At 42.3% G+C, this 72,089-nt stretch overlaps 2 protein-coding genes across 2 annotated transcripts in view; both read left to right on the top strand.

Annotated features, from left to right (window-relative positions):
- The window catches only part of SEC24A (SEC24 homolog A, COPII coat complex component), an 85,728-nt gene extending 84,735 nt beyond the window's left edge, over window positions 1-993 (top strand). Inside the window, exon 23 of the mRNA XM_073573753.1 lies at window positions 1-993. This exon is cut by the window's left edge and continues 2,285 nt beyond it. The gene's annotated coding sequence lies outside the window, so the exon portion shown is untranslated.
- A 15,379-nt stretch (window positions 994-16,372) lies between these two features.
- Window positions 16,373-53,998, top strand: CAMLG (calcium modulating ligand). Its single transcript, XM_073573752.1, has 4 exons — window positions 16,373-16,658; window positions 18,764-19,191; window positions 50,915-50,980; window positions 52,790-53,998. The coding sequence occupies exons 1-4, from the start codon at window positions 16,508-16,510 to the stop codon at window positions 52,979-52,981; spliced, it is 837 nt and encodes a 278-aa protein (XP_073429853.1). The 5' UTR covers window positions 16,373-16,507; the 3' UTR covers window positions 52,982-53,998.
- The last annotated feature ends 18,091 nt before the right edge of the window (window positions 53,999-72,089 follow it).

Here is a 72,089-nt window from a genome sequence, read left to right as displayed (position 1 = left end):
TGGCAATCCGCGTCGATCGCAACAAGTTGTAGTTTTGATGCGGTCGCCGCATCGTCAAAACGACGCATGCAGAGGCATCCGCAAACATTCGCATGGCCTGCGTACCCAATGTTAAAGATGGGGTACGCAGGGCGCATGCGGACGTAGGCGGAGCTGACTGGAGGAGGTGCCGCAGCTCCTCCATGCGCAAATATGAACCTAGCCTAAGATGCCTGTGCTGCAGTTGGTAATCGCTGGGCTCAGCGGCTCTGTTGTGATATCACTACAAGAGCAGTAGTGGAGACACAGCGCTGTATAACCGGGGTGGTGAGCGCCAGCTGTCTCTTCAATAAACCTAGGCACATCAATGGCACGTAGAATGCTAAATGGGGGGAAAAACTCCTTTATCATATGACGTTAAGCAATATATCTGAAATATTGAACCACACATGCATTAATATTTGTAACTTTGAGAATTTACACTAATGGCACTCGTAGCTAGATGTTTCCATTATTTCTACTGCTGCATAATAAGTTCTGCAGATTGTCAAACTGTTTTTCTATATTAGTTTATTTGGGATTCTAGCAACGTGAACATGTTAAGGAATGCAAAGCCATTTTGTTTTCCCCTACCATCGCCCATGTTGTACTTCGGGATTATGGTACTAAATGAGGAAAAAGAAGTAACCCACAATGCTGGAAAATGAACTAAAATGTACCGTAATTCAAATGCTTTTTTTCACTTGATAAAGAGAAGCTTACACAGAATTGCTATCACTTTGGGAATAGGGGAATCGACTTCTAACTGCAAATTGTCAGAACAAATTAGACGACTTTGTTTAGCAAGGAGTCTTTCTACCGTCCTTGTCATTTTTCTTAATGATTTGGCACAACTTTCTATATTACTGGTTAATTTATTATGTGAAAAGGTAGGAAGAGATTTTGATTTTCAGCGTTTTAATAAAATGCACCTTTTATTCTGAATTTCATGTTAATAAAGTTTTTAAAGATCAAGTAATTACTCTAAAGTTGTATGCATGTTCAGCCATCATTTAATGGAAAACTGAAACCCTCAGCAGGTTGTTCACCATGGCTCTGTTTTACTAGAATGCAGAAAGAAGTCATGTGATAGGCCGGTTTCACATTAGCGCTTTTTAAGCGCACGCACGGCCGGGGGTAGCTCCGCCCCCGAGCCGGCTCTCTGCCCGGCGTGCCCGCCCCTTGCTTGTAGCGCCGCCTACTAGCGGACAGCGGCGCCTGCGATCGGCGCACCCTATCTTTAGCATAGGGTGCGCAGATCGTGCGCAGGCCGTGCGCTAGTTGCGCTTTGACCTGCGCTGCGCACTTTTGACGGTGCGCCGTGCGCGCCAAAATCCGAAAAGTTTGATTTTGGCGCGCACGGCGCACCGTCAAAAGTGCGCAGCGCAGGTCAAAGCGCAACTAGCGCACGGCCTGCACACGATCTGCGCACCCTATGCTAAAGATAGGGTGCGCCGATCGCAGGCGCCGCTGTCCGCTAGTAGGCGGCGCTACAAGCAAGGGGCGGGCACGCCGGGCAGAGAGCCGGCTCGGGGGCGGAGCTACCCCCGGCCGTGCGTGCGCTTAAAAAGCGCTAATGTGAAACCGGCCATACATATATCTGGTTACTGACACTTTAAATTCTAATTGTTTCTTGACCATATTTTGAAAATCTTAAGGCTGGATTCACACGTAGCGGAACTCTCGTGGAAATTACCGTGAGCATTCCGGAATTCCATTCCGCGAGAAAATCGCATTTTAAATTCCCGCGATTTTCCCGTGGAAAAACTAGCATTTTGCAAGTGTAATTAGCTTGCAAAATGCTAGCGTTTTCAAAGCGATCTGTAGCATCGCTTGGAGAACTGATTGACAGGTTGGTCACACTCGTCAAACAGTGTTTGACAAGTGTGACCAACTTTTTACTACTGAGGCTGCCTATGCAGCATCAGTAGTAAAAGATAAAATGTAAAAAATAAACAAAAATAAAAAATGGTTATTCTTACCTTCCGACGTCCCGCGCAGCCTTCCCGCCTCTCTCCACGCTCCTGTTCCCAGTAATCCTTTGCGAAAATGCCCGCGATGACGTCCGTTCTTGCGGGATCGCGACGTCTCGCGGTAGAGGCGGGAAGGCTGCGCGGGACGTCGGAAGGTGAGAATAACAATATTTTTTTATTTTAAAATCTGTTTTTTACAGGGATATGGTACCCAAAGCCCGGAGGACAGTTTTTTGCGGGACGAGTTGTACTTTTCAAAGATACCATTGGTTTTACCATGTCGTGTAACAGAAAACGGGAAAAAAATTCCAAGTGCGGGGAAGTTGCAAAAAATAAAAGTGCAATCCCACACTTGTTTTTTGTTTGGCGTTTTTGCTAGGTTCACTAAATGCTAAACCTGACCTGCCATTATTATTCTCTAGGTCATTACGAGTTCATAGACCGCAAACATGTCTAGGTTCTTTTTTATCTAGGTGGTGGGAAAAAAAAATTCCAAATTTTGCTAAAAAAAAAAATTGTGCCATTTTCCGAGACCCATACAATCTCCATTTTTCGTGATCTGGGGTTGGGTGAGGGCTTACTTTTTGAGTGCCAAGCTAATGTTTTTACTGATACCACTTTTGTACAGATACATTCTTTTGATCGCCCATTATTGCATTTTAATGCAATGTCGCAGTGACCAAGAAAACGTAATTCTGGCGTTTTGATTTTTTTCCTTGCTACGCAGTTTAGCGATCAGGTTAATACTTTTTTTTTTTATTGATCGGGCGATTCTGAATGCGGCGATACCAAACGTGTAGTGTTTATTTTTTTTAATTGGGGCGAAAGGGGGGTGATTTGAACTTATTTCTTTAATTTTTGTTTTTTTATATTTTTAAACTCTCCTTTTTTTTTTTTTTTTTTTAATTTCGGAATGCCTCAATAGCCTCCATGGGAGACTAGAAGCATCCACTACTTTTATCGGCTCTGTTACATAGGGGTGATGCACAGATCACCTCTATGTAGCTGAATAACAGCATTACGATGAGCGCTGACCACAGGGTGGCTCTCGTAGCAATCCGTCATCAACAACCATAGAGGTCTCGAGGAGACCTTTGGTTGAGATGGCAACGCATCGCTGACCCCCGATCACGTGACTGGGGTCATTGGTGCGCATATTTCTGGACCGGCATCCGGAAGTGCCATTTAAATGCCGCTGTCAGCGTTTGACAGTGGCATCTAACTAGTTAATAGGCGCGAGCGGATCGAGATTCTGCTTGCGCCTATTGCGGGCACATGTCAGCTGCTGAACGCAGCTGACATGTCGAGGCTTTGAGGTGGGCTCACAGCCGGAGCCCACCTCAAAGCGGGAGATACTGCCAGTTGACGTACTATTCCGTCAGCTGGCAGTAAGAGGGGTTAATCAATAGATCTTGGAATAATACATTTCCACAATTTAGATGATTTTTTTAAAACTCTTATTTTCTTGTGCTGAGATAATCTTCTAAATGTCCTGTGCAATGGCCGTGTCTGACCGTACAGGAACATGGTCCGATCGTAACACATCTCCTGGGCAGGAAAGGAAGCAAAAGAGGCTACAGACAGGACAGCAGGGGATCACAGCCAATTTCTTTTTGTGATTAAAAACATTTCAGTGCCTGTTTTTAAGCAATGTTTTACCTCAAAGAAGGAATGAGCTGTGAGCCGATGCTGTAATGTCTGTATATAATACTAGTGATGAGTGAACGTGCTCAGATAAAGTCTTATCTGGGCATGCTCGGGTGTTATCAGAGTATCTCGCGTGCGCGCGTATATTATGTTCGAGTCTCCGCGAGCTGCATGATTTGTGGCTGGGAATTGCGTAACAAACAGGCAATCCTCACACGTGTTGTGGCTCTGTAACCGCCGCTAATAATGCAGCCGCAGGGACTCGAACATAATATATGAGCACGATCAAGATACTCAGATAAGACATTACCCGAGCACGTTCGCTCATCTCTACTGTATGAGCTGTGGTATGATCAGACCATGCCTCTTGCACTATCAGACACGGCAATTACACAGCAGGGGCACATTTATAAGATTATCTCGGCACAGGAACAGTTTTTTTTTTTTTAAACCCATCAAATTGTGGAATTAATCAAAGACCAGTTTAATTAAATGAAATTAATTTTGTTAGATGGAAAACTCTAAAATGTGCAGACTATTGACTGTACCTTATGAGTATCCTGATTTACTGCTTCTTCTGTGCTACAGTGACAAGCAACTACCTTAATGATTTAACAAGCGGCTTAATGATTGCCTATCACTTCTCAGATAACCTAAGGAAGTGGTAGTGTAGTTGGCGGTATGTTACTTACATGTACATGACACATGCACATAAGCTATATGAACTGACTGCTCTATAAGCTGCATAGCTGGCTTTGTTTTGCAGCTTACACCTAATTGTATCTGCCTTGCTCGGAATTAGTCCAATCGTTTACCCCATAGCTGCCATGCTCAATAGTGATATTGGGGGTCCAAACAACAAAATTGTGTGGTAAAGAGGAGTTGCTGTGACAGCCTCAAATTTTGTTTTCTCCTGTTGCGCTTGTGAAAATAGACTCCAAAATATATTGTGCAATTTCTCCTGAGTACGCCGATACCCCATATGTGTGGGGAAATCTAATAGCTGGGCAGAGGGCTCTGAAGGGAGGGAGCGCTATTTGACTTTTGGAGCGTAAAATTGTCATTAGCGGACGCCATGTCGAAGAAGAGCCCCTGATGTGCTTAAACAGTGAAAATGCCCCGCTAGTAAGCCCATTTTGGAAACTAGACCCCTAAAGGAAGTTAGCTAGATGTGAGGTGAGCACTTTCATCTCACAGGAGCTTCACAAAGTTTATAACATTGAGCTGTGCAAATAAAAAAAAAATAAAAAATTTTCCCACAAAAGTATTTTGGCCCCAAATTTTTTTTATTTTCATAAGGTTAACAGGAAAAAATGGACCCGAAAATTTGTTGTGCAATTTCTCCTGAATTCACTGATTGATACACAATATGTAGTCAAAAACTACTTCTGAGGCAGAATGCAAAGCTCAGAAGGGAAGAGGTGCCATATTACAGTGCAGATTTTGCTGGAATGGTTTGAGGGTGCCATGTCCCATGGGCAGAGCCCCTGAGGTGTCAGAGCAACAGACCCCCCCCCATCACATTTTACAAGCTACACCCCTCAATGAATTAATCTAGGGGTTCAATGATCATATTGACACCATTGGTGTGTCACAGGATTTTAAACCATTGGGCAGTGAAGAAAAAATAATTTTTACTACCAAAATGTTTTAGCCCCAGATTTTACATTTTCACAAGGGGTACGGGTACAATATATTTTAATTTGTTCAAAAATCAATTTTTTGAACTTTTTTCCTCCGTTAGTCCCTCTATAGAACTTTCAATTTCAGCAGTCTGATCACTGTTATAAACCATTGCAATGCATGAGTTCTGCACTGACACAAGCCCCTTAGATTATGCTCTGCGCATGGTCTAAGGGGCTCGCCCTAGCCTGGTGACACACCATGGCAATCATCGGGCACTCTGCGATGTTGCGGGGATGCTGATTGGAGGGCAGAGGGAGCCCCCTGCCTTCTAAATGCAGCGATCGATATAGATTGCTGCATTTAGGGGTTTAAACTGCCAGGAGCGGTGTGAGCGTTGCTCCTGACAGTGAGAGCTGGGTGTCAGATGTTAGCTGAACACGCGGCAGCGATCAAGACAGGAGTTGTGCCTGCAAATTCGCCAGGACGTACACAGTACGTCAAACATTGGGAAGGGGTTAAATAACGTACATTTGCTTGTGAAGTGTTCACCCCCTTGGCTTTTTACCTCTTTTGTCACATTACATCCTGTGTATAAATATTTCTGTAATCCGATTGGTGGGTGACGCATCAGCACTAATAACCTAAGTTGGTGAAGTGAGAAAAATCTAGGCATAAATTAAATTTCGGGGATCACATAACTGAAAATTGTCCTATGCATATGTATTCACCCCTTTTGCTATAAAGTCCAGGTTGTCCTCCTGTGTGCAATCTATGTCACAAGGTCTGTCAGTATAAACACCTTTGCTGACAGGCCCGCAAAACCATTCCACCTTTAGTGACGGAGCTAATTTTGACCTTAATGACCAGACCAAATTTTGGAAATCTGTCCAGCGTCACTTTGAGGTAATAGCTCTAGAACACTTCAGCGGATCCTGTTGATTCTGAGACAGTTTTTTTTGTGACATATTGCACTTCATATTTGTTTGATATGACTTGCATTTATTTGGGAAAATATCGGAAATTTGTTAATTTTCAAACTTTTAATTCTTATGCCTTTTAATCAGAAAGTTATATTACACAAAATAGTTAATAAATAACATTTCCCACAGGTCTACATCTGCATCATTATTTCATGTCACGTTTGAAGAGCCCTCTGATGTGCCTAAACAGTAGAAACCCCCCACAAGCAACCATATTTTGGAAACTGGACCCCTCAAGGAGCTTATCTAGATGTCATTACCAACTTGAACCTCCAGGTGCTTCACAAGTTTATAACGTAGAGCTGTGAAAGTAAAAAAAAACAAAACACATTTTACCCACAAAAATGTACATTTAGCCCCAAATTTATTTTCACAAGTTTAACAGGAAAAAATGGACCTAAAAATCTGTTGTGAAATTTCTCCGGAGTATGCCAATACCCCATATGTGGAGGAAAACCACTGTTTGGGCGCAGGGCTCGGAAAGGAAGGAGTGATGTTTTGGAACGCAGACTTTGATAGAATAGTCTGCAGGCGTCAGGTCGCGTGTGGAGAGACTAAACAGTGAAAACCTCCACAAGTGACCCCATTTTGGAAACTACACTCCCCAGGGATTTTATCCAGGGGTATGGTGAGCATTTTGAACCCATAGATAAAACACAGAAGTTGATAACATTAGGTCATCATATTGAAAATTTCATTTTTTTTCATGAAAATGTTGTTTAAGTCCCAAATTTGTAATTTTCACGATGGCCAATAAGAGAAAACGAAACCCATAATGTGTTGCGTAATTTGTCCTGAATGCAACTATGCCCCATATGTGGTCACAAACTTCTGCTTGGGCACATGGCAAGGAGAAGGTGCTATTTGTGTGGGATAAATTCTGAAGGCCAGTACAAGTAACCCCATTTTGGAAACTAGACCTCTCAATAAATTCATCTAGGGGTGTAGTGAGACTTTTGAACCAACCCATAGGTGTTTTATAACATTCAGATAAGGAAATATGACATTTTAGTGGTAAAAAATGGAATTTTTTAATTTAGTGCAAATTTGTCAGGCACGCAAGGGATAACAGGTGAAATTAGACCCCACAGTTTATTGCGCAGTTTCTGCTGAACACAGTGCTGCCCCATATGTTGTCAGAAATTACTGCTTGGGCACAGGTCAGGGCTGAGAAGGAAGGAGCGCTCTTTGGCTTTTGGAGTGCAGGTTTTACTAGAATGGTTTACGTGTGACATTTGTGGAAGGTGCCAGGACAGAAGAAAAACTGACCCCATTGTAGAAACTGCTCCTCTCACTGAACTAATCTTCAGCTGCAGTGGCTATACTGTACCCTCCACGCCAGGCTTTTTTTTTTCTGGAGAATTGCAAGTCTGCCAGTCTATTACCCATAGATTGTGCCCAGCTTGTGCTTCTTGCGACACACCCCTGGAAATTAAATGCTTTCTCTCCCTTACAATAATGAAACGTGGCCACTTACTGTGGTTTCGGCACAGTGGGCTCAGAAGACGGGGGGCATTTGAATTTGGAAGCGAAGAATTCACTGGATTTTGAGGGGCAGGAGCCATGACGCTTTTCTAGCAGTAATGTGAGAAACTCCGACAGTTCCAGTGACAGATGATAGAACTGTGTGGGGGCTGGTTTTCTGTGTGATAAATTAGGGTTTTTATTGGTAAAATTTTGGGGTACATAATATTTTTGTGATATTATAAAGTAGTGTTGAAACCCCAATAGAAAGTTGTTTTTTTTTTACACCAGTGTGAAAGCTTTTATGGAACAACGTTGAGACCTCCACTTGTCAAACTTCAGAGTGGTACAAAGACAAAAGACCACTGATAATTTCAGTAACAAGTGGAAAAGAAAGTCAGCACTCGCCCTTCTGTGAAGATAATTCAGTCTTTTTTCATATAAAATCGGACACTTGACAAAAAGTGCAAACGTGCTAGCAGCGTGGCATCAGGTCCGTGATTTCAACCAGAGACCTGACTGACAGCGAATGTTTTGCCCTTCTTGTGGACACGCTGCTAGCACTTTTGCACTTTGTCAACTGTCCGATTTTAAATGAAAATTAAAAAGGACTCAATTATCTTCAAAGAAGGACGAGTGCTGACTTGCTTTTTCACTTGTGACTGCAAACATACTTTTTGATCGTTTCCAGAATAAGACTGGATTACATCCTTGTGTTCTATGCTGAGCACTTACCTCGGGGTTTACGTGTAAATCCCACAAAAATGTGATTCCAACAAAACCCCCAATAGAGACTGTATGCATGACCTGGGGAGCCCACATAGCGCCTCCTAGCTGTCACAGGGGTCACTGCATTATGATAGCTATATCCATGTATCGATCCCATATCTATTTATCTGTGTGTGGGTTGGACAAATGTAAAAGAGGAGGTTGGACAGAAATTACATCACAAATTTTTTTTTTGTTAAATAACATCTTTATTTAGCTTACAAAAATGCAGGCAAAAACGCACCTGCGTTTTCTGCCAAGAGCTGCGGTTTTTGTGCGGAAAAATCCGCGGGACAATGCGCACTGTGTGAACATAACCTTACAATAAACATTTCAGCACAGAGAAAATATTATTGGACTATTACAAAAAAACTGACATGTCTATTCTGTCATTAAACCCCATTGGACCCTATGCACCAGTGCGCATAAGCTATCTTGCCTCCCTTCTTAATAGCAGCTTATGGAGGTCACCGCCCTGTTCAGGTAAGGCACCCCGCTCTAAGTCCGCAAAATGTAGGGAGTCTGATTGGGGCAGCCAATATTGCAGATTGGATTTGTACAATTAATCCAGCATATGTGCTGCAGCGGTGCAGATCATTTTGTCTTGCTTGGTGTACCACAATACAACAACCAAACTTATCAAGGTAATATGAACAGGGGCAACAGAAAATACCAAACATACAAATATACACAAACATATAACTGAGGTATGCATCGGGGAGTGGAGGATGGGGTTAGACCAAAGTAGAAGAAAAGGAATTATCACACACTCAAAAACCAAGCAACAGTCACAGATAAATCCACCAAACGCCTACTCACATAGCCAGCAACAACAACCTTCAAGCCATGCAGCATAAGCTATCCTCTGACAAAGTATGTTGGTCAGGACCCAGTTTATATAGGAGATAGGAGTGGCTACCAGTGCACAGCTGAGAACCTTAGCACCAAGCGCTCTCAACTAAGCAGATTAACCCTTGCACTGCCCAAATTTTTTTATACTGTTTAATAGGAAGGTGAAGTGCTTCTATTCAGCACAGGCGTAGGAGAAACCAAATGTTTTGGTCTTCTGGCTTCTCTCTGTTGCGTTAACCCCATGACAATAAGTGGTTAGACGACTTTATTCTTCTGGTCAGTGCAATTACAGCAATACCAGATTTATATTGTTTTTTATGTTTGGCTGCTGTCACACACTAAAAGATGTTTTGTTTTTGCATCTCCATGTTTTGAGAGCTATAATTTTTCCATATTTCTGCCAGCAGAGTCCATGTCATGACTTGTTTTTTGGGGACTAGTTGACGTTTTTATTGGTACTATTTTCGTCCACATGACATTTTTTAATCTCTTTCCATTCAAAATTTTGGAAGGTTTTGAACAGCTGACATTTGCCTCTAACAGCCGCTGTTGGATCGTTAACCCGTTAAGAGATTGACAGCAGCATTTAACTTGTGCTTCAGCTCCAGCAAGCACGCCGGAACTGACTGACCTTCATTTCTTAAAGTAATGATGGCCACTCGTTTTTCTTTACTTAGCTGCTTTTTTCTTGCCATAATACTATTTCTAACAGTCTATTCAGTAGGACTATCAGCTGTGTATCCACCAGACTTCTGCACAACACAACTGATGGTCCCAACCCCATTTATAAGGCAAGAAATCCCACTTATTAAACCTAACAGGGCACACCTGTGAAGTGAAAACCATTTCCAGTGACTATCTCGCTCATCAAGAGAATGCCAAGAGTGTGCAAAGCAGAAATCAAAGCAAAAGGTGGCTACTTTGAAGAACCTAGAATAGAAGACATATTTTCAGTTGTTTCATACTTTTTTGTTAATTATATAATTCCACATGTGTTAATTCATTGTTTTGATGCCTTCAGAGTGAACCTACAATTTTCATAGTCATAAAAATAAAGAAAACTCTTTGAATGAGGTGTGTCCAAACTTTTGGTCTGTACTGTATATATTTTCTACATTTGTTTAATTGTAGGTTCCTCACAACTGGCCTTTCTTATGCCGCACTCCATCTGTAGTTTTTGATTGGGCGATCGACAATATCTGGCATCGTTCGGGCTACATGTTCGGAAATCTGGTCCAGACTTAATCATCTGGTCATGCCAGAGCCCAAGATGGGAAACAGGTTGAGGATTGCCAGGGGATTGGAGTTGCACTGCCAATTCCCAAATTGTATTGGAGCCCTGGATGGGACGCACATCCGTGTGCGTAAGGCCCCGAACTCAGGGTCCCAATTCTATATTTATAAACAATATTTTTCTGTAGTTTTGTTGGCTCTGGTTGACTAAATATAGGTTTATAATTGTAGACATTGGGGCTTATGGAACAACTGGAGACTCTCGAGTCTTCCATTATGGGTCGGCGGCGGTGCAATAACCAGTTTGACCTACCACCACTTCAGCTGCCAGGCTCAAATCAAGAAGCGGTGCCTTATGTCCTAGTGGGGGATGAAGCCTTCCAATTGACCAGGCATGTAATGAGGCCATACCCGCGCAGAAACCTTGACCACCGGCGCAGGATTTTTAATTTGCGCCTTTCACGTGCCCGAAGACTGGTGGAGTGCCCCTTCGCCATTCTTTGTGCCAAATGGCGTCTGCCATTCAGCTGAGTGAAGCCAATGTCAATGAGGTCATCAAAGCTTGTGTGGTCCTACATAACTTCACTAGACTGCATGATTGCTCCTCATCTGATGTGGCTGAAGGTGTGGTGGACAATGGGGATAGGCCTAGGCCACATGTGCTCCCTTTACGGTGTCCTCTCTCAGGACTCCAAGTACGTGATGTGTTCACCCAGTATTTTGTTTCACCTCATGTTGCTGCTACCTGGCAAGATCTTGCTGTATCTATGTTGTGATGTTCTTATGTGTGTGTATATAAATAGTATTTTTTACTGTCCTATGATTTGTGTGTTCTGTTTATATGGCCTAAAGTTGTCTTACTTATTTTAATGCCTAAAATAATGAAAGAAGAGGCCCAAAGTTGCATTTTCAAATTTTTTATAAATGCAAAAAATAACTTGGAATACTGTTTACCATATTTTTGTCATATGGCAGATATTGCCCTGGCCATTTAGGCTTTTCTGTATAGCACATTATATTATTTGGACACCCAAAGAGGTAACTAGAAAGAATCATTTGCTAACGCAAAAACAAACACTTTTTGGTTTTATAACTGCTGGTAGCTTGGCGGAGGTGATGGCGGGAGGCCTTCATCTATTTGTTGGGGGTTGGTGTGCTCAGCTTGACCATCACCATGTTGGGGTTGAATGTTCTTGGCCCTGTGGGAATATTTGGCCATGGTCATGTAGCTGCGCTCCAGAGACCATAAGGATAATGGCGATTAAAATCCTGTGGCTCATTGTAGCCACGTCCATCATACTCCCCAATATGACCATGTCGTCCAAACCCAGGTTGGGGCCAGCCTCGAACACCGGGTCTGTACAAGTGGCCATATTGGGCAGGTTGGTTATAGGCTGCCATTTGGCCCTGTTGTGGCCAAGGTTGGTTTTGGGGGGAATGGGTGGAGGTGTAGGCACACGTGCAGGCGGAACTTCAGATCCTAATTGAGCATGCACATCTAGTTGTCGGACAAGGCGGAGACGGTTACGGGGTGAGAGCTGCCACCTCTCAAGATACTGAAACAACTCATATGGGTCATTGGGGTGTGTGCATGCATCAATTAGGATCTGAATGGATCCTCGCACACGTAGCCTCACCTGGAGGTACCAGGCCAGGCTTCAGGAATATGCCTCTTCACCCTCATCCTGGGCAGCCCCGGACAGGTATTTGGGGACACCTGTGTCTACATGCCTCCGGGTATCAGAGGCACTGATGTCTCTTCTCCGTCTCCCACGGCAGCCTACGGCTGCAGGCTGGGGGGACCCCTCAAGACGGCCAGTAGGGCTGCTACTGTTTCCGGGGTCTTCAACGTTGCTGGGTGCTGCTGGTCCTGGTGAAGCTTGGGTTTTGCAAATGCTTGGGTCAGAACATGGACTAGCCACCTCTTCACATCCCCTTCCGGGTCTATAAAGGGCTCAGTATCCAACCCTATCTCCCTCTCTGTGAGGTTGGACTGTGTTCTGTTAGGAAATGTAATAAAAAAAAGGTAGCTCTGACCCTAAAACAGCATATGAGTTATGTGGTGTGATGTCTGTACTTGTTGTCTGAGATCCATAATGGGTGCCAAAAATGACAAGCGGTCAAAATATATGAATTTTCGCTTGGTCGGTGCTGCTTCCCCACTCCTGGCCCTCTGTTGTCTTTCCCGCCGGTACTGGTCACGGATGCTGCGCCAGCGTCTCATCACATCCTCAACTGCAATGTGAAGGGAAAATGGACTTTAACCTTTGGGAAATGTGCCAAGCAATATTCCTAACATTTCACATAGTCATGTGGCCTAGTAGGGGGTGCTTTTTAGCAAAATTTTTCGTTAGCAAACAGGGATACCTATATACACAGTATAGGATTGTAGGGGCTACTTTTAAAAAAGCTCACTTCTGGCCTTTAAGATGATTGGTAAAAAAGGCAATTACTTACGAATTTGTTGTGGCTCCTCAAGTGGCCATTGGGCAAAGTCTGGAAACATCTGCACACAGATGCGCCTCCATGCCACCTCTTTTCTGTCCCTGTCGGAATAATGGGCATCCTGCTGGTCCCAAAGTTCGGGCCTTTCCTGGACCAACACAAGAGCTCCACATTAATGTGGCTAGACATAATGCTGTACTCCGTGGAGGCGTACTTCCTGGAAGTCTGGAGCGCTTTTTGAGCTAATTAGCATGTCTAAGCTTCCTGATGATGGATTGGCCCATTTCCTGTCACCAGAAGTCTTGCGTATTTCTCGCAAGTCACACGTGTTCCGTGTGTAATGCGTTTTTTTGGGCACCCATAGACTTGCATTGGCATACTACGGTCGTAGTACGCTGACAATCACAGCATGCTGCGATTGGCTCGGCCCGTAAAAAATATGCAACAAAAGATTTTGTAAGCCTCCACCATGACACGGTAGACTCTTTTGGCCAGGCCCTACTCTAACCTATTAAACATTTGTTAAAATATGCAATACAATTTAGGTATATTTTTAAATTTTTAAAATGACCAATAGTATCACAAATAAGGGACAAATACCAACGCCCCATGACCAGACACCATATTACCACCATCACATACAAAGAACAAATAAGAACAAATACTGCCACATCATGTCCAGACCACATATTACCACCACAGTGACAGAATAATATCACATACAAGGGATAAATACCGCCACACCATGACCAGACCACATATTACCACCACACTGTGACCAATAATACCACATACAAGGAACAAATACCACCACACCATGGCCGGACAACATATTACCACCACATTGTGACTGAATACTACAATACTGATCAGTAATAAAAAAAACCCACAAAACTAATATCATATGTGCCATTATACACAGGAGATCTGTACTTAGTATGCAGTGTCAGTGTAAAGGTAATACAGTGATCACTGGTAACATTGTACACAGGAGCTCTGTATAGTGTCTGTGTATAGTATCAGTGTATAGGTAACACACTGACTCACCAGTGATGCCTCTAGGTAAAGTCTTTCATCTTCATCCAGCACAGATCGACGTCACGTCTTCCAGCCAGGGCTCGTCTCTGCAGGAAATAACACAGTTATCTAGGGCACCGCTTGCAGAACACATTACATATTTTTTCCCAACTTCTACACTACACCAAATGAAGAATAAAAGGCAACATAGTGTCGCTCTGCACAGTAACAGGACCTCCCCGCCATTTAAAACAGTATACTCAAAAAATCAAATAAATACATCACTGCAGTAATAATATCCCTTAATTAGCCCCTACGGTAATAATATCCCCCATCCTGGCCCCTGTGTATCTCATTCCTGGCTCCAGCCATATGTTCTCCCATCCTGCCCTCATGAGTATCCATCCTGCCCCATATGATCTCCCCATCCTGCCCCATGAATCTGCACCATCTGTCTCCATCCTGTCTCATATTCCTGCCCCATCGGTCTCAATCCCACGCCATGTCTCCAATCCTGCCCCCTGTGTCTCCAATCCTTTCCCGTCTCCATTCTGCCGACAGGAAGGATGGATACTTGTCTCCATCCTGCTGGCTTGCAGCTTTCAATAAAAATAAAAAAATACTTTCTTTACCTTGCTGCGCTCCTGCGGCGAGCGATGTTCCCTCCAGGCTGAAAGCGCGGGCTCGCCGGCGAATGACAATGACCCGAAGACGTGCGTGCTGACGTCAGCTGCCAGCCTCCTATTGGCTGGCGGTTTTAACTACTGCAATGCAGGCCCGGATGGCAATACAGTAAGTGAACCCTGCGTCTCGGACGCAGGGTTCAGTTACTGCACCGGCAAAATCCTGCCACTGGGGCCTGATCAGCAGAAACGACGGGGCCCGATGCAGGCCCCGTCTGCTGACCGGGCCCCATACGCCAGTCAGGGCAGTAATGCCCTGATAGCGGCCCTGGGTGAGGGAGCCCCCTGCCTCTCTTTATTTTCTAAATGCTGCGATTGATATCGATTGCAGCAGTTAGGGGGTTAAACTGCCGGGAGCGGTGTGGGCATGACTCCTGGCAGTGAGAGTCTGGTGTCAGCTGAACACCCGGCCGTGATCACGAGTGCACAGTTTCCGTAAGCGCAAAATCGTCAGGACGTAGCCATACATCCAAGGTCGGAAGTCCTTCCCAACCTGGACACATGGATACATCTAGGGTCGTGAAGGGGTTAAATTATCCCCATTTTAAAGTAAAATAATAAAAATAAAATGTGGCTGACAGTGTCCAAAAAAGTCCAATCTATCAAATACAGAATTATCTAAACCCTGTGCTGTACACTAAAAAGGAAAAAACTAGAAGGCCTGCATTGCCCTACGGTCACCGTGCGTCCGTCAGACTGACGGCAGAAGAAGGGTCTTCCAATGTGGAATCAACAGAAGCGTCAGCTCCACAGACAAAAACAAAGGAAGAAGAAAAAGTCTCCGAAAATGAAAGGGCCCCGATGAAATTATTATTTTTAACAATTTTCTGGGTTTTTTTTTTTTATAACTGCTAAAATCTACAAAAAAAAGTCGCGATTGTTGTGGAAGTGTTTGCACTGATCGGAAGAATCATTCTGCCAAGTTATTTTTTCACTGCAAAATAAACTCTGGAAAAAATGAAACCCCAAAACAATGGAACCATTGCGGGGTTTTTTTAACCATTGCACCTACACTAAGGCTATGTGCACACGGTGCGGATTCTGCTGCGTTTCCGCAGCGGTTTTGCCCCTGCGGAAACGCAGCAGTTCCGCTGACAAAGTACAGTACAATGAAACCCTATGGGGTTTCAAAAACGCTGTGCTCACGCTGCGGTGTTTTCCGCGCGGTCTTGCTGTGGTTTACAATTGTGTGGGCGGATTCCGCAGCGGTTTCACACCTTTAACATAGTAGAGGTGTGAAACCGCAGGTCACTTTACCTGCGGATCCGCGCGGAAAAACCCGCAGGTAATTCTGCACCGTGTGCACATAGCCTTAGGTTTTTCCCAGGATCTCAGACATTATACGGCAGAATGAACATATTGCAAATTACAACTCGTCCCGCAAAAAACGCGCCTCGTCCATGTATGTGGATGGAGAGCTCTTGGGAGAACATAAAAGTGCAAAAATGGGAAGTCAGGTGGTCAATAAAAGGGTTAAAATGAAGCGTTTTCTGTTCACCAGTGTGAACTTGGAGAAGATGAACTGTTATGTGGCAAATAAGGAGCAAAGCGTTATGGAAGACGCAGCCCGCGGGGTCTCAGGCTCAGCTCCTCCATGCCGACCCCACGGGAAGGTGCGAGCCGGGGGAGAGATACACCTAAACTGACCGTGCGTGACCCTTCCCAACCACAAGATGGCGCTACTCCAGCCCGTGACGTCATCAGCAGGCGCCGCTACCTCCAGCGATGTGAGCAGCTTATTGTGTGTGCACTGTGCAGTGCTGCGGGAGGCGGCGAGTGACGGACGACTCACTGACACAGTATGGCGACGCCAGCGACAAGTGGAGACCCTGGCACCGACGTGACAATGACCGCATCACAAAGGAGAGCCGAGATCCGGCGGAGGAAGCTGATGAATAACTCTGAGGAGAGGATGAACAGGATCATGGGCATCCACAAGCCGGCCAGCAGCGGTGCGAGCCTTGTAGCGGGGTACATGAGGGTGCGGTGCCGGCCACGCCGGTGACAGATGACACTGACACGCTGCACAGGAGCAATGTTACAGCCTGACTATACTATTGCATTGTTGGTGTGCGCCCCCCCCAGTCTTGGTTGTTACTGGTCACAAGATCGGGGTCCTGGGTGCCCCATCAGTAGAGAGCGGAGTCACTGCCGCGTGCCATACGTGGCCATCTCCGTCCCATGGATTGTGCACGGGGCGGCAGTGATCTGCTGCCATTCATGGGAACCCTGCTCTTGTGCTCGGTGGGCATCTGCTGATCAGACACTTGCGGCCTGTGCACACATTGCAGATTTGTCACAAAACCTGAAGGGCTCCTGGTACCGTGGAAGTGAATGAGAACGCTGAAGTCTGATGCGCACGTTGCTCACTTGTGACTTGCAGGTTTATATTTGTCACTTCTTTCTGCACGTACCCTGCAGATTTCATCCATAGTAATGAGTGGGGAAAATCTGCAGCAAACACCCAAGAAAAACACCTCATTTATGCCCCTAATTTGCATTTTTCCTGCCAAGAGATGCAGAAGTGGTGCAGATATTCCTGCACCAAATACATAACGTGTGCACTTGCCCTTCGGATACATGCACTTGTCCACAATTTGCTCCAGAAAAATCTGCTGCAAATCCTCGTGTTTGGCAGTAGAAATTCTGCAGAAAATACCTGCATTTCTGGTGGGTTTTTCCTGTATCTTTCCCATTTATAGTATGGGTGAAATCTGCAGCAAAGGCGCTGAAAGGGTGTGTGCACACGTTGCGGATTCTGCTGCAGATCCGTAGCGGTTTTGGTCCTGCGGATCAGCAGCAGTTTCTGCTGCGGCGTACAGTACCATAATATCCTATGAAAGTAGTCTGAACGTGTCCTTATACTGAGAATAATTACAGACAAGTGGACTCAATTTACTAATTATGTGACCTCTGGACCTTTTTGGTCACTCAGGATTTTATTTAGAGGTTTCAGACTACAGGGGGCTGAATACAAATGCACATAGCAATTTTCAGATTTATATTTTTAAAGTAATTAGAACTCACTAATACTTCTTTGTTGATATGTCACGTAAATCCAATAGACACCTCTCCATTACTAATCCGTGGGCTTGATGTCGCCTGACAATACAAAGGTGCTATCAACCTCACAAATATGAACCCCTCCTGCCACCGCTATAGTGCAAGTGTGAAGAGCTGGGCAAAGCGCCAGAATTGACGCATGTAATAGATGTACCTATTCTGGGAAGCTGCGGGCTGCTATTTTTAGACTGGGGGGGGTCAATATCCATGGCCCCTTACCAGTCTGAGAATACCAGACCCCTGCTGTCTGCTTTAGAAAGACTGGTTGTCAAAAATAGGGGAGACCCAATGCCGTTTTTTTAAAATGGTTTATTTGAATAATTTAAAAAAACAGTGTGGAGACCCCTCAATTCTTGATACTCAGCCATACTGAAGCTGACAGATGAGTTCTGCAGCCTGCAGCTGTCAGTTTTACCTGGCTGGTTATCAAAAATACAGGGGAACCTAAGCCTTTTTTTTTTTTATTCATTTATGGCACAGTTGGCAGGTGATGAATACTCCCATCAGCCGCCACCTGCTGTCTCTTTTATTACTTAAATATAACTCTCATCATTCTCCCCTGTTCGCTCCGTTCGCCGGCAGAGCAGTGGAGAATGATGAGAGCTGTCTTCAGCATCCGGCGCCGGTGAACAGCACTAGCCAGCTCAGAGTCTATCGAGCATCTGTACACTGTTTGAACAGTCGTTCTGTGCTGACTTCCTTTAAGTCCTGGACAAGCCGTTTAGCGATTTTGGGGGTATATGGTGGGCACAATACATTAGGCAACAAAATGGCATATTTAGAGCACATATCTCAGATTATATCAGCACCGGAACATATTATTTAAACACATCCAACTGTGGAAATTCTTTTTATTCCAAGATCTATTGATTCAAATTAATTTTGTTCATGAGACAACCCCTTTAAACAAGCAGGTCACACCCTGACATGGTCACTGGGAAATGTTTTTGTGTGAAATAACTTTCTTAATTAAAGCATTTCATTTTTTCCTCAGTTGAAGATCTCCGAATGGAAAGAGTTAATAAATCAGACTCCCCTCCTTTGCATCCATCTTTAACCAAGATGGGGGCCATTCTTGTTGGAGGCAATTGCACATCAAGTGATCACCCATGTGGCAGTGGGGATGGTATGGAGGCCGACACAGTGGAAAGAACAGACTTGACCAAAAATTCTGAGTTCAAGAAAGACAGCAATGGCCTGAGAAACAGAACAGATGTGACCTTGGACTCCACACCACGAGGCCTGAATCAATACATAACAAGGTTTGATGAGGCCATGAAGCTTAGGAACCAGCTCAGTAGTGAAAAGCCAACGCCTGAAAATGGTAGTGGAGTGGAAGAATTGGACTCTTTCCGCATTTTTAGGCTTGCAGGAAGTGCTGTTCTGGCCTTGACGGTTAGGCTGTTTGTGTGCAAGTATCTGGTAAGATTACCTTTGATATGTTCTGTAGCCAGAATCCATTACTGCCATTTGGGTCTGTTGGGTACAGTAGCTTTCACTAGAATCAATACCTTAGAAGAAAATACTTAGAGAGCAGCATAATATAGGCCAAAATAGCCTGATTCCAGTGATGTATCACTTTCTGGGCAGCTCGGGGTAGTTCTCATAGAATATCTGTGTTCTCTGCTGTAGATGTAGCATTGGTCAGGATACAGAGCTTTATATAACCCCACCCACACCTGTGATTGGCCGCTTTCTGTGTGCATTGTCAGCAATCTGTCAATCAGTCATGGGGGTGGGGTTACACAAATTAGCAGGACTGTGCTGCCTGTGAATCCTAGTCGTGCAGTGATAATCTCCTGATAAAACACCACTTGTATAGAAACTACAGCACACAGCCCAGTAATTAATACGTCTTTGGAATCAGGATCTCTTGCTCCATATTTTGCTGCTCTCAAATTAAATAGCACAAACCTGACAGATTCTCTCTAACTGTATTTTATTCTTTACTAGCTGAAGAGCCCGGCGCTGCCCAGGCATAGTAACTAACTGTGGTTAGTTATAACAAATTATAATTATCCTCCATCCCATAGTCCCATGCCTATATACCCATCATACATATCCACCATCCCATAGGCCTGTGCCCATATACCCATCATACATATTCTCCATCCCATAGTCCCATGCCCATATACCCATCATACATATTCCCCATCCCATAGTCGAGTGCCCATAAACCCATCACACATCCTTCATATCATAGTCCCATGCCCATATACCCATCATACATATCCGCCATCCCATAGTCCCGTGCCCATATACCCATCACACATCCTCCATCCCATAGTCCCGTGCCCATATACCCATCATACATATCCTCCATCCCATAGTCCCGTGCCCATATACCCATCATACGTATCCTCCATCCCATAGTCCCGTGCCCATATACCCATCATACGTATCCTCCATCCCATAGTCCCGTGCCCATATACCCATCATACGTATCCTCCATCCCATAGTCCCGTGCCCATATACCCATCATACGTATCCTCCATCCCATAGTCCCGTGCCCATATACCCATCATACGTATCCTCCATCCCATAGTCCCGTGCCCATATACCCATCATACATATCCGCCATCCCATAGTCCCGTGCCCATATACCCATCATACATATCCTCCATCCCATAGTCCAGTGCCCATATACCCATCACACATCCTCCATCCCATAGTCAACCATTATGACATCACAATGAGGGGCGGGGCTTGACGCGCACACACTTTTTCCCCCAGTATGTAGATAGGGGCAAAATTGTTTGGTGAATTGGAACGCGCGGGGTTAAAATTTCGCCTCACAACATAGCTTAGGACGCTCTCGGGGTCCAGATGTGTGACTGTGCCAAATTTTGTGGCTGTAGCTGCGACGGTGCGGATGCCTATCCCGGACATACACACATACATAAACACATACATACACACTTTGAGCTTTATATATTAGATGGCGTATGCTCAGTATTGGTGACATGACTGCACATATATTACCACTTTTTCACTGTGCAGTTTACAATTTTTTTTAAACTCCGCAATGATCGCTGATGCGGATTAATACGGGGCCTTATTCTCTCATCGCCATTTTAAAATGGCAATCGGGAATAAGGTTATAATCTACCGGGGTTAGCTGAGACCCTGGATAACACGATCAAGGCCGTTTTTTCCAGTCCTCGATCACGTAAAAAAAAGAAGTGTGTCTGCCCACTGCTAAAAACGTTTATTTCTTTTCTGACATGATATACATGTCACAAGGGAGAGAAATGAGGTCCCCAACCCTGTAGCTTCGACATCCCCTGGTCCCTCCAGCTCTGTCCCCCAGCTGTCCGCCTACTCTTCCTGAAAAAAATGGCAGGCACATGCGTAGTTTGCCGGCAACAGCATTGAGTTTTGCTATTGGTTCATTTTGATAACTGTGATCAAAACCCAATATGTGTCATCCCCTTAGTCAGATTATATTTATATATATTTTTTTTATAATTTTTATTTTTTTCATTCTTTGACATTTGGCTTAGGGTTGGGGTTGGGGTTTGGCTTAAAGTTAGGGTTTGGCCTGGGGTTTGGGTTGGAGTTAAAAAAAAAAAAAAAAAAAAAAAAAAAAGTTAAAAGAAAATGATGACGATATGACGACAAGTGTTGAGCGCAAGTGTTCACTACTCAAGTTTGCTTCGGGGTCGCTCAAGCACCCTTAATACTTGGTGCATACCTGTGCACCCCAATGCAAACTCGAGAAGCGAGCACTTGTGCTCAACACTAATGACAACATATTCAATATGATGACCTAATGTTATCAGTTATGTGTAGTACTTTTGTGTTAAAAATCCTGACTATACCCCTGAATAAAATCCTCGAGGTGTCCGCTATCGATTCCAGCCATTTTTGTGTTCAAAAAGTAAAATGGTGCTGCTCAATATTTGTGTGTTTTTTCTTTGTATTTTTGCATTCTGTGCAAGCTGGGGTGTGGCCTCCCTCTCCTGAACTGGAAATTGTATTTAAAGGCTTCCCCTGACTGGTGTCCTAGTGGTTGGGACCCGGTCCTTGTCTGCCCTTATTCACACAGACGTCAACTTTGACACATGATAAGGTTATTAATACTAGACAGTGTAGGACCGCCCCGACCACAGAGTCACCTTGTCGATGGTGGGATGGCTTTTATGCTATGTTTGAACAAATACAGTATTACTAAGAACTCTGTATGATTTAAATGCATTTTTGCTTTTTTACTTATTTAATTATAGCAGGTTTTTTTTTTCATTTTGTCTTTTGTAGGTTTTGTATAGTATTATTCAAGTGGTAAACCTGCCAAACATCTAAACCATTACTATAACTACAAAACAACAACTATTTCGCAGCCTGATTTCACATAATTAACTTTTTTTTTATCATGTAACATCTCCATCCTACAGAGTAAGGTGAGAAGAATTCCACCTCTCCCAGATCTTTTCAAATTTACCCGGACATCCTCTGTTTTGGTAAAGTGTGCGCTCGTATGGGATAATCGAGTTTACCAATTCAATCCAGATCCTAAGAGATGGACACGAACCTCCCATCCACCGCAGTGCCAGTACCTTTTGTTCCATAAATAACGTCTCCCGTAGGAAAATTCCAACATAGTGACCCCATGTCTCCTCATCTCACACCCCAAACAGACAAACCAGTGGTTCGAGGGGAACAGGAATTTGTACCAGGGAAGTTAATAATGATGTCACCTCCTTTCAATAATGTGCTTTAATGGGGCATTGCCAGATCATATGGATAAAGTCTGCGTTTAAGGCCTCTTTCACACTTCCGTTTTTTTGGTCAGTTGCAATCCGTGAAAAAATGCAAAAGACGGATCCACGTATGCCACCGGACCGTTGTTTTGACGGATCCGCTGAAGTTGGAAATTTAAAGGAACTGCAGCCGAGAGAGAGAGAGAATTGTGTCTGCCACCAGAACGGGATTTAGGGTTAAATTTCTGGCAAGGAGATTCTTCCAGGAATGCTCAGTGTAAAAATGCAGATCCGTGCAGACAAAAAAAGTTTCATTGTCCGTCCACTCAAGTCAACGGACGCCAAAATTTTGGCGGATCCGTCAAAAACGGATCCAACGGATGACCATCCGTCAAAATCCGCTGCTAATGCAAGTCGATGGGGAAAAAAACGGATCCGTAAAAAAAATGGCGGGTTCGTTTTTTTTGCAAAACGGCGGATTGATGGAAACAAATGGAAGTGTGAAACAGGCCTAATGAGTGACATCTCAGACGTTCCGATGATTGGAATCGGCCCATCCTAACGAGTCGAGTTGGAGTCAAATATGATTGATTTATGATGTATAATTGTATAATTCTGTTGTTAACAGACGGAGACACCTTGATTGGTGACTCCAGGATCTCCTCCCACTCCTCTCCCTGTTCATCAGGGATGAGCTTTTCCCATTTCCCTCTAACCGAGCTGATGGCGGATTCTGCCCCTACTGACAGCAAGTATGTGTATATAGAAGTGATGAGACCTTGGGGACCCTGTGATTTAAGAATTCCTATCAGGGGTAGTGACAAAATAGCATTATTCATACCGACATGTCTCATGTGTGACTGAAAGGCTCACCTTAGTTGCAAATAACAAAAAAATTGGGATCTCGGGACATCGTGTTTGATCTGTAATTGTTCAAAAGATAGTAGAGTTCCCTGATCATGCAGATCACCTATCGTGGAAATATTGTTTTGGGTCCAGAACTCGGTGGATGGGTATTTAAGTAGAATCGGAAGACAATCATTATTCCATGAGGGCATTTCAGCTATGATATCTCTGAATCTAATCACCCTCTTAATCTGTTTCCATATTAACCTTGCCAGATGAAGCATGAGCAACAAACGTGGAACATTTATTTTCCCCAATTCCAAAAACCCAGTGGACAATCAGTACGTGCAGCATGAAGCAAGTGATGTTCAGAGTTAGGGAGATGATTACCAGATAGTACAAGAAAAAATCTGGCAACGCTGCCCCACCCCCCTTTTTAGGTCTCTGCAGGGTGGACAGCTTAAGTTTAGGTCTGGTTTTTCCCTATACAAAGGACGTGATTTGGGAGTTCAAATTTGTAAAGAAAGATCTGGGCACCACCACAGCACTATGTTGGAGAGAGTAGCTAAGTTTAGGGAGTAGTATCATTTTAATTAAATTGATGCGGCCGGCTACAGACAGCAGGAGTTTGCTCTAGATCGTAAATTTGGCCTTGACTATCTCTAGCAGTGGATGTATGTTAAGTTGCAGATCAAGCGTGCTACTTTGAGCGATATGTACACCCAGATATTTAAAGTTGGTTACAATGGGAAGTAAAGAAAGAGTTTCAAGTCGTGGAATCGGGGTGTGGGAGAGAGGCATCAAAGCAGACTTCTCCCAGTTTATATATAAGCCCGAGTATTTACTGAATTTATTTACAGTAGTAATTACTTCCGACAGTGTCTCCTCCGCTCTATCCATAAATATCACCATATCGTCAGCATACAGTCCTATGGTGTCTACCCAATCTGCTATTTCTATGCCCACAATATTTGGGGAGGACCTTATTCGAATTGCCAATGCCTCGATTGCAAGAGCAAAAAGGGTCGGGGAAAGGGGGCACCCCTGACGAGTCCACCTATGTAATGAGAAGGGCTCAGATATGGAACTATTTATGATGACACGGGCTTTAGGTTTCATATATAGTATACTAACCAGTACCAGGGAACTATATTAAACCAACGATTGGACTCGCCTAATATCAATGGAAGTGCTTTTACCAGGCATAAAGCTGGCTTGATCAGGGTGTACAAGTTCCAAAATAATTGAGTTCAACCTGGTGGCCAAAATTTTCGTAAAAATCTTATAATCCACATTCACTAGTGATATGGGGCGATAAGATCCACAATCTAGAGGGTCCTTCCCTTCTTTCTTAAGTACTTTTTTATTAGCCTCGTAAAAGGACTCCGGCATGACCCCCCCAGATTCCCCGAAACACCGACAACAGAAGTGGCGCCAATATCTCCCGGTGTTTCCTATATAGCTCGATGGGAAACCCGCCTGGTCCAGGGGCTTTCCCAGAGGCCATATCCTTCATGGCATCCTCTATCTTCTCCAAAGTAAATTCAGCGTCCATGAAGGCCTGCTGAGAAGTATCTAAAGTGGGAAATGTTATATCCGACAGGTATTCTAGACACCTCTGGATATCAACCTCATTTTTTGAGTTGTATAGTGAACCATAATAATCATGAAAGCAACCCATTATTTCTTCAGTTGAGGATACCAAGGTACCATCTGAGTTGCGAACCTGTAGTATTGTGTTATATGAATTATGTTGGCGCACCAGATAAGCCAAGAATTTACTGATTGATTCCCCAATTCAAAATAAGATTGACGAGTAAAAAATAATTTACGTTTGGATTTAGTGTCTATGTGTTGAGTATACAATCTCTGGTCAGTCAACCAGTCCACCCTATTGCCACTAGTCTGATCAGATATATAAACAGCCTCCGAGTCTTTTAAACGTTGCTCCATCTCCTAAACCTCCCTCGATGTCACCCGTTTAATGTAAGAAATCGTAGAGGATAAGCAACCCCTCATGTATGCCTTCAGGGTGCCCCAAAATAAGTTAATATTTCAGGGCTTGGGGTGGGAGGAGATGAAGCTGTAACTGATCAATTGTTCTGTCGGGTGGCTTTACCAACTTCGGCCAGTAATTTCCACGTTATCCTATTTGGTGGTCCATATTTAAGATTGAGAACAACCGGACTATGGTCTGAAATCCCCCTACTGCCATGCTCAATATTATCTATCCACATTGCAAGACAACTGGATCCAAAGATATAGTCTATACGAGATAAGGAATGCTTAGTGGATGAATGACAAGTATATTCCCTCGTCTCGGGGTGGCGCGTTCTCTATAGATCCAGCCATCCGCTACCTTCCATGAATTGTGACAGTTGGGATGTAGCTGGCAGTAGAGTCCCACTCTGTATTCCATCGCCCAGTCTCAACCTATCTAGGCAATTATTCATAATCAAATTAAAGTCCGGATGCATAGGATCTCTTCGTCTGGATAGTTCAAAGCAAAACTCAATGCCTTCTGGAGAATTGACGTACCAACCGGGGGGGGGGGGGGAGTTATAAACACACAAAATAACATTTCCTAGAATTGATTAGTGCTTGCACAAATATGAAACGCCCCTCTGGGTCTCTCCGGGCCTCCTTGACTTCCCATCTAACGTCCTTATGTATTAGTAGTGAGACCCCCCTTGAGTAGCTGGTGTGAAATGCATGTATAGACCATTGTCCCCACGGTTTTTGCATGCATTGAGCTGTATCTCTGGTCAGGTGTATCTCAACCAGAGCTACAATGTGAGGATGGTATTGCCTAATCTGTGAGAATACCTTAATCTTCTTCCGGGGGTTTTTAATACCCCTCACATTCCATGTCATACATATTAATTCAGAACCCATTTCCACTTATCGGAATATGATGCATATCAATGACCACGTAAAATGCAGAGACATCACATAGATAACAGGACTACTATTTGCTGCGACTTTACCTAAGTAACAATTAAAGCTAAAACTAAAGCTTTTGAAAAAAAAACAGAATAAAATTCCAACAATATAGGAGCAAGGTCCCACGCCCCTATTGAAAAATAGACAAGGGGATACCATCACTGTACGCAGTGTCCGGTATTGTTGATAACTGGATACTCGCCGAGAGAGCTCCAATTAGGCCTGTAGTTAAAGGATCCAGATTAAAGTAGGCACATTAGGATTCTTTTGCATGGGATCCATCATGGGACCGCAGCCATTCGGTCGCCTCCATTGGATCCGTGAAAAACACGGGGGAGCCCCCGTGGACGACCCGAAGCTGGGCCGGATAAATCATTGAATATACAATGTTCCTCTCCCTGAGCCGCTTCTTGATTTCAATAAATTGTGCCCGCTGCTTCTGAAGTTCCATGGAAAAATCCGGGAAGATAGAAATCACAGCATTGTCGAACTTGAATGGGACTCTTTTGTCTTGCAAGGCGCAGAATGGTGTCTCTGTCTTTACAGTTGAGGAGACGTGTCAGGAAGGGTCTAGGTGGAGCTCCCGGAGGAAGGGATTTTGTAGGAACCCTATGAGCCCTTTCAACAGCGAATACAGAAGGAGAATTCATCTCCCAGAGAGGCCTTAAGCCAGCTTTCCAGAAATTGCTCAGGTTGTTGACCTTTTGAGCGTTCTGGCAGACCGATGACACAGATATTGTTCCGACGCATTCTGTTCTCCAGGTCGACCGCCTTCTGCTTCCAGGCGTTCATGGAGCCTGCCACTTTTGTTAATTTGGCTTCCATAGGTGTGATGGTGTCCTCTACCTGGGACACTCGTCTCCACTTCTGTGATGCGTCTCTTCATGGCCTGCATATCTTGGCAGAGTCTCCCCACTTCAGTGTAGACATCCTCTATTTTCTCAGTCAGGGATGTCCTGGTTAGGGAGATGGCCTGCATCAGCTGTTCAGATGCTTGCTTAAGAGTCAGTTCTTCCTGCTCTGTCTTCTCTCCACCTCCAGAGGGACGATTTTTACACTGAGCTTGTGAAGGGTTATTTCTTAAAGACCGTGCACCTTCAGAGGGGTCGGGTCTGACAAGCTTTTAATTTTTCTGCTGCTGTCATTCCTTTAGATCGATTCATGATCAATGGCAGTGAGGCACACTAGGGTAGCTAGAGGTGTATACTCCAGGATTCCGTCCCCTTCAACTGTGAGTGCAGCAGGGGTGAGGGTTATTAATTACGACTCGGGAGCAGTATCCACATAGATGGCGACACCATATCACTGGGGCTTTCTTGAGGCCGGGGGGGGGGAATCCACCCACAAAGACAGCAGCGGTGGGGGGAGCAGATTCTCCCACAGTAATATCGCCAACAGGCTAGTGAGCCTATCGATGGGAGGGGGGTATTGCAGGGCCCAATTTTTCCAGGGCACTCACCGCATATCCCCTCAATTGTGCAGGATGTAGATCGCTGCCTGGTGACGCTACAGCGCTGGAAGCTGGACTTCGCTGCTCTCACTGATGGAGCGTGCATCCAGGATGGCTGCCGCCTCGTGCAGGCCCCGCCGCCCGTCTCTGCCTTTCAAGCCGTTTGCTCACCAGAGCAATCCTGCGCCCTCCCAGGGGGTTCCAGGAGGGTCCCAGTATCCAGAGCCACTGAGAACTGCCAGGTATATCGCAGTAAGCAGGCGTTGGTTGCAGGATACAGGCAGGATGATCAGGAGCTCTTGCAGCGTGCGTCCTTCCTCCTCAGCTACATAGCCACGCCCCCATTAAGTTTGTTTTCTGAAGTGTCATCTTTAACCCCTTTCTGTCATGTGGCGTACTATCCCATCCATGTGCCCTGGGATTTCCCAGGGACGGGATAGTACGTCACAGCGATCAGCAGCGCCCACGTGGTAAGCGCCGCTGATCGCGGCCGGGTGTCAGCTGATTATCACAGCTGACACCCGGCACAATGTGTCAGGGGCGGTTACGGACCGCCCCCGACACGTTAACCCCTTGCACACCACGATCAAACACGATCGCGGTGTACCGGGGGTTAAAGGGAAGCATCGGCAGGGAGGGGGCTCCCTCCGTGCTTCCCTGAGCCCCCCACAGCAGCGCAATGTGCAGCGCTGCTGCGGGGGGCTCCATCCCTGCAGGTCCCCAGATCCAAGATGGCGATGGGGACCTTCGGGGGCCTGCAGGGAGCTGGCTTCCTCATGCCTGCAAAGCGCAGGCAAGGAGGAAGCCTTGTGCAGTGCCTGTGACAGATCGCTGATCTGTCACAGTGATCTGTGATGTGACAGATCAGCAATCTGTCACAGAACAGTGATGTCCCACCTGGGACAATGTAATAAAGTTAAAAAAAAAAAAGTGTAAAAATCATTTTTTAAAAATCGCTAAATTTAAAAAAAAAAAAAAAAATTCCCTAATTCATTTTTTGGAAATAAAAAAAAAATAAAACAATAAAAGTACACATTTGGTATCGCCGCGTCCGTAACGACCCGCCCTATAAAACTGTCCCATTAGTTAACCCCTTTAGCGAACCCCTTAAAAAATAAAAAAACGAAGCAAAAAATAATGATTTATCATACCGCCGAACAAAAAGTGCAATAACGCGCGATCAAAAAGACGCATATAAATATCCATGGTACCGCTGAAAACGTCATCTTGTCCCGCAAAAAAAGAGCCGCTATACAGCATCATCAGCGAAAAAATAAAGTTATAGCTCGCAGAATAAAGCGACGCAAAAATAATTATTTTTTATATAAAATTGTTTTCATTGCATAAAAGCGCCAAAACATAAACTACCTAAATGAGGTATCGCTGTAACCGTACTGACCCGAAGAATAAAACCACTTTATCAATTTTACCGCAGGCGGAACGGTGTAAACGCACCCCCCCAAAAGAAATTCATGATACACTGGTTTTTGTTCATTCTGCGTCCCAAAAATCAGAATAAAAAGCGATCAAAAGATGTCACGTGCCCGAAAATGATACTAATAAAAACGCCAACTCGTCCCGCAAAAAATAAGACCTCACATGACTCGGTGGGTCAAAATATGGAAAAATTATAGCTCTCAATATGTGGTGATGTAAAAACTATTTTTACAATAAAAAGCGTCTTTTAGCGTGCGACAGCCGCCAAACATAAAAACCGCCATAAATAGTAAATCAAACCCCCTGTTAGCACCCCCTTAGTTAGGGAAAAAAATAAAATTAAAAGAAAATGTATTTATTTCCATTTTCCCATTAGGGTTAGGGGTGTGTTGGGGTTAGGGTTGGAGTTAGAATTGGGGGGTTTCCACTGTTTAGGCACATCAGGTGGTCTCAAAACGCAACATGGCATCAGATCTCAATTCCAGCCAATTCTGCGTTGAAAAAGTCAAATGGTGCTCCTTCCCCTCCAAGCTCTGCCATGCGCCCAAACCGTGTTTTACCCTCACATAAACTGTGTTCCAAATTATTATGCAAAAAGAGTTTAGGAGTGATAAGGTTAGAATTTTTTTGTTTGTCATTTAAACTCATTGATGGTGATGTGTGTCAGGGCTCTTTATATCACTGAAAGCAATTGCAGATACCTGTGCAAATTAGTTTAGGAGGTGTGTCCAAATAAAGGCAAGACTACTTAAGAGAAGGTTGTTCCACATTATTAAGCAGCCTACATTTTTTGCCAAAATGGGAAAGAAAAAGGATGTGTCGGCTGCTGAGAAGCAACAAATTGTGGAGTATTTAGGTCAAGGCATGACTACAATCAACATTGCCAAGACACTTTATCGTGATCATTGCACAATCAAGAAGTATGTAGCTGATTCCCAGCACACACGTGTGCGTGCTGATAAGGAAAAATTGAGGACTCTTTCCAACAGGCAATTTTGTCAGGTTAAAAGAGCAGCTGCAAAAATGTCTTGTCATAGCAGCAGACAAGTTTTTGAAGCTGCTGGTGCCTCCAACGTCCCCCGAACAACAAGATGCAGGGTCCTTCAGAGGTTTGCAGCTGTGCATAAGCCATCCTGTCGACCACCTCTATCCACTGCACACAAGCAGAAACGGCTCCAGTGTGCCAAACGATACATGAAGACTGACTTCCAAACTGTTTTCTTCACTGAGTGCCGTGCAATGCTCGATGGTCCAGATGGATGGAGTGGAGGATGGCTGGTTGATGGACGCCCAATGAAAACACGGCTAAGGCGCCAACAAGGAGGAGGTGGAGTAATGTTTTGGGCTGGAATCATGGGGAGAGAGATTGTCGGCCCCTTTAGGATCCCTGAAGGGGTAAAGATGAACTCCATAATCTATGTGGAGTTTCTAAAACAGCACTTCCTGCCATGGTTCAAGAGGAAGAACAGTGCTTTCCGCAGCAAGATCATTTTCATGCATGATAATGCACCGTCTCATGCTGCAAATAACACATCTGCATCTCTGGCTGCTATGGGCATAAAAGAGGACAAACTTATGGTGTGGCCACCATCTTCCCCTGACCTCAACCCCATTGAGAACCTCTGGAGCATCATCAAAAGGAGTGTCTATGATGGCGGGAGGCAGTTCACATCTAAGCAACAGCTCTGGGAGAGTATTCTGTCCACATGCAAAACAACTGAACCACAAACCATCCAAAAACTGACAAATTCAATGGACGAGAGAGTTCAGAAGCTTCTTTCCAACAAGGAGTCCTATGTGCAAATGTAACATCACCTAGAATAAAGGTTTGACTTGAAAACTGTTTGATTTCATTTTGTAATAAGCTGATAATGCTTATAATTTCACAATTGACCATTTTTTTGTTCAAAATAAAAATAAAAAGGCTGAAAACTTCGCTGTGCATAATAATTTGGAACATGCATTTTGAGCGTTTATTTTTAAAAATATACTGTTTTCATAGGCAGTTTGTTCAAAAACATTGCAATTATACTAGAATATTAGATGACTGGAAAATAACACTGACTGCAATTCATATAGGTAATTTAGAGAAAATATGAGGAAATATTTTTTGCATAATAATTTGGAACACAGTGTATAGGGTATCAGCCTACTCAGGACAAATTGCACAACAACTTTTGGGGTCCAATTTTTCCTGTTAACCTTAGGAAAATAAAAAATTGGGGGCAAAAATATCATTTTTTGTGGAAAAAAATGATTTTTTTATTTTCACGCCCGGGCGTTTATAAACTTCTGTGAAGCACTTGGGGGTTCAAAGTGCTCACCACACATCTAGATAAGTTCCTTAGGGGGTCTAGTTTCCAAAATGGTGTAATTTGTGGGGGGTTTCCACTGTTTAGGTACACTAGGGGCTCTCCAAAGGCAACATGACACCCGCAGAGCATTCCATCAAAGTCTGCATTCCAAAACGTCACTACTTCCCTTCCGAGCCCCGACGTGTGCCCATACAGTAGTTTTCTCCCACATATGGGGTATCAGCGTACTCAGGACAAATAGGACAACAACTTTTGGGGTCCAATTTCTCCTGTTACCCTTGGGAAAATAAAAAAAGGGGACTAAAAGATCATGTTTGTTGAAAAAATACGATTTTTTTTATTTTTACGCCCAGTCGTTATAAACTTCTGTGAAGCGCTGTGGGGTTCAAAGTGCTCACATCACACATCTAGATAAGTTCCTTGGGGGGTCTAGTTTCCAAACTGGTGTCATTTGTGGGGGGTTTCCACTGTTTTGGTACATCAGGGGTTTGCCAATCGCGACATGGTGTCCGATCTCAATTCCAGCCAAAAAAGTCAAATGGCGCTGCTTCCCTTCTGAGCCCTGCCATGCGCCCAAATAGTCGTTTACACCCATATATGGGGTATCGACGTACTCAGGACAAATTGCACAATAATTTTTAGGGTCCTGTTACCCTTGGGAAAATTTTTGTGGAAAAAATGATTTTTTAATTGTACGGCTGTACGTTATAAACTTCTGTGAAGCCCTTGTGGGTTCAAAGTTCTCACCACATATCTAGATAAGTTCCTTGGGGGGTCTAGTTTCCAAAATGGGGTCACTTGTGGGGGGTTTCCCCTGTTTAGGTACATCAGGGGCTCTCCAAACGTGACATGGCGTCCAATCTGAATTCCAGCCAATTTTGCATTGAAAAAGTCAAACGGCGCTCCTTCCCTTCTGAGCTCTGCCATGCGCCGAAACAGTGGTTCCCCCACACATATCAGGTATCAGCGTACTCAGGACAAACTGCACAATAACTTTTGCAGTCCAATTTCTCCTGTTACCCTTGGTAAAATAAAAAAAATTGAACCTGAAGTATTTTTTTTGTGAAAAAAAGTTAAATGTTTGTTTTTTGTTTTGTTTTTTTTTTAAATATTCAAAAAATTCCTTTGAAGCACCTGAAGGGTGAAAAAACTTCTTGAATGTGGTTCTGAGCACCTTAAGGGGTGCAGTTTTTAGAATGGTGTCACTTTTGGGTATTTTCTATCATATAGACCCCTGAAAGTGGCTTCAAATGTGATGTGGTCCGTAAAAATAAAATGGTGTTGCAAAAATGAGAAATCGCTGGTCAACTTTTAACCCTTATAACTTCCTAACAAAAAAAATTTTGGTTCCAAAATTGTGCTGATGTAAAGTAAACATGTGTGAAATGTTACTTATCAAGTTTTTGTGTGCCGTATCTCTGCGATTTAAAGGCATAAAAATTCAAAGTTGGAAAATTGCAAAATTTTCGCCAAATTTCCGTTTTTTTCACAAATAAACGCAAGTTATATGAATGAAATTTTACCACTAGCATGAAGTACGATATGTCACGAGAAAACAATGTCAGAATCACCGGGATCCATGGAAGCGTTTCAGAGTTATTACCTCATAAAGGGACTGTGATCAGAATTGTAAAAATTGGCCCGGTCATGAACGTGCAAACCACCCTTGGGGGTTAAGGGGTTAATATTTCATAAATAGAATGATACATAAAATGTTTAAATGGGTTGTTTACAGCACCTGCCCAATTACTATATCCTGCCTTGTAAAATAAAATCAGCCTTTACTCGCCTTCAGTGCCGGCGTTGTTCCAGTGATGTCGAAGCTGCGTCTCCCAGGGCCGGGGTGACCTAGTCCTGCAGCTGATCAGCCGATGCTAGTGTGCTGCTTCACTCTCACTTCCGTCTGACGAAGCTGACCTCCTGCTGACGTCAGAATTGCTGCTATTCTCACTTCCTCCAGATATCGGTTTCAGCCGATGTAGATGTGAGTGCAGCGAGACATTAGCAGCTAATGATTAGCTGCAGAGGTACGCGACTAAACAATGTCATGAGAGCCCTGGCACAGACGTTGCTGGTTGTTGCTGGCACCGGATGTAAGTATAGGCTGCTGTGATTTTCCATGGGGGAATGTAGTAATTGAGAAATAGGTATGAGTAGTGGAAAACCCCTTTAAAATTTACCATGGAAATGGAGAGAATGTGGACAACTTGAAGAGGTAGCGGTAGTTTTTGGACTTTGTTTTGCTATGACATCAGTCTATCTGCCCTTCTTTGTTTTACTTGAAGAAAAAGGGGAGAAAATAATGTTTAATGGGCAATATTGTCTTCGGTAACGGTGGTATTGATCAAGACGACTTGTGCCAGTGCACTCACCTTTCTAGGTTGACCTGATCCTTGTTGGTGTCGTGGACAGGAAAGGTGGATCTTTTCATGGCACTGCTTCTTAATTATAGTCTCAAAACTCTGTTTCTTGCAGGCAGTTATCTTGTATCACCAGGGTTTTGAGATTACACTTTATGCTCTTTGTGTTCTTCATCTGGCATAAACGCTGTTTGCTCATCTTGGATAATGCGGTGTTGGTTGGTCTGTTTTTTTTTTGACTACCTGATTTCAAACTCTTCCCAACTGCCTACTGGCGCTAAGGTGGTTGCGAAACTTCATATGTCCTTACAGGAAAGATATATATCTTTGTACCGTGTTAGCCAGTAGATAGATACTACATATTCATATGTCCTTAATGATTATTAGCTGTAAAAACAGTTGTGTTACAGCAAGACATAGCTTTTTTTCTTCATTAAAGCACCACTCCAGTGCAGTGCTGGAATGGTGCTACTAATGTACATGCCTTGCACCCACTGTCATACTTACCTGCTGCCTTAGGCTATGTGCACACGTGTGGAATTGCTGCGGAAATTTCCGAGGCAATTCCGCAACTCCCTACCGCAGGAATTCCACATGCGGAATTCCAGCGAAAAACTAGCATTTTGCAAGCGTAATTAGCTTGCAGAATGCTAGCGTTTTCCAAGCAATCTGTAGCATCGCTTGAAAATCTGATACAGGTTGGTCACACTTGTCAAGCATAGTGCAAGCTTGACAAGTGTGACCAACTTTTTACTATTGATGCTGCCTATGCGGCATCAATAGTAAAAGATAGGATGTAAAAAGAAATAAAAAATATTGTTATTCTCACCTTCCGACAGCCCCCAATCTGCTCTGCGGCGCTCCCGGCATCTTCCGCTCCCAGTAATGCTTTGCGCGAAGGACCTGCGATGACGTCACGCTCGCGAGAGCGCGACGTCACGCTCGCGAGAGCGCGACGTCATCGTGGTCGTTTGCACAATGCATTACTGGGACCGGAAGATGCCGAGAGCGTGGTGACAGGAGGGAAGGACATCGGGGGCCATCGGAAGGTGAGAATAGCAATATTTTTTATTTTAATACTATTTTTTTCAGGATTATGGTACCCAGGGCTGTGGTGTAGTGACCACTGTGTCCGCTAGGGGGTGCTGTGTGGGTGTCCCAGGACGGGCGGATAGCCTTTTCCAGAGTGGTAACAGTAGCAGGGTGCTAAAGGATCGTTATGTATCTCAAGGTGGGTGGTCTTGGGATGGAGGCTTGATTATTGTGGGTTTATGATGCCTGAATAAACCGCATGAACTGTTATTGTTTTATGGAATACCCGTGCCGGACGTGATTATTTGGCTGCCAAGTGAGTGTCCCAACCTTGAATGACAGCGCTACCTTACAGGGCCTAGAGGAGAGTCTCCTCACCTCCAGACCCTGGGTACCATCCGCACATGAAGTGCTCACTTCACGCGTGGTGGGCATGGCCACATGTGTAAAATGAGCGTTTCAATGCAATCCTATGGGTGCGGAATCCCCGAGATTCCGCAAAAGAATGTGCATGCTGCTGATTTTTCCGCTATGCGATTCCGCAGCGGAAAAATCCACAGCATTAGCACAGCATTGCGGAAAACAGGGCTGTGGAGTCAGTAAGCCAAACCTGCGACTCCAACTCCTCAATTTCCCTCCCACCGACTCCACGACGCCAACTCCAACATATATTGCTTATATTTAAGTGAAAAATATATTGTAGTACAATGTGAACATCAGACATTTAATCATTTTTATGATACAATAATCAAGACATTTAGATAGAACATAATATATATTTATTGGAATACAACTTTAGGACACAAAAAACTGTAATAAATTGTAAATATGTAATACACTATGTAATATCGATTACATATATATATAACACTATGTAATAAACTATGTAAGTGGCAAAAAAGTTTTCAACAAAAACATACTAAATAACATTTGTGCAGTCTATGAATTTGTTCTAAGAAATAGAATTGCCTCCATCAGATCCTCCTTCATAGATGACCTAAAATCTGACCTAATAATTTTAAGGCCAGAGAACAACCTCTCTACACTAACTTGGGTTGGAGGCAAAGCCGTAACATCATGGGCAACATCTCTAACAATTTCCGGGTTTAAAGGAATTGTCTCATGCACAGTCAGTTTTGATGAGCGGCTGAATTTTTCTTTTTCTTTGAGAGCAAGTGAAACATTTTGCTGAAATATGGTCAATCTGCTTGCTATAGGAGACGGAGTGAAATCTTTTTCCTTGCAGCAACGCTTTGCCTGCTCTGTATCATCCAAATACTTGTCAAACTCCTCATCTGATGAGGATGAAGATATGGCAGCAGTAGCACTGTCAGGACCCAAGTCCTCTTGCGCCTGGCAGTCCTCCTGTAGGCCACTCATCCTAACTGCTACCTCAGTCAGAGCTTCTTTTCCTTTAGTAAGCTGTTGATCATCAAGCAATATATGATGACTTGGGTCCACATAAACAGCTGCCAGAAAAATTTTATTTTCCAATAGCTGTGTGTCTCTCCGTTTCATTTTTTTTATGTTAAATGGAGGTGTGTCATAATCAGGGCTGTGGAGTCGGTAAGCCAAACCTGCGACTCCGACTCCTCAATTTCCCTTACACCGACTCCGACTGCCACACATATTGCTTATATTTAAATGAAAAATTTATTGTAGTACAATGTGAACCTCAGACATTTAATCATTTTTATGATCCAATAATCAAGATATTTAGATAGAACAGAATATATATTGGTGTACTACCCGGTTTTCATTCTTTTTGGTACAGATACGATATGGATAGACAGATATGGATAAATGGATAGATAGAGCAGATTTCTAATCTGCTTTTGCTATTGAAAACATTATCTATGAGCTCAAAAACCTTTCAGGTGATGCAGTTTTTTAAAAAGATGATCAGCTTTTGCTTTTGAAAAACGTATCCTCAAAAAACACAGGAAAAACGCTGTGTGTGAATGTAGCCTTAGATCAGGAATAGAACAGCCATTTATAGGACATTTCATAACTTTCCCAAACTCCTATGAAAAAATATTCAGCACATCCTGCATTGAATTACTGTACCCAATTTATTATATATTTTAGGAGTCGGAGTCGGTCCATTTTATACCGACTCCAACTCTGACTCCGACTCCACCAAAATGAGCACAGACTCCACGACTCCGACTCCACAGCCCTGGTCATAATGCCAGTGTCCGTCTTTCAAATCATATATATGTCCCTCATCCTGGTATCTATATAACCCCCATCCTGGTACATGGCCCCCTCGTGCTGGCACATGCCCCCCCCCGTCCCTATATTCCCCCCTGCTGGCATGCACACAGCCCCCCCCGTCCCTATATTTTCCCCTGCTGGCATATGCACACGGCCCCCCCCGTCCCTATATTCCCCACCGCTGGCATTCACATGACCCCCCCCCACTCGTCCCTATATTCCCCCCTGCTGGCATGCACACGGCCTCCCATCCCTATATTCCCCCCTGCTGGCATGGACACGGCCCCCCCCCCCCCCTGTCCCTATGTTCCCCCTGCTGGCAAGCACATGAAAAAATAACAAACAGTTAACTCACCTTCCGATGATGGCTCCCAGCTCCCCCATGGCTCTTCCTGTGTCTGTGCTGACTTCCAGGAGCTGCTCATACAGGCATTTCATTGTAGCTTCAGGACCTTCCATCACATGACTGCAGTGCTGTACACTGGGAGTCACGTGACCGCAGGTCCTATTGGCACAGACACAGGAAGAGCCAGGGGGGAGCTGGGAGCACGGAGCCATCAGAAGGTGACTATAGTGACGGGGCAGTGGGGGGAGAGTGCAGGCACATGCAATATGCGCTGCTCCCCTGTCCACCAACTCGGCGCAGCTTCAGCACCGAAGTGATGGACAGCGGGTGCAGTGAATATTACATGAGCCTATTGAGCGGGAGCACTGACCACCCGCTATCTCTGCAGCCCGCAGCCAGACCACCCCAGCCCCCTGACGCCATGCCAGAGCCGCCCCCCTCCTCTACAGCACACATTCGGATTATAAGACGCACCCCCCACTTTCCCCAAAAATTTTGGGGAACAAAAGTGTGTCTTATAATCCGAAAAATACAGTAATTACATTTTTACCACTAAAATATTTTAGCTCTAAGTTTCTAATCTAGGGTCCCACGACCACTCCACAGGGGTTAAATCCAGGTGCCCGGATCAGTAACTTCCTTTTTTCCCCCGGACACCTGGAAGCTTGTCGTCCCACCCTCCCTCCCTTATATAATTTAACAGTGCTTAGATTGCCAAAATAATTTTACATATATATAAATGTATATAGATTTAAAAAAAAAAGTTACATGCGTAACCCTTGTTAATGCTATCAAGTCACAGCGGAAGGTTCATAACTGCTCGTTGGCCTGCTCGCCTGTTGGTCGCGGACAGGGCCTTCAGCGATGAGTCCATTATGACATGTTATTGCCTTTCTCTGTTTATGTAATTAATAAACTGACCAACTTGTTTCAACCCATCTAGGCTTGGCTGTGTTTCGTTGGGGATTGGGAGAGGGGGAAGGCACTGTTTAGGACATTGGGGTCTCCACAGTCCACAATTTCTGCTGAACTCGGGAGGGATGGAGTGGTATTTGACTCCTGGAGTGCAGATTTTCCTACAATAGTTTGCAGACTCCATGTACAGAGTCCTTAAGTGCTAGAAGAGCAGAACCCTCTCTCAAGTGATCCCATTTTGGAAATTATAATGCTTTTGGAATTTATCTGCAGGTGTAGTGATGATATTTTACTCCATGGGTGTTTTCCATAAACAAGCAACAGTGGGTGTTGCTGACTGCCATTGTAGTAACCAGTAAGTTGTACTGCACAGCTTATGCTTCTGGAGACTAGCACCTGTAAATTAGGCGGGCTCTCAAAGCAACAGAAATATCAATCTTGTACGCTAAATGTGACTCAGAAGGGAAGGGGGCATTTGGAAGCACAGAATTTGCTGACTTTCCTTTGAGGGGTGGAGAGCTATTTCACTTTTCCAGAGCCTCTGTGCTCCCAGTAATGTGGAACCCCCCTATATTTTCATTGACAGATGACAGACCTGAGTGGGGACTTGATTTATTTGTGGATTGATTTGAAGCTTTTTTTTTTTTTTTAGGAACATTTTACATAACAGTTTTGATCACCTTTATCCTGTGGGTTTACATCTAAATCTTCGAGTGACGTGATTCAGATGAAATCCCAGGAGCCACTCACTATAATGAGATAGCAGAGTACTCTAGACTCCGTCTGGCCTCTGTTCAGCGTTGTCCTTCTTTCCAGAAGTGCAGAAAACTGTGGTTGACGGCACTTTTATGAACGCCTAAAAAGACGGTCACCGCCGAATCCTAGGTCAGACAACATCCACTGTGCCTCCATCTGCCTCTTTAGAAGGAATCTTCCGCTGGGGGTTCAATCTGAATCATGCATTTCTGAGAATTGCACGGAAACCCTGGTATAAGCGATCAGTGTAGAGCGCAGGATAAATGTGAGCCAAGACGAAGTAGAATGAACAAATCAGTAGCAAGTAAAAGAATTGGTTTTATTTTTTACACCATTCCTTGTGCCGTATAAGTAATTCGACGACTTTATTATTCGGCTCCGTGCGATTACAGCGATACCATATTTATATATTTTTTTTTTATGTTTGGCTGCTGTTACATGCTAAAAGACGCTTTTTTTAATTTTTTTTTGAGAAGAGTAGTTTTTGCATCACTGTATTTGAGAGCTATAATTTTTCATATTTCTGCACACAGTCATGTGATGGCTTTTTTTTTTTTTTTGTGGAACAAGCTAACATTTTTATTGGTGCCATTTTCGACCTTGTGACATTTTTCGATCCCTTTCTTTTTCGGATTTTTGGGAGGCAAAATGAACAAAAAATAGCAAATCAGGGATTGTTATTTGGGGGTTTTTTTATGCCCATTCCGTGTGTGGTAAAATTGACAAGGCAGCATTATTGTTTGGGTCACTACGATTACAGTAATACCACATTTATATAGTTTTTTGTGTTTTGTTGCTTTCACACAATAAAAACTAGTTTATAGAAAAAAATATTTTTTGCATTGCTTTATTCTAAGCTTTAACTTTTTTATTTTTTTTTTGCGAGACAAGGTTTCATTTTCAGAGATGCCATTTTTATTTATATTCTTTTTTTATCGCATTTTATTCCATTTTTTGTTCAGCAGTATGATAATAAAGCATGTTTTTTTTTCCTTTTTTTTTTATTTTATGGTGTTAACTAGAGACATTTTAATAGAGCGGCTCGTTCCGGACGCAGTGATACCAAATATGTCTACTTTTTGTTTATTTACATTTTTTTTCTGAACAGTATTTATGGGAATAATATTTTTGCATTATATTAGTTAAAATAGAAAAAAACTCTATATATATATATATATATATATATATATATATATATATATATTTACAACTGTTTATTTTATTTTTTTTACACTCCTGGCAGCGAGTGTCAGATGTGATATCATCTGATCACCCTGCGGCAATCGCGCTTAATCTTGTGAGCGTACTCAGTACGTTCAAGGTTGGGAAGGGGTTACAAAAAAAATATTGTCTGCTAAAGGAGCATTGTACTTCTTACACTAAGTTGAACAGAATAAAAGCAAATGAATTACCTAAGCTCTAACACTAGGTAAAAGGAAACCATAGCCATTGCAGTTCATAAATCCATGATGACAATGTGTGGTTTCACAAAAATATTTAATTGTTTCTAAGTTAAAGGAAGATATGAGTCCATCAAGTTTAAGCTATAGCATAACATTATAATCCAGAGGAAGACAAAATCCCCACATATGACAATCAGCCTTGTTCCCTGGATCCAACGTCCCATTGCAAAGTTTAGCACTCATCATAACCTTTAATTTATTTATCCTGAAAAGCAGCCAAGCCTCACTGAACTTGTTTAGTGATTCAGACTTTACAACCTATTGTGGCAGAGTTCCAAAATCTTACTGCTCTTAAGGTAAAGAATCGCCGTGTGTGATTATGATTAAACCTTTTTTCCTTTAAATATAGAGGATGCTCAATCATCGCAGTTGCAGGCCTAAGTGTAAAAAAGAGCATTTACACTAAGTGACGCTCCAGCCAGGGCTGTGGAGTCGGTAAGCCAAACCTCCGACTCCTCAATTTTCCTTCCACCAACTCCACGACTCCGACTCAAACATATATTGCTTATATTTAAGTGAAAAATTTATTGTAGTACAATGTGAACATCAGACATTTAATCATTTTTATGATACAATAATCAAGACATTTAGATAGAACATAATATATATTTATTGGAATACAACTTTAGAACACAACTGTAATAAATTGTAAATATGTAATACACTATGTAATATCGATATCATATATATACACACAGTGTGTGTGTGTGTGTGTGTGTGTGTGTGTGTATATATATATATATATATATATATATATATATATATATATATATATATATTGTGATAAAACACTCCGGGATCGCCTTTGCTGGGGTCAAAGGTCACGTGCGTTCAGCATGAAACTCAGGCGCAGAGCTGGGATTCGTGTATAACTGACCCTGGGTCAGGTTTATTAACGGTGAAAGCAATGCAAAAGGAAATAAAACATAAAACAAATCCTTGCCTGTCCGGCACTAACTAAACAATGGACAACCTAACTACCAACTGGCGGGCTTCTCCCGTCCAGCCAAACCACAGTTGCAGTGGGCACTGCTTCCACTCACGTGTGTCTCTCACACAGACAGGCTCTCTGTGTTCCCAGGCTGAGACACTCACACAACCACCTTGCATCCTTTTATATCCACCTCCCATTATCCATTAGTAAGCAGGTGCGATACTGACCAGACTAGGCCACATAGGAAAGGAATCTGGGCGAGATATACCTGCCCTCATCCACTATTCCCACATGATTCTCACAATATATATATATATATATATATATATATATATATATATATATATATATAACACAATGTAAGTGGCAAAAAACAGTTTTCAACAAAAACATACTAAATAACATTTGTGCAGTCTATGAATTTGTTCTAAGAAATAGAATTGCCTCCATCAGATCCTCCTTCATAGATGACCTAAAATCTGACCTAATAATTTTAAGGCCAGAGAACAACCTCTCTACACTAACTTGGGTTGGAGTCAAAGCCATAACCACACGGGCAACATCTCTAACAATTTCCAAGTATAAAAGAATTGCCTCATGCACAGTCAGTTTTGATGAACGGTTGAATTTTTCTTTTTCTTTGAGAGCAAGTGAAACATTTTGCTGAAATATGGTCAATCTGCTTGCTATAAGGAGACAGAGTGAAATCTTTTTCCTTGCAACAACGCTTTGCCTGCTCCGCATCATCCAAATACTTGTCAAAGTCAAACTCCTCATCTGATGAGGATGAAGATATGGTAGCAGTAGCACTGTCAGGACCCAAGTCCTCTTGCGCCTGGCAGTCCTCCTGTAGGCCACTCTTCCTAACTGCTACCTCAGTCAGAGCTTCTTTTCCTTTAGTAAGCTGTTGATCATCAAGCAATATACGATGACTTGGGTCCACATAAACAGCTGCCAGAAAAATTTTATTTTCCAATAGCTGTGTCTCTCTCCATTTCATTGAAGCAGAAATGCCATCTGCGATTAAATCTCTTTGGGACAGGCAAAATAGCAAGTTCTTAAACTCTCTTCTGAAAATGCCAGGAGTTAAATCCTCAGCTTGTAATTTTTTAGTCACGGTAACTAGGTGATTAAGCAATTCCTTCAATTCAGCCACCTGTGTCCATTGACCTTCATTTAGGGTTACCTGAGGGTTCGCCATATCTATAAGAAACAGTATTAGCCAGGATCAAAACTAGGGGGGGGGGGGCAGAACCTCATACTGTTCCGCAGAATCTCATACTGCATACCTCAGCTGCTGCAGAACCTTATTCTGCACACCCCTACACTTGAAGATAAAGCCTGCACCTTAAGATGTGGTGAATGCAGTCTATTTATTCCAACTATCAATTGATGTTGATGTGCTACTGAAGACGAGCAATGCCTGTCCTGGGCAGCTATGAGGTGTACCTGACTGGTGCTAAAAAAAAAAAAGGAGTGTTAGTCTGTGTGCTTACCCGGCTTTCATTCTTTTTGATACAGATAAGATATGGATAGAAAGATATGGATAAATGGATAGAGCAGATTTCTAATCTGCTTTTGCTATTGAAAACATCTATGAGCACAAAAACCTTTCAGGTGATGCGGTTTTTTTAAAAGCTGATCTGCTTTTGCAGCTGAAAAACGTATCCTCAAAAAACGCAGGAAAAACGCTGTGTGTGAATGTAGCCTTAGATCAGGAATAGAACAGCCATTTATAGGACATTTCATAACTTTCCCAAATTCCTATGAAAAAATATTCAGCACATTCCGCATTGAACTACTGTACCCAATTTATTATATATATTTTAGGAGTCGGTCCATTTTATACCGACTCCACTAATATGAGCTCCTACTCCACAGCCCTGGCTACAGCGATCCCGACAACGATACGACCTGGTAAGGATCGCTGGTACGTCACTACATGGTCGCTAGTAAGCTGTCAAACAGGCAGATCTACTCAACGACGCAGCAACGATTCGGCGATCCGTATAACGACCTCGGCGGTCGTTGGGACCTTGTCACACAGCATCTATTCTGATGACTCAGACCTCAATAGGCGTGAGTTCTGAGTCGACAACGAGGTCGCTCGTCGTTGTTACGGCATCAATCACAGCGATGCATGCCGGCCAGCAGGACACCAACAATCAAAAAATGGCCTAGGACATTCGAGCACGATCACCGATATCGCAGCGGGGGGCGGTGGCCGCTATGTGTCACACGTAGCGAGATCGCTGGCGAGGGCGCTGTTGCGTCGCAAAAACTGTGACGTTTCAGCGATCTCGCTAACGATCTCGCTATGTGTAACGGGGCCTTTAGAATAATCTCTGTGCTGTCCTTGCATATATTTGTAGATTATAATAAGATGGCGTCTCAGCCTTCATTTTATTTAAAAGTGAATAACCCCAAGTTTGATAACCTATCTTTGTACTTCTGTTCACCTATTCCTTTAATAACTCTTCAAGCTAGAGTGTGGGGAAAAAAGTATTTGCTACACTGCCAATTTTGCAAGTTTTCCCACCTACAAAGAATGGAGAGGTCTGTAATTTTTATCATAGGTACACTTCTACTGTGAATCAAAAAAAATCAGAAAATCACATTATATGATTTTTAAATAATTAAATTGCATTTTATTGCATGAAATTAGTATTTGATCACCTACCAACGAGCAAGAATTCTGGCTCTCGCAGACCTAGTTTTTCTTTAAGAAGCCCTCCTACTCTGCACTCATTACCTGTTTTAATTAATTTCACCTGTTTGAACTCGTTACATGTATATAAGACACCTGTCCACACACTCAATCAATCACGTTCCAACCTCTCCACCATGTCCAAGACCAAAGAATTGACTAAGGACACCAGGGACAAAATTCTAGACCTGCACAAGGCTGGGATGGGCTACAGGACAGTAGGCAAGCAGCTTGGTGAGAAGGCAACAATTGTTGGTGCAATTATTAGAAAATGGAAGAAACACAAGATGACTGTCAATCTTCCTGTGTTTGGGACTCCATAAAAGGTCTTGCCTCATGGGGTAAGAATAATTCTGAGAAAGGTCAAGAATCATCCAAGAACCTCACGGAAGGACCTGGTCAATGACCTGAAGAGAGCTGGGACCACAGTCTCAAACATTACCATTAGTAACACACTACGCCGTCAAGGTTTAAAATCCTGCAGGACATGCAAGGTCGCCTTGCTCATGCCAGAACATGTCCAGGCCCATTTGAAGTTCACCAAGGACCATCTGGATGATCCAGAGGAGGCATGGAAGAAGGTTGTGTGGTCAGATGAGACCAAAATATAACTTTGTGGTATCAACTCCACTCGTTTTGTTTGGAGGAAGAAGGATGAGTACAACCCCATGAACACTGTTGCAACCATGAAGTATGGTGGGGAAAACATAATACTTTGGGGTGCCTTTCTGCCAAGGGGACAAAACGACTGCACCGTATTGAAGGGAGAAATGGATGGGGTCATGTATCGCAAGATTTTGGCCAACAACCTCCTTCCCTCAGTAAGAGCATTGAAGATGGTTCGTGGCTGGGTCTTATGACCCAAAATACACAGTCAGGGCAACTAAGGCCTAGCTCCGTAAGAAGCATTTCAGAGTCCTGGAATGGCCAAGTCAGTCTACAGACCTGAACTCAATAGATAATCTTTGGAGGAAGCTGAAACTCAATGTTCTCAGAACCTCACAGAAGGACCTGGTCAATGACCTGAAAAGAGTTGGGACCACAGTCTCAAACATTACTTTTAGTAACACACTACACTGTCATGGATTAGAATCCTACAGGTAATGGAAGGTCCCCCTTCTCACGCCAGCATATGTCCAGGCTCGTTCGCCAATGATCATCTGGATGATACAGAGGAGGCATGGGAGAAGGTCATGTTGTCAGTTGAAACCAAAATAGAACTTTTTGGCATCATTCCACTCACCATGTTTGGAGGAAGAAGAATGATGAGTTCAACTCCAAGAACACTGTCCAACCGTAAAACATGGTGGGGAAAACATCATTCTTTGGTGTGCTTTTCTGCAAAGAAAAAGGACGACTGTACCGTATTGAAGGGAGGATGGATGGGGTCATGTATCACAAGATTTTGACCAACAACCTCCTTTCAGTAAGAGCATTGAAGATGGGTCGTGGCGGTGTCTTCTAGCATGACAGTGATCCAAAACACACAGCCAGGAGTGGCTCCATAAGAAGCATTTCAAGGTCCTGGAGTGGCCTAGCCAGTTTACAGACCTGATCCCAATAGAAAATCTTTGGAAGGGGCTGAAACTCTGTGTTGCCCAGCGACATCCCCGAAACCTCAAAGATCTGGAGGAGATCTGTATGGAGGAGTGGGTCAAAATCCCTGCTGCAGTGTGTGCAAACTTGAAGAACTACAGGAAACGTCTGATCTCTGTAATTGCAAACAAAGGTTTCTGTACCAAATATTAAGTTCTGTTTTTCCATTGTATCAAATACTTATTTCATAAAATAAAATGCAAATTAATTATGTAAAAATCATACAATGTGATTTTTTTGGATTTTTATTTTTAGATTCTGTTTCCCACAATTGAAGTGTACCTATGATAAAAATTACAGTCCTCTGCATTCTTTGTAGGAGGGAGAACGTTGCCAAATCGGCTGTGTATCAAATAATTATTTTCCCCACTATATCCCCTTTTTATAAACTGGAGTCCAAAATTCTGCTAAATATTGTAAGAGTTTCCACATTAGTGACGTGTATAGAGACAAAACTACAGTTGTGGCCAAAAGTATTGACACCCCTGCAATTCTGTCAGATAATACTCAGTTTCTTCCTGAAAATGATTGCAAACACAAATTCTTTGGTATTATTATCTTCATTTAATTTGTCTTAAATGAAAAAACACAAAAATAATTATCCTAAAGCCAAATTGGATATAATTCCACACCAAACATAAAAAAGAGGGTGGACAAAAGTATTGGCACTGTTCGAAAAATCATGTGATGCTTCTCTAATTTGTGTAATTATCAGCACCTGTAACTTGTGGCACCTAACAGGTGTTGGCAATAACTAAATCACACTTGCAGCCAGTTGACATGGATTAAAGTTGACTCAACCTCTGTCCTGTGTCCTTGTGTGTACCATATTGAGCATGGAGAAAAGAAAGAAGACCAAAGAACTGTCTGAGGACTTGAGAAACCAAATTGTGAGGAAGCATGGGGTGTCAATACTTTTGGCCACGACTGTATGTTCTTGTCAGGAGCATCTATGCCTCTTTTAAAGCATCCAAATCTTTTTCAGTGACAGTCTTGCCCAATATTTTACACTTTAGTACTTAATTGTACATTTTGTTTTCTCTGCCCACGTGGCTGACATATTTATCTACATTAAACTTCAATTGCCATTTCTCAGCCCAAGCTCCATATCTTACATAAATCCCTCGTGAAATATTACATTATCCTCCTCTGTGTTGATTACCTTGCAGAGCTTGGTATCATATGCAAATATTGAAATTCTACTTCACATGCCCTGTACAAAGTCATTAATACACATGAAAATGAAGAAGGCCCAACACTAATCCCTGTGGTATTCCACTGGTAACTGTGACCCATTCAGTGTGTTCCGTTAATAACCAGCCTCTGTTTCCTATCATTGATCTGGTTGTTATTCCAATTACACATCTGTTCACCTAATCCCATTGCTCTCATTTTCTATACCAACCTTTTATGTGGCACTGTATTAAATATCTTTGAAAAGTCCAGATACACAACATCCACGGCGTTTCCCTAGTCCATTCTGACACTTGCCTTTTTATGAAAATTGGTCAGATTCGTGTGACAAGACCGATCCTTCATAAACCCATGTTAGCTGTGTGTCATGAGGGGGTTTTTTTTTTCGTGAGATTCTCCCCTATAGAGTCTCTTGGAAAACCCTCAATGATTTTGCCCTCATTAACAGTTATAGGTACAGGCCTGTAATTTCAGGGTTTTTTTTCCCCTTTTTGAATATTGGCACCACATTGGCTATACACCAGTCCTCCGGATCAGAACCTGTCATTATGGAATCATTAAATATTAGAAATTATGGTCTGTGGTTATTGTACTTAATTCTTACAAATGATGTATGCCACCCGGGCCCGGTAATTTATCTGTTTTAGTGTTTTGAGGTATAAACTTTATTTCCTGCTGGGTTAAGCAGGCAGTCTTTAATTAACAACTTATAGTATCCCAGATCATGTATAGATGTTCCTGTCTAAATACTTAAAGGGAACCTGTCAGTGGGATTGTGCTCTGTAAACTACAGACAGTATCAGGTTGCCGTTGTTATACTGATTAAAGTGAGACTAGTTGATGAAATCCGTCTTGTGGTTGCTTAATCTGCATTTGTAGTTTTCATTTAATGATCTGCTTGTGCTTTGGGGCGGCCTGTGGGAGGTCTTTATGCGGTGCTCTGCTTACATATGCGTCATTATGAGCTTATTACAGGTCACTGATTCTTCAGTGACCTGCCCTCTATTTTACATACTGTATATACTATTGTTTGAAAAAAAACAAACAACATTCATCTTGCAGGCAAAAGTGGCAGCACTTGCATTGTAGCATGATACGATAGATATTATGCATAAATTTATTTTATTTAGGCATTTTGTTGTAAAAATAAAATGATCTTAATCAAAATGGCGCCTGAGCCTGCGCAGTAGCACCTGCCACATTTCAATAGATGCTACTGCGCAGTTGCCACCACCGGTGCCATTTTGCTGGAGAAAAAAAAAATTTGGTTCCATCAAAACTTCATATCAGCGATTCGATAGATGCTACAGCAAAACAAAATGCTCACAAAAAATTAATATAGACATATCATACATCATATCATGCTACAGCGCCGTCATGATGAATGTTATTCTTTTTTTTTTTACCAATAGTATATTCAGTATGTACATATATTCATTATGCAAACTAGGGGGCTGGTGACTGAGGGATCAGTGACCTGTCATAAGCCATACGCCATACTGAGGAATATCTAATCAGAGCACCACATGGAGACCCTCCACATGCCGCCCCAGAGCAGGAGAATCTCATTAACTGGGGAAAAAAAAGATTAATCAACCACAATACTGATTTTATCAACCAAGGTACCATCAGTATAACAAAGCCAACCTGACAGTGCCTGTAGGTTACTATGAAAAATCCTGCTGGTTCACTTTAAGAAATGAAGAAGTTTAAGATTGGCCTTCCCTCATTCTCTTCCACCATTTAACTGATTGTATTTATGTGGCCAAAATAGGTTGTTTAAATGTGTGTGTATATACATACAGTGGGGAAAAATGTATTTAGTCAGCCATCAATTGTGCAAGTTCTCCCACTTTAAAAGATAAGAAAGGCCTGTAATTGGCATCATAGGTAGACCACAAACTATGAGAGTCAAAATGAGAAAACAAATCCAGAAAATCACCTCGTCTGATTTTGGCAATATTTATTTAGGAAATTATGGTGGAAAATAAGATTTTGGTGATTAAAAAAGTTAATCTCAATATTTTTGGTAAAAGGGTAGGAAAGAAAGAAAGCGCACCGATCTAAATGTATAATTAGATCATAGGTGAATAGAGATGTCACTCACCTTTTATAAATCTTGATATCTTGCATATAGGTCACTTAGGACCATTAGTTATTCAAAGGTAGATTTCTGCTGTGGTAGGTATTCTGTAAATCCCTGGTAGCTAGTAAGTCACTCGGATCAAGTAACCATAGGAATGTTATCCAATAAATTTTATACCGGGCTATTTGCGCTCCCGTAGGTGTAGGATCCAAGACTTATTATCCAAAAAAGGTTTTTAATAGTTAACAAGCACATACAACGCGTTTCGACAGTATAAAAGGTCTTCCTCAGGTATATTGTGCTTGTTAAATTGTTGTTGTATGTGCTTGTTAAATATTAAAATCCTTTTTTGGATAATAAGAAGCCTTGGATCCTACACCTACGGGAGCGCAAATAGCCTGGTATAAAATTTATTGGATCTCAATATTTTGTTATATATCCATTGTTGGCAATGATAGATGTCACATGTTTTCTGTAAGTCTTCACAAGGTTGGCACACACTGTTGGTGGTATGTTGGCCCATTCCTCCATGCAGATCTCCTCTAGAGCAGTGATGTTTTGGGCCTTTCGCTGGGTAACACAGATTTTTAAATCCCTCCAAAGTTTTTCTATGGGGTTGAGATGTGGAGGCTGGCTACGCCACTCCAGGTCCTTCATATGCTTCTTACAAAGCCATGCCTTCGTTGCCCTGGTGGTGTGCTTGGGATCATGTCATGCTGAAAGACCCATCCACATTTCATCTTCAATGCCCTTGCTGATGGAAGGAGGTTTACGCTCAAAATCTCTCGATACATTTCCCCATTCATTCTTTCATACAGGATCAGTCGTCCTGGTCCCTTTGCAGAGAAACAGCCCCAAAGCATGATGTTGCCACCCCCATGGTTCACAGTTGGTTTGGTGTTCTTTGGATGCTACTCAGCATTCTGTCTCCTCAAAACACGACGAGTTTTGCTTCTACCAAACAGTTCTACTTTGGTTTCATCAGACCTTATAACATTCTCCCAATACTCTTCTGGATAATCCAAATGCTGTCTAGCAAACTTCAGACGGGCCCGGACATGTTCTGGCTTAAGCAGGGGGACACGTCTGGCACTGCAGGATCTGAGTCCCTGGGGGTGTAGTGTGTTACTGATGGTAGCCTTTGTTATGGTGCTCCCAGCTCTATGCAGGTCATTCACTAGGTCCCCCCGTGTGGTTCTGGGGTTTTTGAATACCTGTGGGAGTTTCCTAACAGGCATTCCACACATGTATTCAAGCTGTCTAGCAGTCGCAAATCATGGAGATGAGACGACGAAAACTAAATCTCCGAGCACGCCAAAATACTCGGAAGAAACCCGAGCATGCTCGGAAAATCCCGAGCAATGAGTATACTCACTCATCACTAGTCTTCATCATAGTGGAGTTTGGAGTGTGACTGTTTGAGGTTTTGGATAGGTGTCTTTTATACTGATAACAAGTTCTAACAGGTGCCATTACTGCAGGTAATGAGTGGAGCCTCTTAAGAAGTCACAAGTCTGTGAGAGCCAGAAATCTTGCATGTTTTTAGGTGACTGAATACTTATTTGCCACCATAAATTATCAGACAAGGTGATTTTCTGGATTTGTTTTCTCATTTTGACTCTCTCAGTTGTGGTCTACCTATGATGTCAATTACAGACCTCCCTCATCTTTTTAAGTGGGAGAACATGCACAATTGGTGGCTGACTAAATACTCCCCACCCCACTGTGTGTGTGTGTGTATATATATATATATATATATATATATATATATATATATATATATATATAGTGTGTTATCATAACCTATATTTCAGTATATTAATTGTTTTGTTTTTATTTTTCCTGCAGTCAATATTTGCTCCATTCCTTACATTGCAACTTGCATTTTTGGGACTGTCCAAGTATTTTCCAAAGGTAATAAAGAAGAATGAAACTAATGCTTTTTAAATTTTCTTTCAGCATTTATTTGGTCTTTTTAAAATATTTTAATGTGTTCTTGAATGTTCTTGCTCCTGTAGTATACTGTGTTGTTTGATGAATTTTGGTTGTAGAGCTATTTGCATTGCCTTAAAAAAGCATTTAGTAGAACTGTGACATAAATTTCCAGTGGTGTAGACAACGGAGCACTCTATTGTACAGCGCATGTCAGTTGCCTTTACAACCATCAAACAAACCTCTCCGGATCTTTCGAAGATGGGTGGAAGCATTGGTCCTTCAGTGTATGTGAAGTGCAGTATACTCGGAAATTTAACTTGGGTGAGGGGGATGGAGGGAGGCAATGGAGCTTAGCTGTTTCCAATATCCATCCATTTCACAGTCCCTCTCCCTCCAGCTTAGCAGCCATGTCTGTCAAATAAAATAAAGGTTAACATTGCTAAGGGTGGCCATAGTCAGACTTGTCTGTACTGCTGTTCCACACAGGCATGTTCTTCTCCTCGTCAGAAATTTTTCTTAAAAAAAAAATTGAAATAAAGGGGGCGATAAAAGCGCTGCTGAGTGTGATAGGCAAGAAATATCTACATAAGAATTTCTTAAAAGAATAAGGGCTATGCGTTTTAGCATCAGACAAATGTGTTCCTCAGGCCAGCCATGTATGTTAGCAATACAACAGAAGAAAGTCACACACTGCAAAAATGGGAACGAAAGGAAAAGTCACACGCTGCAAAAATGGGAACGAAAGGAAAAGTCACACTCTGCAAAAATGGGAAAGGAGGAAAAAGTCAGACACTGTAAAAATGGGAAAGGAGGAAAAGTCACACTGCAAAAATGGGAACGAAAGGAAAAGTCACACGCTGCAAAAATGGGAACGAAAGGAAAAGTCACACGCTGCAAAAATGGGAACGAAAGGAAAAGTCACACTCTGCAAAAATGGGAAAGGAGGAAAAAGTCACACACTGCAAAAATGGGAAAGGAGGAAAAGTCACACACTGCAAAAATGGGAAAGGAGGAAAAAGTCACACACTGTAAAAATGGGAAAGGAGGAAATGTCACACACTGTAAAAATGGGAAAGGAGGAAAAGTCACACACTGTAAAAATGGGAAAGGATTACACACATACAGATTCTATTTTTTGTGCATTATCATACCAAGCGGCCATGTCCTGATTGGAGGCTGGCTGCCTCATCAGGTATTTTTGCACCTGTGCCATCTTAATGGGTCCGCTGCCCCTTGTTTAGTGCATTTGTTCTGTAGCCTAGGCAGGTAAGCATCTTTGCCTGCATGTTGGTGCTTTTATCTAACCTTGTCTTTTTTGGTGTTTTTCTTTTTTAATGTACACATTGGCCAGATTATGTAAAGTTACCTAAAACTACACTTATGATGTAATGTTCTGTCATCTAATAAATGCCCATTTCCCCTGTTTGTTCTCACTGTGTCAGGAGTGAGTGGAGCAGATGGTTGCACGTGACTAGTGTATCTTTTTCATTTTTTAGTGAATTGCTGAGAGCTAAACTTGGCTTAATCCTTCAGTCCCATAGACCTTGAATGGAACATTAGCTGTAATGCACATTACTTTCCATTTTGTCACGATGCAGTGAGAAAATCCGAGAAAATCCCTCTAAAGTTATAGGTTTTGAGTTTATAGTATACTAGTAGAATTCCCTTAGACATGGCATCCTAGTGACCACACCAGTTGGCATTGTCTGACCATTGAAAGAGAAACTTGACAAAATGTGTATAACAGTTTTAAAAAACTAACAAGTCTACACTATTTTCCCTTTTTAGGGTGAAAAGAAGACTAAAACAACTGTCCTCACCGCCGCTCTTCTTTTGTCTGGAATACCTTCTGAAGTAATAAGTCGTTCACTGGATACATATGGCAAGATGGTGGATGTTTTTACTGACCTCTGCGTTTACTTCTTCACCTTTATATTCTGTCACGAAGTACTTTTATTGTTTGGTACAAAAGATCTGTGACTAGTCATACTTTTAAAAGAGACTGTGAATTACAGTCCAGGCTGATTTATTCTTATATGGAGTCTAAATAAATTATTAGCAGCATCATAGTTGGGAAATTTACAGTCTTGTTTATTATGTATGAAATTGGAATTTGAAGTATCAGTTTGTATATAACAACTAGAAAGTGTCTATGAAATGAATATATTCCTCAGAATACTATATCAAAGAAGACTGTATCTCACTTTCCTTCCTACACAGTGCCGCACCGCAGTGTCCGTATGAAGGATCCTTGTAGCTTGTATACAACACTGTAGAAACAGATTCTACTTTCGCCTCCCGTTATTGTAGTTTGGCACTTTATACTGATGGCCTACCCATAGGATGGGTTATCAGTATCCAATCGGTGGGGGGGGCGACACCTGTCCGTTCTTGGTAGCAGTTGGATGGTCTCTGTTGCGGAGGCGAACTCTATGGCTTATACGCATATCTAAACCATTTCCAATAAATCCGCATTCTCCACTGCAGCCGCTATATAGTTGGCAGAGCTGTGTAGTTCAGCTGAGCACATCCAGCCGGCATTGGGAATAGTTGGTCAGCGGGGTGCCAGGTGTCGCACCCCCACCGATTTAATATTGATAACCTATTCTAAGGATGGGCCATTTAATATAAAGCACCAGAAAACACCTTTTAATATAAGCTTTGCTCATGGAGATTTCCATTTCCCTCAGACTTTATTCCCAAACTTTTATGCCATAAACTCATTTTCTTGAGGGCAACATCTTTGTTGCATTGAAGCCATTTTGTATTCTTTTGCATATTTTGGTTTTATTTGCTCTGATATAACTATAGCAGATTGTCCTTCAGGATTCTCCTATTTGTACATGTGGTCTCTCTGATCTCGGCCAAGCACATTTCATGCGGTTTTGGGGATTTTTCTGGTTGAAGTGAAGTTGTGCAGCATTTTAAACCTTTTTCTTTAGATATTGTTGATTTAGATTACTGAACCCCAAGAGAAATACATTGTCTTAAAACTTCCATTCTGCCGACTTAGTGATATTGGCTTGTGTGATACCCACTTATAAAAACCACAATTTCATATGTGTAAGTGTGACATAGAAGAGTGACTAGTCATGTATTCAGTTGTTTAGAGTTTATTGTATGTCGGCCATGTTGGAGACTTGGACGTCTGAATGAGACTAAATCTATAGTAACAGGTCTGGGTTGTACATACCAGTTCATGTTTTTAGCAATACAATACATATCCCATCCCATATCCGTTGTTTTTGGGGGAGTCTGGGATTGGCTGAGTGTCGTCCAAAAAAAAGACACATGCCCATTTTTTTCTGAGACTTGTATCAAAATCACATATTGTAGTTTATGGATCCATGAAAAAAACGCTTACTGACTGCTACAAAAGGGTTAAGAAACCGCCATCAGTTTTTGGTTTTGTTTTTGCATATAAGAAAAACTGATCAACCGCTCATGGTAAAAACGGACACTGAACAATCACAAAGGAAAATCTGATCCAACACAATGGTAAATATCGGTACATTTTTTTCACGCACAAGAAAACATGGATGTCATGTGAATTAGTCCCTAAGCCTGTTCTTTCTCTGATATTAACCCCTTCACAACCTTTGACATATATTTACGTGAAAGGTCGCGTCCCTGCCTTTGATATGGACTCCCAACGCTGAGCCCATGTGTTTTCCCCCCAATTTGATGGCTGATTTAATCAGCCATCAAGTGCCTTTAACAGTTGCAGGTGGAGCCCTCGGCCGTTAATGTGTTAAATCCCGCTGTCAATCACTAAGAGCAGGATTTAGCCCGCACCAGCAGAAAGCGCGTCTCAAACCACGCCCATCAACGCCTATGTCACATGATCATAAAACGGAGTAATGGGAAAAACAATCAAAATGCCAGCAGTATGTTTTTTTTTGTCTGCAGCAACATTGCAATAAGAGGCGATCAAAGCATCATATCTACCCTTAATTAAGATCAATAAAAACATCAGCTCAGGGAGCAAAAAAATAAGCCCTCGCCCAGCCCCAGCTCCAGAAAAATAAAAACGCTACTGGTCTCTGAAAATGGTGACATAAGCAACATTTTTTGGTTCTTACAAATTTAAAAAAAACTTTCACCACTTAAATAATAAAAAAATAAATATATAAATAAAAAAACATACATGTTGGTATCTCTGTACTCGTACTGACATGGGAAATCATACTGCCAGGCCAATTTTACCATACAGTGAACATGGTAAATATAAAAAAAAAAAAAAAAAAATGTGGAATTTCACTTTTTTTGGCAATTTCAAAGAACTTGTAATTTTTTGCCCATTTTCCAGTACACTATGTGATAAAATCAATGGTGTCATTCAAAAGTACAACTCGTCCTGCAACAAACAAGCACTCACACAGCTAAATTTATAAAATATAAATGTATCACTCTCGGAAGAAGGGGAAGAGCAAACGAAGGCACAAAAGCGGAATATCACAAGGTCATGAAGGGTTAAATAGCATATTAATTTTTTCCCACCCTCAATCGTGTGTGTGTGTGTGTGTGTGTGTGTGTATATATACAGTGCCTACAAGTAGTATTCAACCCCCTGCAGATTTAGCAGGTTTACACATTCGGAATTAACTTGACATTGTGACATTTGGACTGTAGATCAGCCTGGAAGTGTGAAATGCACTGCAGCAAAAAAGAATGTTATTTCTTTGTAATTTTTTTTTAAATTGTGAAAAGTTTATTCAGAGGGTCATTTATTATTCAAGCCCTCAAACCACCAGAATTCTGTTTGGTTCTCCTAAAGTATTAAGAAGTATTTCAGGCACAAAGAACAATGAGCTTCACATGTTTGGATTAATTATCTCTTTTTCCAGCCTTTTCTGACTATTTAAGACCCTCCCCAAACTTGTGAACAGCACTCATACATGGTCAACATGGGAAAGACAAAGGAGCATTCCAAGGCCATCAGAGACAAGATCGTGGAGGGTCACAAGGCTGGCAAGGGGTACAAAACCCTTTCCAAGGAGTTGGGCCTACCTGTCTCCACTGTTGGGAGCATCATCCGGAAGTGGAAGGCTTATGGAACTACTGTTAGCCTTCCACGGCCTGGACAGCCTTTGAAAGTTTCCTCCCGTGCCGAGGCCAGGCTTGTCCGAAGAGTCAAGGCTAACCCAAGGACAACAAGGAAGGAGCTCCGGGAAGATCTCATGGCAGTGGGGACATTGGTTTCAGTCAATACCATAAGTAACGTACTCCACCGCAATGGTCTCCGTTCCAGACGAGCCGTAAGGTACCTTTACTTTCAAAGCGTCATGTCAAGGCTCGTCTACAGTTTGCTCATGATCACTTGGAGGACTCTGAGACAGACTGGTTCAAGGTTCTCTGGTCTGATGAGACCAAGATCGAGATCTTTGGTGCCAACCACACACGTGACGTTTGGAGACTGGATGGCACTGCATACGACCCCAAGAATACCATCCCTACAGTCAAGCATGGTGGTGGCAGCATCATGCTGTGGGGCTGTTTCTCAGCCAAGGGGCCTGGCCATCTGGTCCGCATCCATGGGAAGATGGATAGCACGGCCTACCTGGAGATTTTGGCCAAGAACCTCCGCTCCTCCATCAAGGATCTTAAGATGGGTCGTCATTTCATCTTCCAACAAGACAACGACCCAAAGCACACAGCCAAGAAAACCAAGGCCTGGTTCAAGAGGCAAAAAATCAAGGTGTTGGAGTGGCCTAGTCAGTCTCCTGACCTTAACCCAATTGAAAACTTGTGGAAGGAGCTCAAGATTAAAGTCCACATGAGACACCCAAAGAACCTAGATAACTTGGAGAAGATCTGCATGGAGGAGTGGGCCAAGATAACTCCAGAGACCTGTGCCGGCCTGATCAGGTCTTATAAAAGACGATTATTAGCTGTAATTGCAAACAAGGGTTATTCCACAAACCTAGGGGTTGAATAATAATTGACCCACACTTGTATGTTTAAAATTTATTAAAATTTAACTGAGCAACATAACTTTTTGGTTTGTAAGATTTATGCATCTGTTAATAAATCCTGCTCTTGTGTGAAGTTTGAAGGCTCTAACTTATTTGCATCTTATCAAACCTGCTAAATCTGTAGGGGGTTGAATACTACTTGTAGGCACTGTGTGTATATGTATGTATATATATATATATATATATATATATACACATACATACAGTGGGGGAAATAAGTGTTTGATACCTTGCTGATTTTGTAAGTTTGACAACTGACAATGCCATGAACAGTCTATAATTTTACATTCTATAATTTTAAGGGTAGATTAATTTTAACATTGAGAGAATATCAAAAATAAAATCCATAAAATCACATTGTATAAATTATATAAATTTATGTGCATTTTGCAGTAAGAAATATGTATTTGATCCCCTACCAACTATTAAGAGTTCTGGCTCCTACAGACCAGTTAGACTCTCCTAATCAACTCGTTGCGTGCATTAAAGACAGCTGTCTTACATAGTCACCTTTATAAAAGACTCCTGTCCACAGACTCAATCAGTCAGACTCTAACTTCTAGAACATGGGCAAGACCAAAGAGCTTTCTAAGGATGTCAGGGACAAGATCATAGACCTGCAGAAAGCTGGAATGGGCTACAAAACCATAAGAAAGGTGCTGGATGAGAAGGAGACAACTGTTGGTGCAATAGTAAGAAAATGTACGGAATACAAAATGACTGTCAATTGACATCAATCTGGGGCACCATGCAAAATCTCACCTCGTGGGGTATGCTTGATCATGAGGAAGGTGAGAGATCAGCCTAAAACTACATGGGGGGAACTTGTTAATGATCTCAAGGCAGCTGGGACCACAGTCACCAAGAAAATCATTGGTAATACTTTAGGTTTAAAATCCTGCAGTGCCCGCAATGTCCCCCTGCTCAAGAAGGCACGTGTGCAGGCCCGTCTGAAGTTTGCCAATGATTGATTCTGTGAGTGATTGGGAGAAGGTGTTGTGGTCAGATGAGACAAAAATTGATCTCTTTGGCATTAACTCAACTCACGATGTTTGGAGGAAGAGAAATGCTGCCTATGACCCAAAGAACACCATCCTCACTGTCAAGCATGGAGGTGGAAACATTGTTTTTGGGGTGTTTCTCTGCTAAAGGCATAGGACTACTTCACCGCATCAATTGGAGAATCGATGGAGCCATGTACCGTAAAATCCTGAGTGACAACCTCCTTCCCTCTCTGCCAGGACATTAAAAATGGGTCGTTGCTGGGTCTTCCAGCAAGACAATGACCTAAAACATACAGCCAAGGCAACAAAGGAGTGGATCAAAAATAAGCACATTAAGGTCATGCAGTGGCCTAGCCAGCCTCCAGACCTTAAACCCATAGAAAACTTATGGGTGACACATGTGCAAACCTCATCATCAACTACAAAAAATTCTGACTGCTGTGCTTGCCAACAAGGGTTTTGCCACCAAGTATTAAGTCTTGTTTGCCAGAGGGATCAAATACTTATTTCTCACTGCAAAATGCAAATTAATTTATATATTTATACAATGTGATTTTTTTGGGGGGGGATTTTATTTTTGATATTCTACCTCTCAATGTTAAAATTAACCTACCCTTAAAATTATAGACTGTTCATGTCTTTCAGTAGGCAAAATTACAAAATCAGCAAGGGATCAAACACTTAACATATAAAGATTACATTTTTGGAATAAAATGGTCCACCATTACAACCTTACTAATACCATTTTCACAGTTCTTTTCCCCAAGGTGAGTGCATTATAAAAAAGCTGAAAAATAATTCCTCCATAAAATCAATGTCTAAATTGCTGTTTTTGCGGTTCACTTTAAAAAGCAAAAACTGTATCACACTAGCTTGCTCATGACGCCTTATTCAAGCACGTTTGCCTATCACTAGTCAATACCTAAAGACACAATAGTGCAATTGCTTATTCACCATCCCCTCAATTAAAGGGAATCTGTCAGTAGAATAAACCTTTCTATGGCTGATTTCACGTTAGCTTTCACATTCGTACGCGTCCATGCGTCATGCGCACCTATGTTTAACATGGCGTGTACATGGTCTTGTGTTTGCATGCGTTTTCGTGCACATGTGTTTTTTCAAGGTGTGCGCCTAGGCGCGCCAGACGCGACCTGTTGCATTTTTGGGTTCGCCGAAAGGCGTCTAAAAAACGCATGCGCACGGAATGCGACAAAATAACGCATTACAGTCTATGGGAACGCAGGCGTGCGCATGGACATGCGTTTTCGTGCGCATGCGTTTTTGGCGTAAAAATGTGTAGACACTGGTTTTAACCCCTAGAGAACAAATGCGCATAAAAACCGCAAACACATGGAAAAACACATGATGCGTTTTTGCATGCGTTTCTATTGCGCACGATGAGCTGCGCAAAAAAAGCTAATGTTAAATTAGCCTAAGCCATTTATATGGGCATGTAGGGCATAGGAAGCTAAGGTAACAATGTTTCTGCAATCCGATATCTTATTCCATCGAGATACACATTTTTCTTATATGCAAGTGAACTGTTAAGGACTATGGGCCGGGCACTGATCTTCATGAGAATCCGCCTTCAGAGCTTATTTGAAATCAATGGGGGCATTATCAGTGTGAGACATATAAATAACACAACAGTAGAACTGAACCTTGTCTTCTGACAAACACGTTTGCTGCAGCTCTCACAGCTCTGCTGTATTGCAACACTGGCTGCATATCAGATGGAAGCTGAAGCTGAGAGGAACCTGCAGATATGTGCGCTATAATCACACAGCTCTGCAGTGAGATCAGGAGAGAAGTCATTACATGTCTCACACCGGGAACGCCCCTTTTTATTTACAATAAGTCCTGGAGGCGGAGTATCATGCAGATCAGGGTTCAGCCCACAACCTTTAACAACTCATTTATTTATAAATAAGAAAAACATGAATTTCTCTGGAATAACACATCGGATTGCAGATATCGATGTACCATTTTATTTAGCTTCCCATTACTTGTATGCCCATATAAATGGCATAAAGGGTTGATCCTAATGACAGATTCATATTTAACAGACAAAAAAAAAACTAATCCAAGTTTTTTATACATTACCTGTAGTTCCTAACTCTGTTAATTTATTTTGCAACTGTTGAGCTAGATGAGGTTACAGTAGGTTAACCCCTTGGCATATAAGTCATTAGACAGCCGGCTTCCCTGTTACGATTTTAGCCTCCACTGCAGTGTGATCACCAATGGGTTTTTAGGCTGTGTTCACGTTGCGTTTTTGCTGAGCTTTTTTTTATGCAAATTAAAAGCTGCTTTTTAAAGTACTATAGTACTAGCAAAAGCTATGAGATTTCAGAAATCTTATGCAGACGGGTTTTTTTTTCCTGGCTGAATTAGAAAACTGATGCTTTTTTTTTTTTTAAACTGCAGCATCTCGCTTCTTTCCCATGGCCATGACCAATGTGAGAAAGTAAACAGTGCCTACAAAATTTGATTCCTCCGCGGTTGTTACAGTTGCAGTTACCATGTTTTTCGGATTATATAATGCACCCCCCCCCCCCAAAAAAAAAAAAAAAAAAGAAAATTGGTAGGAGAACGGGGGGGTGTTTTATAATCCGAATGTAGCTTACAGGCTGCAGTGGGGCAATGCTGTGGCTCCCAGGCTATAGGGGGTGTTCAGCGGTGCAGAGGCTCCACCAACATTATGTGAAAACCCAGAGCCCCTGCTTTTTCCATGCTTTTCAATGTGGTGGACTCCGGGGGAAATGGCCACTGAGATTTCAGCTGCGCATGCGCACCGCCTCTGGCGGCCATTTTGTCAGTTATAAAAATCTTTTGCCGCTAAATAATTTGCTCAGTTTTCCCTTTTTTTTACAAAAAGGTTTATGGTTACACATATGCCTTGCATTGTTCATGCTGTATGGTGTAAACAAAGCTGAACTTTGTGATCCTTAAAAAAGGAGAAATGAAGCTATTAAAACCTGCTTTTTATCTGCTGAGTTTTTGTTACTGCCAAGAGATCAGGTTTTGGCTGCAGCAAAAAAGCAGCCACAGATGGTGGTCTACTGAAAATTCTCCTATCTGAGACTGCTGACAGTATTCTGCAGTAAGGAATCATTGAAGTGTATTGTACCAGATACCACAGAGTTGTGTGTTCATGGTCACTGTTTCTGGTTATTATATGACTTCTATCATGCGATTTCACCAGTTTCCCTATGCAGGCTTTATCTCTAATTTCAGTTCTGTCTGAGTTGCTGAGTGGATACTAGCGCCTATGAGGTTTATGATAAAATTTATAAAGAGGAAAATTAATTCCTGCTTTTCTTTCTCTGTAGCACATGAGATAGAAGCAGCAGAAGGGGGAGAATATTACACAGCACTACTGAGCTGTGCGTCTGTGAATCCAGAACTGGAGTAATTGAAAACAGGTATCCTAAGCTGCTAGCTTAATCTGACATCCTTTAGCCTCACTGATCAGCTGTTTGCTCTGACACTGAGTAACCTGCTCCTGCCTACTGAATGACGCTGTGCTGTTCAGCTGATCGATGGGGGTGATGGTTGTCAGACTGAAAAGATAAAGATGATAGGTCATTAATATCAGCTCATCTGCACTTTGTTTTATACAAACTAATGGTCACAAAAAAGTTCATGCCCCAGAGTAGTCCTATTTGCAGACGAAACTGACAGATTTTAATAAATCAGCCTGTGATCTAAACTACTAAATGGACAGGATATAGATTTGCTGTCGGACTTGAAACACTAATTTGTGAATATGGCCTTACAGTTTCCTTGTAAAATAATTTATGGAAAAGTTTAGGGTTTATTAAGATACCCCATACTTAAAATTTTGGTGCATTCAAAATGCTATAACACATGTCTTAATGTAGAAAATGGTATACTTGGTACCAGGTATAGAACTGGATCCTATTAGCAGAGATATTTCTATCTATCTGTCTATCTCTGCTTTGTCCTAATGTACAGGGTGGGCCTTTTATAAAGTTGGATCCAAAATGGCCGCCATGGTCACCACCCACCTTGAAAAGTTTTCCCCCTAATGTGCCACAAATAGGAAGTTGATCTCACCAACCATTCCCATTTTATTTAGGTGGATCCATATAAATGGCCTACCCTGTACATATATTTTTCCCAAACAAACACTTAAAAATGTCATGCTTTATGTTCAAAATTACACTGTTATCCCTATATTCAGCTCATGACTTTTGGCCCTGAAAAATGTTCTCTGCCAAATAGGTTTCTTGATGTAAGAGTTTTCTATAGGAAAGCATAGCCCAGTGCTGACCTTTTCTCCTGCTCCTGGGGTCTCACTTATGAATAGTGCAGAGAACTATCTTACTGCTATATAAGAGGTATTATTCCTAGATTGTAAGGACTTGAATGTGCTTTCTATAGAAATTCAGGTACGTGAGTTAATTTTTATGTGACTTTATGCATTCTGCTCATGTTTCCCCTTAAAGCACATGAAATATGCTTGTCAATTTTTGTTCATGTCTTCAGTAACATGTACCTAATGAATAAAAATACAAAATCTTGACTGACTAAATTGCATCCTTGTGCTTAGTCTTTGTGTCTCATGTATGACCCTATATTTCTTTTACAAATTAAAAATACACTGTTCAAAAAGAAAAAAAAAAATTAAGGGATCAAGTACTTAACCCTCCGTCTGGAACAATATCTTTACTAACGAGTTAGGGAATAATGTGCCTGTCAGGCGCAGGCTAGAAAAATACCTATAATATCTAATTTTTGCAATTTCAGTGCTCTATAAGTGATCAGTGACCTTCAGAGAGATGTAATAAGAGACTACACAGAATCAGGTGCAAAAAAAGACCATTTACTTAACATAAAAGTAATAACCCTGAAATACAAACATTTCAAACCTCCCGCCAAATAGCCCCCAGTTTGACGCTGACAAATAACTCTATAAAGAAAATTTAGGGAAACAAACTTAATTTTAAGGTACCTAAAGTAATATTACACACACATTCATTCAGAATTAGATCCTGAAGGTTCCCCAGAAAAAACACATTTGCAAAGCAAAGAGCAAGAATTACACATCATTTCTGCATGTGTCAGGCAGATTGCATGATGACATTTGTGACATTCATAATTAGCCTTCTGTTCCCGCTTTCCATGGTGCAGGTGGTGCATCTCTCTTTTGGGCTGTGGTGCAGGTAGTGGATTTTCACTATCATCTTCTGGGCGGAATCTTTTGAGCTGAACTTTAAGGCCAGAGGGGATACCGATGGTTTTCATACTTCTCCTGCGTAGCTCTCCATGCATTAGTTCATGGGCCAATTTTTTCAGATAGGCTCTTTTACGGAGTGGTTCAAGCTGGTTTTCAAGGTAAATCACTTGTGAATTTATACTACCCAAATTCAGCATAGTGAAAAATATGACCATTGGCCAGCGCCTGGTGCTTCTGCTGACGCTGAGAGTTGAGCACATCTGATCAGGTTGCATTATAAAATGTAATTATCTCTGTTTTTTTTGTGCCTCAGACCCAGGATCGATGGCACCATCATTATGAAGTGTTGAGAGAAGTATTTTTTTTTTCGCGTGGTACATAGGAAACCAAAACCTTTCCATCATGGAATGCAAACATACTGCAGTACTGTTTTCTCCCTTTCACACTTACAAACTGTGGCGGCAATTCTTTTTTATTTTTTCTTACAGTTCCGACACATGAAAGCTTCTGCATTTTCAGATAATCAGTCAGATCACAATTTGAAAACCAATTGTCATCTGTTATGTTGCGACCCGATCCAAATAAGGGCTCAGACATTCTTTTTACAACATCACTGGGTTTGTTGCTGACACGGTAAGGATCATCTGGCTGTTTTCCTGCATAAATTTCAATGTTGTATGTGTAGGTCTTACTGGCATCAACAAGGGCATACATTTTTATTCCGAATTTGCTAGGTTTTGATGGAATATATTGACGAAATGCGCATCTGCCACGAAAACCAGGGAGCATTTGGCCAATAGTGAGATTCGCCCCAGACCAATAGCTTTTCTTACAATTTTCCACAAATTTTTGGAATAAATCCCAAATTGGAGCAAGTCTGTCATATGTTTTACATTCAGTTCGGGTAGTTCTGTCGTCAAACCGTTGTTTTTTTTTATCTTTTCCCATATAATATGATTCTACATCGTCTTCATCCTCATCACTGTCACCATCTTGCTCTGTTTCAGAATCAATTTCACATACTTCCACCTCATCATGAGAATCAATCTCACTTTCTTCTCCTAAATCCTCATTCAGTGTGGGATCTTCATCATCATCATCTAACAGCATGTTTCTCACTTCCTCAACATGAAGGGGCTCTGATAAATTATACATTTTCCTCTCCATTTCAGCAGATAATCTGAAGCACGAGAAAGAATGTGTTAGGGAACAATGTGCCTGAGAAGCACACTTTCATTTGTAATCTGCCTTATTTCTATGAAATATCCACACACTTTGCACTATCCATTCATAAAACAAGCTAAATAAACAATTGTGATGCCTAAAAACATAAAATACCAACCTTATAAAGTGTGACGTGTTCGGGAACAATGAGCCTGAGAAGCCAGCACAGCTCTATCTGCCCTCCTGAAGCTCTGCAATCCAACTAGTGATGTGTCGTTCACGAATGATCCGATTCAAAGAGCCAGCTCCCTGCTGTGTACGAAATGAGCCGGCTCTGCAGGGTGAATGAGCCGTCATTTTTTTTTTTTCTGGCAGCTTATCAGCTTCAGCTTAAAGGGGTTGTCCGGGCTTTTCACATAATCTCAGTACATATCTGGGCTGCAGAATTATGACAATAAGTAATTTACTTTCTGTCACTAGTTTGCGCAGTTTTCTAGATATTCTGAACAGAACGTCCAAGCATTGGCATTGAAATGAGAACTAGTCGTAACCTCCTACTCTACTCCAAACATGCCCTCTATAGCAACAACCCCACCCTCCATAGCTACAGGCCCTCCCCGTCCACATGAAGAAGCCCTCATCACACAATAACAAATCCTCCCCCTCTAGCAGCCTCACTGCAGAGAGAAGACCACCCAGCTGCTCCTCCCCCAGACACACTCTGAACAGTGATCTATGGAAAGTGAAACTAGTGAGGAGTGAAAATCGTCCTGTATTCTGGGCCACTCCATGATTACAATACATAACTCATTATCAGTAATTCCTTCCCTCACTGTCCCAGGCTGCTGGCAGCAGTGAGAACAGACTGTGTGATGGCCAGTGATGGGGTCTGCAGCTTCTAATCTGCACAGGGGATGGCAGTCAATGATGTAATCTGTTGTGTGACAAAGCCTCTGCTGTGGGAATGAGACAGCTCTGTGTCACTGATGTCTTCACACAGCAGCAGATTTGGTGCAGTGTATGTGTGAGCACTGTGTCTCTAATGACACAAATACTGATGGGAGCAGCCTGTCCCAGAATATAGGACGATTTTCCCTCCTCACTGGTTTCACTTTGCATAGATCACTGTTCAGCTTGTGTCTGGGGGAGGAGCAGCTGCTCTGCAGTGAGGCTGCTAGAGGGGGAGGATTTGTTACTGTGTGATGAGGGCTTCTTCATGTGGACGGGGAGGGCCTGTAGCTATGGAGTGCATGTTTGGAGTAGAGTAGGAGGTTTCAATGCCATAACACCCCCCACTTGGACGTTCTGTTCCTAATATCTAAAAAACCGTGCAAACTAGTGACAAAGTAAATTACTTATTGTCATAATTCTGCAGCCCAGTTATGTACTGAGATTATGTGAAAAGCCCGGACAACCTCTTTAAGGCCCCGTCACACACAGCGATCTCGCCAGCGAGATCGCAGTGTGTGACGGGGATCAGCGACCGGCCCCCCTGCCGGGTATCGCTGATCGTGCTCGATCGTCCTGGGCCATTTTGTGATCGCTGGTCTCCCGCTGCGTGTGGCAGCGAGAGACCAGCGATCAGCGATGCTGGATGCTGTTTTCTAAAGTAAACATCGGGTATCTAGGAGCCGCTGGAGGTCCTCAATGGACCTGAAGGGAGTTACGGAAGCAGTGTAACACTGCGAGCTACGTTATTTCTACAACTCCGGAGTTAAACCAGCAACATAGTTTGCTTTGCTAAATTTTTTCCATAACTTACATTTATTTCTATGGAAGAACACTTTGCCTAAACCTGTATAGTCAAGATATACTGTATTAAATCTTCTAGAGAACTTTATATATATTTAAATCTGCTATACTAGCACTGCATTCACCTCCCTCAGACAGGATCGTCACTTCATAGGATGCATTGTCAAACATTTCAGCATTATATCTGGGTTGTGGCAAAGATCCACTATTTTTGCCATGTCGATGGAACCTCTGAGCTGGCCTGAACAGGATACAATAGAAATAATAATTGAACATCTTGAGACACAAGGTAGCCCTACACTGTGCTCACAATTATTTGGCAAGTATTTAGCCATTTTTATGCAGATTTTCCAACTCCAAGCTGTATAACCTTGAATGCTTAATGGATGAAACAGAGCAGGTGATATGTATTTGTGTAATGAGGGGGGTGTGGCGTAAGGATACAACACCCTTTATCAAGGTGTGCAAAATTATCAGGCAGCTTGTTTTCCCCAGGCAAAATGGGCCAAAAAGCAAGATTTAACTGACTCTGAAAAGTCAAAAATTGTTACAAGTCTTACAGAGGTATGCAGCACTTTTGAAATTGCTAAGATATTGGGGCATGTGACCACTGGTGACTGATAATTGGTTATTGGGGTTGTTACCATATATTCTTGTATGATGATTTCTGTTGCTCTGTACGATTAATAGGCCCATTATAGAGACTAATGATGGGCGTGCATTCTCGGGTGGTATCCAAGTATCTTGGGCATGCTCGAGTCCCCGCGGCTGCATGTCTCACAGCTGTTAGACAGCCGCAACACATGCAGGGATTGCCTAACAAACATGATATCGCATAACATGATACCCCAGCACGCTCGCTCATCACTAATGGGGAATCCTTAGGGCACAGTCTTCATTGAGAAGAGGTGTTGTCTTAGGGTCAGATAATTGTCACGTACCCACTTCTCAGCACGTGACTTTGGATTGTGCCTGCAAGGGTTAATCTATCTCCTCTCCCTCAGTGCAGCATTCAACCTCTGTTCTATGCTGCAATGGGAGCATAAATCACACCCTGACACAGACCACACACCCCGCTCATACACGCTGCCACCACTCGCCGAACACACGGGCGATGAGTCCCGGAAATATTACTACTACTATTGTCTGCCAATCACCAGAATCACACACTGTAAGGCTATGGATTCTTTAGCGCATATACAAGGTTCAAACTTATTAAAGTTTTAAGCTTTACTAGAAAAGATACAGTGCTTACAGTAAAAAAGATATAAAAAATGGAACTAAAAAGTGACATACAAATATGCAAAAACAGTGCTAAAATATAAGGGAGAAAACTTACAGAAATATCGAACTTTGTATTCTGGTATTCTGTCCCTGAGGGAGGTAGAATTATGAAATGGAACACATCAGCCTAGCTGCCCCTCACCGTGAACATGGTTTTTTGTGTAAAAGCCTAATTTATAGATATACTCAGGGATCAGGTTTCTAGACCAGCCTCCCTATATGCGTGGGCATAACCATGGATACCTAAGTACTGTAAGGCCCTGGATAGGAGTTAAGTGACATATCTAATAAGGAGAGGAGCGCTCCCTGGGGATGGGTTCAGGCATCAGCCTTTTTTGAACATTAGCCTGTAAGGCAACATTGGGAGGCAACAATGGATGATCAATTAGTCAAGTTGATGAAAGGAGAGCATCAGCACTCCAAGAACTTTATGGCTAATATAAGGCAATACAATAGCTCTCTTGCTTTGGCATCAATGGCAGCACAAGTAGCGCCACCTCATGGGTATGGTCCATACTGTTTTTGAATTCATGGACAAATTTACCACAGAACTACCCCATTGCATCCCGCTGTGGGTAGTACTCCCAAGTATGCCCAGATTTATATTTTGGACCGTGAAGAAGCATTAAGTACAAGAAGTCAAGCAAATAAAAAGTGTCTCCCATCAGTGCTGTCATCTCTTGGATAGAAAATGAAAGCAATTAACCGACTCGCAAGAGCATTCACAATGATGAGGGAATTTGAAAGAGAGGAAGAGAGGATTGCTGAATCAGAAAATCGTGATCCACTCGAAATAACAAAGTCAATTATAAATTACTACAATGATGACCAGAGGCGCTACAATGCACCAGGGTGCAATGAAGTAGCTATAATTTATCAAAATGCATTGGGTGAACCCCCATTTAATAGGAACATCAGAGTTCACCTGAAAAGTGAAAACCAAACAGTTCAAATCAGCTTTCTTCACAGATAGTGTGATGCAATGACATATCCACTTCTATTCCCTTATGGGGACAGTGATGATAGTCTGCACACATGCCAGTCTGGTGCATGGTTACACCCCATTGCGAGGTCAGTCTGTTGCGTGGTTTGTAATCCCCCTGCGCGCCCGACGGGTGTGCAATCACTCTTACAGTTGTGGCCAAAAGTATTTACACCCCTGCAATTCAGATAATATTCAGTTTCTTCCTGAAAATGATTGCAAACACAAATTCTTTGGTATTATTATCTTCATTTAATTTCTCTTAAATGAATAAACACAAAAGAGAATGAAGCAAAAAGCAAAACATTGATCATTTCACACAAAACTCCAAAAATGGGCCAGACAAAAGTATTGGCACCCTCAGCCTAATACTTGGTTGCACAACCTTTAGCCAACATAACTGCGACCAACCGCTTCCGGTAACCATCAATGAGTTTCTTACAATGCTCTGCTGGAATTTTAGACCATTCTTCTTTGGCAAACTGCTCCAGGTCCCTGATATTTGAAGGGTGCTTCTCCAAACTGCCATTTTTAGATCTCTCCACAGGTGTTCTATGGGATTCAGGTCTGGACTCATTGCTGGCCAACTTAGAAGTCTCCAGTGCTTTCTCTCAAACCATTTTCTAGTGCTTTTTGAAGTGTGTTTTGGGTCATTGTCCTGCTGGAAGACCCATGACCTCTGAGGGAGACCCAGCTTTCTCACACTGGGCCCTACATTATGCTGCAAAATTTGTTGGTAGTCTTCAGACTTCATAATGCAATGCACACGGTCAAGCAGTCCAGTGCCAGAGGCAGCAAAGCAACCCCAAAACATCAGGGAACCTCCTCCATGTTTGACTGTAGGGACCGTGTTCTTTTCTTTGCCTCTTTTTTTCTCCTGTAAACTCTATGTTGATGCCTTGGCCCAAAAAGCTCTACTTTTGTCTCATCTGACCAGAGAACATTCTTCCAAAACGTTTTAGGCTTTTTCAGGTAAGTTTTGGCAAACTCCAGCCTGGCTTTTTTATGTCTCGGGGTAAGAAGTGGGGTCTTCCTGGGTCTCCTACCATACAGTCACTTTTCATTCAGACGCCGAAGGATAGTACGGGTTGACACTGTTGTACCCTCGGACTGCAGGGCAGCTTGAACTTGTTTGGATGTTAGTCGAAGTTCTTTATCCAACATCCGCACAATCTTGCGTTGAAATCTCTTGTCAAGTTTTCTTTTCCGTCCACATCTAGGGAGGTTAGCCACAGTGCCATGGGCTTTAAACTTCTTGATGACACTGCGCATGGTAGACACAGGAACATTCAGGTCTTTGGAGATGGACTTGTAGCCTTGAGATTGCTCATGCTTCCTCACAATTTGGTTTCTCAAGTCCTCAGACAGTTCTTTGGTCTTCTTTCTTTTCTCCATGCTCAATGTGGTACACACAAGGACACAGGACAGAGGTTGAGTCAACTTTAATCTCAACTGGCTGCAAGTGTGATTTAGTTATTGCCAACACCTGTTAGGTGCCACAGGTAAGTTACAGGTGCTGTTAATTACACAAATTAGAGAAGCATCACATGATTTTTCGAACAGTGCCAATACTCTTGTCCACCCTCTTTTTTATGTTTGGTGTGGAATTATATCCAATTTGACTTTAGGACAATTCTTTTTGTGTTTTTTCATTTAAGACAAATTAAATGAAGATAATAATACCAAAGAATTTGTGTTTGCAATCATTTTCATGAAGAAACTGAGTATTATCTGACAGAATTGCAGGGGTGTCAATACTTTTGGCCACAACTGTACAACCTAAATGTAAAAGGAACTGCTTTACAATGTATGGATGAATCATTGAATCCATAAAAAGTTTTGGAAGATTTTTTGTGAGTTTAATATACTAGTGAAGTGTACCAAGAACCACATTACTTTGTTTAGATGAATCATTGAATCACTGAAAAGTTTTGGAAGGGTTTTTGTGAGTTTAATATACCAGCAAAATGTAACAAAAACCGCATTACAGTGTATGGATGAATCATTGAATCCATAAACATTTTTTCAAGACTTTTTTTTATTTTTATATAATACTGAAATGTAACAGAGAGCACGTAAAACTGTATAGATGGGTAACTGAATCAAGAAAAATTTGTCACTGCTTTTTTGTAGTGTTATATATACCACCGAAATGTACCCAAGAACACATAATACTGTATGGATGAGCAAATTAATACACAATTTTTTAAGGGTTATATACCTCCGAAATAATCTATCCTAAAACATATAATACTGTATGGATGAGCACTTTAATACTGAAAAAATTTTGAACAATTTTTTGGAGAGTTAGATACTACTGAAATGTATACTCTATGGATAAGCAATATAATATGGATACATTTTACAAGAATTTTTTTGAAGGTAATAGATCAGTGAAATGTTCCCCAGAGCATGTAGTAGTATGTAGATGACTAATTGAATTCAGATGCATTTTTCAAAGCTTTTTTTGAGAGATATACACCACTGCAATGTACCCCTGAGCACGTAATAGTATATGGATGAGTAATTTAATCCACATAACTTTTTCAATGCTTACTTGCAGTTTTACATACCACCGTAATTTAACAATAACCATTTTCAACTGTGTAAATGACTAATTGAATCCAGAAAAATGTATTTAATGTAAATATTTTGAACGTATAGTTGATGTACTTCTACAGTGATAAAGGCTTTGCAAAAAATTCTAAAGAGGGTCATCCATAGTCCCATGAAGGGCAACAACTGGAAGGCCTCATTCAATTATTGAACATTAAAAAAAAAACACTTTATGTGCTGCTGTCATTGGGTGGTGTGGAAAAGTGAGGGCTAGTCCAGATTTTGTTCATTTTTATCAGAGTTAGGCCGGGCTCACACTAACCAACGCAAAATACGGTCCGTAGTTTACATGCGTAATACGGATGAATGTCCCCTAAATAGTGCTCCGTATGTCATCCGGAAGCAAGGTGTGGTTGCGTATTTTACGCATGTCTGCATCCGTATGTAATCCGTATGGCATCCGTATGAAATCCGTATGGCGAGATTTTCTTGCAGCCTTGCAAAATGGACATTTAACGATTTTGAGGCCTGCTAACTATTTAAATCATTAGCCTGCACCCTATTTATTGCGTCAGGAACAGGTGGCTGCCTCCATTCTGTCCATTTGTGACCTTGCCTTCACTAGGTGTGTTGCTGTTGTATGTGCAACATGGCAAACAGTCTGAGTTTCAATACAACTGAGCAGGTTCTCTTCAACTGGCTTTTGTCACGCCGCTTTGGCCAACCATACCCAGTGATAGTGGATCCGCGGAGGAGGAGACGCATGTGGGTCCATCCACTTTTGAGGCAACGACTCACAAGAGGTCATTTTCACCGCCTCTGTTATTCTATGCGGGAGCATCCTGTAAAATTCTACCAATACTGTCGCATGAGCCTTGCAACATTTGATCTACTCTTGGAGATAGTGCGCCCTGTGATAACCTTTCAGGACACAAGGATGCGCAAAGCTATATCTGCAGAGGAGCGACTTCTACTCACAATACGGTATGTACTACACAACCACATTCTCTATGTTCATAATGTGTTGGCCAAAGTATGTATTTTGGCTTATTGGACTAAGTTTAATGCCCTCATCTTAGTCCACATATGTTTCAACTTACAGACCAGAATATTATGTGTAATATGTACTGAATCTCACTTAGTAATTGTGCAACCAAATATGTGGGTG

This window comes from Dendrobates tinctorius, unplaced genomic scaffold, assembly GCF_039654945.1.
Source record: "Dendrobates tinctorius isolate UK_male_01 unplaced genomic scaffold, ASM3965494v1 ptg000036l, whole genome shotgun sequence".
NCBI classification, from domain to species: domain Eukaryota; kingdom Metazoa; phylum Chordata; class Amphibia; order Anura; family Dendrobatidae; genus Dendrobates; species Dendrobates tinctorius.
This window is presented reverse-complemented; position numbering and strand designations above follow the sequence as displayed.

What these genes read in the sequence shown, in the direction of transcription:
- CAMLG (XM_073573752.1), top strand. Translation starts at nt 16,508, where the DNA reads ATGGCGACGCCAGCGACAAGTGGAGACCCTGGCACCGACGTGACAATG. An exon ending in CCACAAGCCGGCCAGCAGCG is followed by an intron (nt 16,659 to 18,763) that starts GTGCGAGCCTTG and finishes TTTTTTCCTCAG; the next exon opens with TTGAAGATCTCCGAATGGAA. An exon ending in TGTTTGTGTGCAAGTATCTG is followed by an intron (nt 19,192 to 50,914) that starts GTAAGATTACCT and finishes TTTTTCCTGCAG; the next exon opens with TCAATATTTGCTCCATTCCT.